The sequence below is a fragment of the Amblyomma mixtum genome, chromosome 1 (assembly GCF_055824585.1).
Source record: "Amblyomma mixtum isolate Tamu chromosome 1, ASM5582458v1, whole genome shotgun sequence".
Classification (NCBI taxonomy): domain Eukaryota; kingdom Metazoa; phylum Arthropoda; class Arachnida; order Ixodida; family Ixodidae; genus Amblyomma; species Amblyomma mixtum.
The window spans coordinates 314,730,001-314,784,253 of record NC_143012.1 but is presented as its reverse complement, the minus strand read 5'-3'; the positions used below and the strand labels follow the sequence as shown (position 1 = coordinate 314,784,253).

The window sequence follows — 54,253 nt, the reverse complement described above, 5'->3', positions numbered from 1 at the left end:
GCATCTGCTCGCGGTATCCGAGCCTCTGCAGGAGCGCTCTTCCAGTCGTTGTTTGCAACAGCCTGAGTTTTTGCGACTCAAGCTGCGCCTCTCGTAGCTCCTCAAAGGTGTTGTGTAATCCCAGGGCCATGAGTTTTTCTGTAGACGTGTAGCGTGGTAGTCGGAGGGCTGTCTTATACGCTTTGCGTAGCAGGGCATCCGCTTGTTGTATTTCGTTTTTGTTGAGGCACTGGTAGGGTAGGCTGTACGTGATTCGACTAACTACTAGGCTTCTTACTAGTTTTAGTGTGTCCTCTTCACGCATGCCATGTCGCCTGTTGGTGATGCGGGTGATCATGCGTGCGACTTGTAGCGTTGCTGCTTTCAGTAATGTAAAAGTGTGAGTACTGCGCTGGTTGGATTGAACCCACATGCCCAAAATTCTTATTGTTGTCTTTTCGGGTATGGGTGTCCCTTCTAGGCAGACGTTGAGTTTTAGGTCTTCGTTGGTTGGGACGGTCCGGTTTTGCTTGCCTCTCCAGACTCTCAGCAGTTCCGATTTCTCGGTCGAGCATGCGAGTCCTCTTTCTGCGAGGTATTGCTCTACACAAGAGGCCGCTTGCTGTAGCCTTTCTTCCTTCTCTCCGAGACAGCCCGTGTTTGTCCAGACTGTTATATCGTCAGCATACATTGCATGCCTGATGCCTTCGATGTTCTCTAGTTTTCGAGCTAGGCCTATCATAGCTATGTTGAAGAGTAAGGGTGAGATAACTGACCCTTGGGGTGTTCCCTTGTTTGGTGTGCGAATTTTGTCCGATCGTCCTTCCCGGGCAGCCGTGATCGTATAGTGGTTAGTACCTTGCGTTGTGGCCACCCAGGCAGGTGGCAGTTAATTGGTTATCGCGAGAGTTTGCTCGCCCAGTGAACGCTGCGGCCTATTCCTGCAGTGCTGCGTGCCTGCCACAACGTTGTCAGCGCTAACGCAAGCAGGACACATATCTCTCTCTCTCTCACCACCCCACGTACCTCAAAGCGCAATTCAGGCATCCGCTGACCCAGGGAGCCAGTTATGCGCACTTCCTTTGCTTAAAATCATCGGAGTCTAAAAAGATGCCAACGCCAACGCCAATGAACTCAATGAACACCGACGGCCTGTGGCTTCTGCACCGCGTTGTTGTCAATGTGAACGCATGCAGCGCACATCTGTCACTACCGCCACATAGCTTAAAGCATGACTATATACGTGCCCACTGTCCCAGGGGGCCAGTTAAGAGCCTTTCCTTTGCTTTCGAAACTGCTGCTCTTCATCAGTTTCGTCACTTAAAGCGCGACTGAGGTGTCCATTCCAAATCTGCAATTTTAAATTATGCGAAGGGCTAGATATCCAGCACCGCTGCTCGTTTACTACGTTTCTGGCAGCCCCGGCGCCTCATCACCCTCATCTGGACGCCAGCACATGCTGGCCTCCCTGGCAACGAGGAGGCTCATTCCCTAGCCCGAGGTCTCACATTACGGGCAGGAGTCGAGCCCCCTCTACGAGCCTCGGAGCGCCTGCTCTCCTTCCGTGATATTCTCTCGTACTACCGAGACAAACGAAGGGAATACGCACCCCCAGCTCCATCCCTCACCATACCACAGGCTGCACATTGGCGACAACTACAAACCCGAACTGCTTTATACCCAATACTGCTGCATGCCCGATACCCAGACCAATTCCCGTCATCATGCAAACTTTGCGGCAAACCAGGAGACTTCTTACACACCCTCCTCACATGCCCCACCTTCCCTCATCCCCCATTACCAACCGCGGCGGAGTCTTACTGGGAGTCTCTTCTGACCAGCTCGTCCGCTCAAGACCAGCGCCGGATCATCTCCAGCGCTCACAGTAGGATTGCGCTCCAGGGGTTATCCTTCGCGTTGTAAGGGTGCCTCCTCCTCACATTGAGGAGGCACCCAAGTGCCATGTAGGGGGCTTCGCCCTCACGATTTACATCATTGGCAATAAAAGTTTCCACCACCACCACCACCACTGTCCCAGGGGGCCAGTTATGCGCCTTTCCTTTGCTTTCAAAGCTGCCACCCTTCATCGCTATCGTAGCTTAAAGCGCGACTTAGGTGTCCACTGTCCCACTGGGCCAGTTAGGCACTTTCCTTTCCTTTGCTTTATCTGAAAGTCAAATGAAGGTGAAAACCGCCAGCACCGCGAAGAAAGCCCGAGGCCCTTTAGTGAAGCCTTCGGTTCAAAAATTATAAACTATCAATGTGATTGGTGTGGTATAGTGTCCCCGCTGGACGGCGCAGCCGCTGACGTTGACGGGTTCATACCCTGAGAGTGGGTGACGTGATCCAATCCGTCAGTCACGCTGTTCACGCCGCAACCCCTCTCCACTTTCCGACACCCGTCACCTCCCTTCCTCTCTTAATTTTCCCTCATCCTCTCCATTCTACTCCAAAAGTGGAAAGGATGATTTCCCTCTATTCAGATTACCACCTCCCAACTGAGGCTTCAGGAGGAGGGATGGAAGCACGGAGAGATTTTTCCTTTATGGGGGTTCTAATCCTATCGCATTAAAAACAGCACGCACCTTGTATGACGCCAAGGAAGAGGTTCAGGAAGAGAATAGATGGCGCGAAGAAGCAAGCTGCGACAGCCAGTGAACCTCCGAGGCATCCGAATAAGTTCAGCTTCCAGATGGCGATGTGCCTGGCGAGGACTCCCGCCAATGTGCCTGCGGCAGTGCATAATGTCCCTCTGATGCGGTCAGATATCTTTCTCCACAGCTCAGGCAAGGCTATCTCAGCCAAGCATTACACCGAAAATGGCAGAGCTTTTGGGGGACAAGGCCGCAAAATTAACGAAGTTCTGGACAGGACTTTTTGGTGGAAACCGTTTCAATGAGCAACGGCAGCGACGGATTGCGCAAACCTCGTCGCACATAAACGTATGCATAAGTTCACTGGGAGACGTGGTTAAAATTCACGCTCATTCTTCATTTTTTAGTGAACAACTATATTTAAGACATTTCCTTAGGACATTAGTTAACAGTCCACCTCAGATTTCCTGGACGCTCCTGGAATTCTTGGAAAAAAAACGAAATTATAAAGCTGCGGTGTCTTGTGAGGCATCTTGACTAGCTCATTCAGACGAAGACAAGAGGAGAAAGACATGACAGGCGCTAGACTCAAACGATCAACCAACTAGCCGATTAAGAGATATGTTGTCCGTTAATACCGTCACCATACACAGGCCGCAAAACAGGTGCCTCATAACATTTGAGCTATTTAGTTTTCAGAATTATCTGATATTGCGATGTAAGAAAAGTAAACTTATTGAAAACTTTTTTTCTCTCTTGAGAAAGTGTCATTTAGGTGTTCTTCCGTGCGCATAGCCCTGAGAAATAATCATTCTGTCTTACTGCGGAAATTTTTAAGATGTTGCTCAGTGAACAGATTTCTGGGAGTACAAACTGCTTGCATGCGCAAACTTATTCGCTATTTGATATCCAGGTAGTTATTGACCTTGAACAAACTGGCAATGTAATAGTGCATACTATCGCAAAACTCGGCCCTTGATGGCCATGGAAAAGCACGTAGTTCAAAGATATAAAACTTCCCACATAATTAAACATCAAAAAGTTGCAGAAGCTGGTCCTTCCGTGATTTTGGGAGTGGCCGCCTTCTGAGATAAACAAGCTAGAGCGCACTCCACAAAATCAGCATGGCTTCATCCACTCACGAAACAACTGCGAATGCGCGCGTCTGCGTTCGTACAGTCCCCACTCAATCCCGAATAGTGTACTTGTCGAGTGTCGCGGAAGCACCTGAGAAGAAGGCACAGGCAACGGTCAGGTTAACGGGCCACGACGCCTGCTCTCTGGTCACCGGGAAGGTCCGAAGCAAAGATGCAAATACCACAGCGGCCGAGCGGACCACAGCGAACGTAAAGAAGTTGATCCAGGCACAGGCCGCTGCTACCGCCCAACTTCGAGCCGAATCCATGCCTCCGTTGTCCGCTGCGACAGCAAAACGCAGTCTGAAGGAGGTACGTGAAGGGCAAGGTGCGATGCCGCTTATCGAGGGCCATTGAAGTGGATGTTTTGTTGCTTCACCCTTTTGCGGAGGGGCGCGAATGAGCGCGCTGCTCTTAGAGCTAGTTCCGAGGGACAGAACTGGGACAACCGTTCCGAGCACTGCTTTGGACCCCATTGCCGAGATCTGCGCTGTAAACAAGGGCGCATTTAAACGAAATAAGAGTGGAGACCGTTTTGAAAGCGAGAAAGTTTCCACTGGAAAGCTGCACTGGCTCCCAGTTTTGGGTCGAAGTTCAAAAAATGCATTGCGAAAGTAAAATCGCTCCCCTTTGCGCTCAACTTACCAACGACCCAATTCAGCAAAAGCCCCCCCCCCCCCCCCCCCCCTCCCCCCTCTTCGCTGGAAATGAAGAAAGAAAAGGACTTGAAAGAGCATCCCTGTACGTTGCTTCGATTGAATTTTGCTCTATGTTTGCGTCTCAGTTCACTATCATTACCAAGATCATCACGCTCTTCATAAATGAACTCCACAGATGCAGACTAGTTGAAGATGACAGCAGCTTCTTGAATTATTCTACAAAACGTGCGATCAAAAACTCAAAAGAAGGCAACATCCAAAAAATTAAGCCCGCGAGCATGTATCCGCCGGCTATAGCTTAATTTATAAAACACCATGTCGCTATCGCAATGACACATAATCGTGTCAACGGCGCAGGCTGAGGTATAGCAATGTACTACACGCCATTCCTTCAAATGTAAATGTAAGAGGGGTTAGAGGCGACCCCTGGTATTCGGCCGTACCGTTTCAACGTCAGCAAGAAGACGTAAGGCCTGGCCATCCAGGGTGATTAAACGTTCACCGATTTTTATTTTAAAAACTGTGAGACGTCGGTGCGACCTGTGCATGTGGATTGTACAGCATGGCGGGAATTACTTGATATGAGTCAGTAATTAGGCAATTAGTTAACAAAAAATAAGCAATCAACATTTTTATTTTTGAATTTTGGAGACAACGCAATATTGCGAAATTGAAGACATTCAACATCGAATGTGTGTCCTGCTTTTACATTTTCGAATCGGCAATGTGGTTAGAAATATTGAACGTCAAAGATAGCTATTTGAAAGCTTGTTGAGTTGGCTTGACTGCACTGCATCTTTGTAAAATCGCGTTTATCGTATTTCTTAAGCATGAAATACAGATACCGTGTGCGTATTTGATGCTGCGGAAGTTAACTTGATTTCTCTGATGATACAAAGCGCGGCATGACAGTTTTATAAATTTGCAATTCGAGAAAGCCGACATAACAGTATGGTTTATTGTTTATTGGAGTTTAACGTCCCGAAGCGACTCAGGCTATGAGGGACGCCGTAGTGAAGGGCTCCGGAAATTTCGACCACCTGGGGATCTTTAACGTGCACTGACATCGCACAGTGCACGGGCCTCTAGAATTTCGTCTTCATCGAAATTCAGCCGCCGCGGCCGGGATCGAACCCGCGTCTTTCGGGTCAGCAGCCGAGCGCCGTAACCACTGAGCCACCGCGGCGGGGCCAACATAACGATCTTTCAAGTGCGTATATTCGACGGTCAATATTTCCAACCAAACCTCCGATCGAGAAAAAAAAAATAGATTCCACATTGGATGCCGACGGCTTTGAATTTCGCAATATAACCTTGTCGCATAAAATGAAAAATAGAAGAAATTAGTTCATTTAGCCAATTATTCGTCTAATTATTGATCCATGCCAGGAGCATAATGTTCGCCTTGCTGTACAGCTCACCTGCGCAGACCACACCGACGCATATGCCACAGTTTAAAAAATAAAAACCTGTAAATGGTAAAATGAAGATTACGCTGGAACCGTGAGGAATTCGTGCTGAAATCAAAATTATCAAGTTGCTCTTCTACCTGGCAGTATCAGTAATCAAGACTTTCACAAGTGTACTTCCATGACCCGTGTGAGACCTTTTAAAATCTGGCGCCCTGGTTAAGTCGAAAGGCGCTTGTGAAACTAAGAACGCACAGAAACTTGCTTCCAATATATCAATCGGAACTTTGCCCCTCTCCCTCCCAAGCGCAACTACAACTCCTTTGCTAACCATCGCCGACGCTTCATACTATCCCAGTGCTCCGCTGAAAACAATATGGCGCGTACCAAAATAAAGGATGACATGAGTCGCTTGACGTTTCGACTCCTGCACGGGAGCCTTCTTCCCTATGTCCCTGCTTCCTCTAAGTTTGCTGTGTACGGGTACTGTCGAGTATTTCTCGATTCTTGATATTGAATATGATTAGTCACTTTGTGGTTGATCAACTACCGAGAAAAGTTTTAAGCTTGTCATGCAGTGATCAGCGGATTTGTCGCATTTTGCGAAGTGCATGGTGAAGTCTTCTTCGTCACAGTGCAATTGGTAGTGGTATACTGGTTGTTGTAATTGCCATAGCTATAGCTGTACAAGTAGTAATAGTATAGTAATTAAACTAGTAGAAGTTCTAGAAGTCGCAGTATGTTTTCTTTGACTCCTGAGTCACATGACCGCCTGCGGGCAATTTAAAATGAATTCTTTACAACGTTCACCTGCTAGACGATGATGAGAATGTATCGTCTTCGGTCATGTGATCCAGGATTCTAGGCTGTCGGCCTGAGTATGGTTTCTTGGCTTTTGCTTTCTTTTTCCCTTCGGGTAAAGGTAAGAAATAAAGGACTGCTGTATAGAGCCCCTATTGACGCAATTCACCCTGCGGTATAGGGCGCAGGCCGGTAGTTTGTGATTCTGGCGCAGCACTGTTTAGCTGTGAAGGCACGCAATGAAGAGAAAGGGATACTACAAAGACTAAACAGTCGTTTGGTTAACACTTGAAGCAAAGAATAAACAAACACGAGGAGATTTTGCAACAAACACGGTGCCCATTTATTTGTGCGTTGAGATTTTACGTACGACGTCGGTATTGCTGCATCGGGCAACAAATATGCTAAAGTGGCTGGAGGAAAGGAAAATCAATTGCCGCATGGAATTCAACAGAAAGGCCACCGTAAAATGCTCTAAAACTGCCAGGGATTACCACATTTTGGCTCACCTTGTCGTCGTTTCCCTTTCGTAAATATTTGTGATTTTTAAGACAGACGATAGCAAAAATATTTGCGTCAAAAAGTGACCTTTTTTTTTCACAATATCCACAACAGCAGAAACATGAACCACTCTCTCGTCGGCGAGTTGCCAGAAGTAGACGACTGAGCAGGAAATCTCATCTGCGCAAGCAATGACTTTACTCTGGAAACGGTCAGTCACATGCTCGTTAGCCTTGGGCGGTTTCTTGATATAATTCCTTTTTTCGCGATAAGCAGCGTTGCCTCACGTAACAGAAGAACCACAGTAGAGAGATGCACATCGTCACTCCACCCACAAGACGGAACAAGCCCTCGTAGTCACCGTGAGTATCCCTGTAGAATCCTACAAGAAAAAAAGAAATGGCACAAGCTATGAAAATACCTAAAAAACGAGTTCTTACAACACTCGCACATAAAATAAACGTAATTCAAACATAACAGTGAGCTTGATGAAGAGATGACAGCGTTTCTCCGAAGGAATCACTTGGAAGCTGTATCCAATGCTAATTCCGCAAATACAACTCTTTGAATTCGGCTTGGGATAGAAAAATATAGAAAGAAAATTAAAATGGCTTAAAAAAATGAGGGGGTAATGTGTGACTGGTTTTACATGTCGCCTCTTCAGTGCTGTTATGAAAGCTTCGAAGGGGCCACGTTACAGAATTTTTGTTTTAGAAAAATGGCAGGTGATGTTGCCAACATAATAGACGAACCCTTTATACTTTATTCATAAATCCCCCCCCCCCCCCCCCCCCCCCCCCCCCCCCGTCTATTGCCGCATGGTGTGTTAGAAGGGACGGTTGCTGCTTCGATGAAAACAAATCTTTTTTTTTTTGTGGTACAGCACAATTGGTTACCAATTCCCCACTTTGTCGTGTTTCACCAAAAAATGAATTAGCATAGAGGTTGGTCCTTCTCTAGCAGTCCCTAATTTCGAGCTCATGATCAGTTTATTACACACCTATTCCGAGGCCAGTATTCATAGACAGCTGGGTCTACGAGTGGCCGCAACAAAGCAGTCATCTCCGGCACGCCAGCATGCCTCTAACAAAAATCATATGGATTGTCTCGGCTTACCTATTAGTAGCGGCCTTGCTAGACCCACCAGCCCCGCGAACGACGTACCGATTCCGAAGCAGACACTGAGCTTCTCGATCCCCACCAGTTTCATGAAAAGCACAGGCATGAGTATTAAAGTTGCGCCGTTGCACAATCCCGACACGATCGACAGGGCCACTTGGTACGAGTATGAGCTGTACATTGGCATCAGGTAGAGCGAGGCGCCCCACAGCGCGAAGTGGAGCCACATAACAGTGCTCTCCTGCAGGTAGTTCCGATCCGTGATCCAGCCAGAGCCTGCACGAGCCAGCATGTCAGCAACGGAGTATATTGATATTAAGTACACCGCATTCCATGCAGGAATGCCCAGGTCCACTCCAAAATCAACGGCGACAGTCATGTACGTCACCATGTTAAAGTAAACAGTGGAGAAAGAAAATAGGAGGAGGTAAAACTTGGGTAAGAAAAGGAAAGACAGGAAGAACCCTTGGCAGGGCTTTGTAATAACTTTGTTCAAGAAGATCCTTTGGACAAGGCTCCGCTGCAGAGGTGCCGTACTGCTCCCTGGCTTTTCTTGAAAACAATTGTTTCCTCTTGAGCGGCACGGATTGCCACCGTCAACACCTGCGATCTCTCCCTTCGCGTTGCTAATATGTCTGCCATCTGCTTGATTTTCTTCCTCTATTGCGGGTTCAACTTTCATGAAACACTGTTCTAAATTGCCGTCACAGCAATGGATCCTTGGATCATCATTACAATGCGAATAGTTCGAACATTGGGTCTCTTCAAAATCCTGGCTTTGTATGATAACGGCACTTTTGCACTCTGAATCGTTGACCGAAACGCCTGTCTTCGCAGCTTCATCCATTTGAGTTTGCGGAGGAGGTGTGCGTTGGAAGAAGGCGCCAGCCGCGGAGTTGAGGATGGCTGCTCCAGAGATTAGAAGGGCGCCACGAATGCCGTACTCGTCTTCCAGCGCTTGTATGACAGGAGGGAAGACGAGCGACCCGAGTGAGAAACCGGCGTTGGCGATGCCGGAGGCCATCGCGCGGTACTTGCAGAAGTGCTGGTTAATCAAGACGTTGAACAGGACGACCACAGCGATGCAGGTACCTGCATTCGGGAGGTAGAAAAGAAAGAAATATGACTAATGAAGCTTTAGTGTAGCGCTGAACACAAACTGAAGTTATCGACAGATTACACCAACCAAATCACAAAGACGCTACTGCCACAGAAAACGGAGCTCTAATAAGCTAGAAAATGACGAAATATAAAATACAAGTGTCGCCATCACCGGCCGATGTCGCATTTTGCAGAGATATGCGTTGGAAGATGCCAGCCATGGAGTTGAGCATGGCTGCACTTCGATTAAAAAAGCGCCACGAATAGCGTACTCGTCTTCCAGCGCTTGCATGAGGAGGGAAGTCGAGCGCCCCGAATGAGAGACGATATACGCGTAAATAATTTCCGCTACTCTTCCTCAAGAACACACTAACATCACTCGCTTCCTCAGAACGGCACATTTCAAATGCTAACAGAAACACAAGAAATGCAGATAAAGGGGTGATCCGGCGTTTTGAACTTTCTACAAATATCATTCCCTGACCTATAACTTCCTGTGTCGCTCAATAAATATTTCACTGGTGCCTTGTCTCCTAGGCAGTGTATGTATGTATGTATGTATGTATGTATGTATGTATGTATGTATGTATGTATGTATGTATGTATGTATGTATGTATGTATGTATGTATGTATGTATGTATGTATGTATGTATGTATGTATGTATGTATGTATGTATGTATGTATGTATGTATGTATGTATGTATGTATGTATGTATGTATGTATGTATGTATGTATGTATGTATGTATGTATGTATGTATGTATGTATGTATGTATGTATGTAGATCACGAAGCCTTATTCGGTGCAGACGTAACGAATTTGAAAGTTTCGAAACAGGTTTTCTCAGCAATAAACGCGTCTTTTCGCAGCCGCACAAACGTCGGCATACCCAGAAGAAAACGCAGAATTAATTTTTACTAAGAATAAATATCGGATGAATTTTTCCTCATTGCAGCTTTAATTGCCAATATCGTTCTCATTATTTCTCTTTTTACACCTCGAGTTTTGTTTTTTGGTATCCTCGTGATTTTCTATGCTGGTAAAAATCGCTTTCTTAGCGCACAGAGAAAGCTGACGTCAAGAGCTGTTCTTAAAGTTTACTCTCTTATAGAAAAGTTCCTCATCTTTCTACCATGGCGGGAGGGAATAAGGAACAAGTAATAATGGCTCGATACCATTTATATGTATAAAAAAAAAAAGAAAACGAGCCGCACTCACCATGGATAAAACCTAGGAAGACGTTCAGGAAAAGGATGGACTGTGCAAAGAAACACGCGGAGACAGCCAGCGAACTACCCAGGCATCCGACCAAAGTCAGCTTCCAGATGGCGATGTACCTTGCCAGGACTCCCACAATGGCGCCTGCGGGCAGATACCAGTGACTTGCGCATATATACGCGTAGTTATGCCGGCAGGTCTTTCGATACACACAGCTCTTCGCTATCTCCTTTCATCAAGAAATTGGTCTGTTCACTGTGGTGTTGGATCTGAGGTTTGAGCTACGCGTAGGGGTGGGCACGGCACTAGCGTGTGCAAAAGCCACTGGATCGACATTCAAAAGAGCAATGTTTGGGATGCACCAAGCTGGACCCAGCGGTCGTCATCATCAGCCTGACTACGCCCATTGCAGGGCAAAGGCCTCTCCCATGTCTCTCCAAGTAACACTGTCTTTTGCCAGCTTTTTAATCTCCTCCGCCAACCTAACTTTCTGCCGCCCCCTGCTGCGCTTGCCGTCTCTTGGAATCAACTCCGTTACCCCTAAGGACCAACGGTTATCTTGCCTTCGCATTGCATGCCCTGCCCAAGCCCATTTCTTCGTCTTGATTTCGACTAGGATGTCATTAACCAATGTTTGTTCCCTCACCCACTCCACCCGCTTCCGATCTCTTAACATTACACCTATCATTTTTTTTTTCCATAGCTCGCTGCGTTGTCCTCCAGGCAGTTTGTTAAGGTGCATTGGCATCGCGCAGTGCACGCGCTTCTAGCATTTTGCCTCCACCAAAATGTGGCTGCACGGCCGGGATTGAACCTGCGTCTATAGAGTCAGCAGTCGAGCACCATTACTGCTGTGTTGAATGGAAACGAAATGATAGGTGCAACATTGGGAGTTCGAAAGAGATCGGTGCGGAATGGTGAGGAAACGGCAATTAAGGTTGTTCAAGCTTAAAATAGAGGCGACGAACAGAGGCAGGGCAGGTAGCACGCGGATTTGACCAGCCGAAGTTGATTATAGTGTCCTAATGGATATCCAGAGATGTGAAGTCGGATAGAGCGACAAAATCTGTAAATTTGCTTGAATAGTCTTTCAGCCGTAGTATAGTTTCATACTGCGATAGAACGTTGTTATTCATTCCTTCTTTGAGGTCGTCCCGTTCCGATACGAAGGGGGGTATGGGTGGTCGCCTTTACTTGCCGATCAAGCGCCATAATGAAGGAATTGCCTCTGTAGGGATTTCGCTGCGTGAGTGAATGTCTTGGATAGTTCGCCAACCATGTTGAGGCCATCGAGTAACGACGTCATTTGCGCTCATCCGCGTTCTTGTCATCTGCACACTTAATGACCAAGGACAATATCGGGCATTGAAACCAATGTTAATGTCTCATCGAATGTTGTTCAGCTAAATCCAGTGCGACCTTTCTTGACGTCCTAGAACCCAAACATTAGTACAAATTGGTTGCTTGCAGAAAGCTTGCGATAAGCCTGACGTGCTCTCAAATCCCTGATTACAAAACAGCCCTTAAACCGCAGCGGTGGCCTTAGTGATTCAGCATCCGCATCGCATGAGGCAGGTGCGAAGTTCGATCCTCAGTGCCGCCATGTACCCACCGGTAATACAACGGGTACACGCTCTCCCCTGGCATGGTGGTCGGCTTCACTGGAGTGAAAAGGTTGGAAAATGTGTCCCATACCCACAGCTTGTGTATACGAAAAGCACCCTGGGGACCATGGCTCTCTTCCGCCAAAGCTAGCCTTAAACCATTAAAATTCGTCGTCGTCGTCATCATCGTCATCACAATTATCAAAACAGCCATTAATGCCGCACTTATCAGAATTATTAAATCCTTGCGGGCCAAGGAAGTGTATGCAGCGTAACAAGGCCAAGATTTTGTAAGTAACTTGCAGACCTATAACAAACCTATGTGATCGGTATTTCTTTTAACGGGCGCTGCAAGAGAGCCCACAGGGTCTCATAAAGCCAAACAATCTCAGGAAGCCATTAAGAAGCGTGTCCGAGTACACGCCCTCAATACGGCCACGACTGGCACTCGCCGTGTGGGCTGTTGGCGCACCTGCGAGGAAGAAGCAGGCGATGGTCAAGTTGACGGGCCACGACGCCTGCTCCCTGGTGATCAGCGGGAAGGTACTCAACAGCGACGCGTAGATCACGGCCCCCGATCGGACGACAGCGAACGTGAATACGTTGATCCAGGCACAAGCAAAAGCGACCGTCCAGCTCCGGCCTGAGTCCATGTCTCAGCGGCGGCTCTCGCGAAAGCGAAGAGCGCAGTTCATGGGAGGCAGGGTACGAGTGTTCTTATCGCGTGCTATTGAAGCTGTTTCGCTGCTCGACACACCTGTAGGCTGGTGCCAGAAAGGGGGAATGAGCGGCGCGCTGGGCAGGATCAGGCCAACTCTTCTGGGGGCTGTTTTCGATGCTTCTGCGGGGACTCGGAAACGTGCACTAAGCGGAATGGGCTGAAAATAGAATGAATACGGAAGAAATAAACTCGCTACTGTGCAGGATTAAAACTAAAACACGAGCACTATTTCTTGAGTCAGTAGCGATACATTTTGACGATGGGTGTTCAGCATTAGATTTCCAGGGCTTGTTAGGATCCATGGGGTTTAACGTCCCAAAGCGACTCAGGCTATGAGGGAGGCCGTAGTGGAGGGCTCTGTATAATTTATACCTCCTGGGGTTCTCTAACGTGCGCTGACATCGCACAGTAAATGGGCTTTTCACCTCCATCGAAATGCGACCGCCGCCCGGGGTCGTGTTAAAAATAAGCGACGAACGATAAAAAGAATGAAAAATTGAAAATTGGTTTTTGAGGAAAGGAAATGGCGCAATATTTGTCTCACATACAGGAACCGCGCCGTAAGGGAAAGGAGGAAAATGGGAATGAAAGAAGGAAGTGAGAAAGAGGTGCCGTATTGAATGGCGTTTTGTAGCGAGAGCTACATTACCCGCTGTCTCGCCGTTTCGCTGTGGGCGTTCGACGCCACTTGTGCGCATGCGCGAGGAGCGGGGTAACGACACAACCACGGTGTGGACACAACCGTGCAGCTGATGCGCCGCGCGCCGTGCCGCTCGCCTCCGACCGAGAGGAGTCGCTTAGTGACGTCACAGCTACCGGCGACACGCGCCGACGCTGCTCGCCTCCGACCGTGAAAGAGACTGCGCATGCGCGACACGCAGCTGGCGCGCCGTGGTCTACTGCACAGGCGCGGAAAGGGGAGGAGGAGGGTCGCAGAGTATAAATGGTGGTGCCACACCATGGGTATCTGTTCTCGCTTCGGCGAGCGCGGCTTCGGCCGCTTCTTTTTGAGCAGCGTCCGCTCCGGCGGACGCAGTTGTTGCTGCGACGCGCGTCTTTTCTTTCCTTTTTCTCTTTCCTCTGATCTTTTAACTCTCCTCTATTTGCACGTGGCAGCGGTGGTGGCTTGGCTCGAGCCAGTAGCAGGCCCGTGCAATTTCCTCTTCATCCTTCTCTCAGTCACAACAACAACAACAACAATGCATTGAGAAGGAGTATCTGTTCTCGCTTCGGCGAGCGCGGCTTCGGCCGCTTCTTTTTGAGCAGCGTCCGCTCCGGCGGACGCAGTTGTTGCTGCGACGCGCGTCTTTTCTTTCCTTTTTCTCTTTCCTCTGATCTTTTAACTCTCCTCTATCTGCACGTGGCAGCGGTGCTGGCTTGGCTCGAGCCAGTAGCAGGCCCGTACAAGTTCCACTTCATCCTTCTCTCAGTCACAACAACAACAAATGCATTGATATATAGCATTGGGTGGAGGCGATGTAGATGTTGGAGACTGGGGACAGCAAAAGTCTGATTAAGTGAAGCGTGTAGACATCCGGCGAAGAAAGGTGTTTGTAAGGCGGGAGGTAGATGCGTCGATTGAGTCGTCAGGTCTCAAGGCACATAGAGTAGTGTGTCGAAAGAAGATAACGGTTGTTAAGGAGGAGGAAGAAAGACTTTTAATGACCAAAAAAAAAAAGGGTGTTGACTGAGCTGGCAGTTGGAGTCTCCAGTCCAGGACCACAGTGACCCCTGCCGACGAGCGCATGAGTTCGACGAGCACTCGTTGGCTCTCCAAGGTGATGAACCCGGTCAGTTGTACCTCACACAGCTCGGCTGACGTGTCCGATGCCCGTAAATTTTGCAGTTTAGCCTGGCACCCGCATGATATATGAAAGAGTGTTGGACTAGCGCTGCACCAAAGAGCTGGTGTTTTGGTATTGGATGGTACAGATTTTGTGGTATCTAGAAAGGTTTCTTTGAATTTGACGCCAGGCGTACGCTTCCACTGAGGTGAGGGGCCTGTGTTGTGCTGGATAAATACGGCGGTCGAGCCGCCGGATCTCAAGGTGTTAAGGTGTGAATATATGTGTGAACAAGGGGGGGAGAAGGTAGGCCGTTCCGCTCAGCTGGTAAGATCGCGAGCTAAAGCGTTAATCCTCTCGTTCCCCTCTATAGCTCTCGTGGCCTAGCTGGGGCGCACCTAATGCGATGATGTTCGGTGAGACGGGAGGCCAAGATGATCGCCGCTTGAGTGGTTGGTGGTGGTGGTGGTGAAAAACTTTAATCAAAGAGAGCTTGAGGGTAAAAAAAAAACCATGCTGCATGGTAGGTATCCTTAGTCCGGGACACCGCACGACGAGGCCCCGTCTCGCGCCCGCTTGACCAGAGCCCTTTGGGACTCCAGTGTGGAGCAGTTGAGGAGGGCAGTCTCCCATGCCTCTCGGGTGGGGGTGAGGGAGGGGGGAAGGTGAGGATTCTGAGTACATGCCCACAGCATGTGAAAGATATCGCAGATCTCTCCACAGTGCGGGCAGTGCCCATCTGTGTTCGGATCAAAGTGTTTTGCTATTGCAGGACAGAGAAGGGTTCCTGTCTGCAGGCGCCGCAGAGTTCGCTCCTCCGCCTTACTCAGCCCCTTGGCAGGTGCCGGGTAGAGACGGTGGCTGTCGCAATAATAAATTAGGATTTCGCGGAACCGCAGAAGCGGTTTATGAGCTTCTGAGCCATGAGAGCTAGGATGAGGAGCCCGGTGTGTGAGCGCTCGGGCGGCCGCATCAGCGGCCTCATTGCCTCGTAGACCCTGGTGGCCAGGAGCCCAGATCGTCGGCCTGTCGTGTAATTGCGGCATGCTTTTTTAGAGTCGGTGACGATGTGGGAAGGGGCGTCTATGTTTTCAAAACGTTTGATAGCCAGTGCCACTGCAGTAGCCTCTGCTGTGGCTGGACTCTCGGTTCGTGCCGATGCCGTTAAAACCGGGTTCAAACTGCGGTAAAGAGCCGCTACCACCGCGATCGCCGCGGCCGGGATCGAACCCGCGTCTTTCGAGTCAGCAGCCGAGCGCCGTAACCACTGAGCAACCGGGCCGGCCGAATGTAAAGTATAGGATTACCAATTCAGCATACATGGGCATTAACGCTACCGCGTCGTACCCTTAGGCGGCGCTAAAGTCTGATTTCGGCGATCTTTGCCTGGAGCCTCCTTGACCTGGAAAGCGAGCTTCGAACCGAAACCGAAGTGCTAGGGCATCTAATTCACATTTGGCCTAACCACACTAAATCGGCCGCCACTTTTTGGGCTGTTTAACTCCTAATTTATCTCTTGGACTGCGATATTTATGAATTTTTAATGCATCTGTTTCGATGATTTTATTGCCAGCCGACTCTGCAATTATCAAGAATCTCGGAGCTTGCGACTTGAACGCAGTTTACATTCTTGGCCACAAGCGGTGTGGCCATCCAAAAACACCCGAAATTTGGTCACCTCGGGCCGCCGTTTTTTTGCGCATGGACCCTGTGGAAAGTTTCCCAGCTGGTGATTGCTGTAATGGGTGAGGGGACTCAACGCAGTGGTTCACGCGAAGTTCGTCTGCTTCCGCTACTTCCAGCTCTTATTTTCTACCCCTGCTCATGTGCTTCATCGCGGTGGCTGTATTGATATCGTTTGTTTCACTGATTTATTTGTGATGCGTCATTCATAACTGCACTGCATCATCACAAGACCAGTGCAATGTCGACTCTACACTCCTCCATGGCATCTATCACACAAATTGCGAGCTGCATCGCAATCAAAGGATAAAAAATTCAGGGGGCACTTTGACTGTCTAAAGTGGGTAGAGGCGGAAGCGTTTTCCGCACCACCTTCGCTGTTTCTGTGGCACCGGTGGCGTCACATATAATTGAGTACTAATTACTAAGTGATGACAAATCACTAATTAATGGTTAATTACTGATTAATGCCTGAATACTAATTAACTGCTAATTAATTAGGCTTAAGCTTCGCATCTAGGAGTGGAACGCGACAGCGCGTTGTAGCGCTGCCAGGGAGTCCACGGAACACCACCCGTTCAGCGCGATGCCTTGCCCTTTGAACGCAACGCTTTTTGAGGAAAGGAAATGGCGCAGTAATTCTCTGTCATCTCGGTGGACACCTGAACCGCACCGTAGAGGAAGGGAGGAAGTGAAAGTGAAAGAAGATAGATAAAGAGGAGCCGTAATGAAGAAAATGAAAATTGTATTTGAGGAAAGGAAATTACGCAGTAACTGTCTCACAAAATTCAGGGGGGCACTTTTTTGACCTAAAGTGTGGTCACTGATGCCCCTAAGAGTGGAACGCGACAGCGTCTTGCAACGCTGCCAAGGAGTCCATAGAACGCCATCGCCCATTCGGTTCTACGCCTCGCTCGTCAGTAAATTGGTTTTTGAGGAAAGGAAATGTATCTGTCTCTCATTTGTCGGTGGACACCTAAACCTCGCGGGAAGCGAATGAAGGAGGATGAGAGTGAGTGAAGACACCGTATTCACTAGACGCGCCTTTGTTCATTCCAAACCATCGAGCAGGCATGGCGGAGTGGGTAGCATGCTCGTCTCTCACGCCGAAGACAGGGGTTCGATTCCTGAGCTCGACCAATTTCTTAATCGCTTTTATTTATTTATATGGCCTGACTAGTAAAGCTAATTAGGCTAATTGGGTAATTAAGCAATTAACTAAGCTCAGTCCCACTTACTTGGAGCATCACTATACGATCCCTTCAATTGGTTGCATGGTTACTAGCCGAAGTACAATTGGCCCGGTTTGAAATTCGCGCACTGCGACGTCACGACCGTTTCCACCAATTGAAAAGCGTGACATTTTCTGTCGACAACTGCTGCTTACAACGATGAGACACTACAGGCTTCCGCCTTAAAAATTCAGGGGGCACTTTGACTGTCTAAAGTGGGTAGAGGCGGAAGTGTTTTCCGCACCACCTTCGCTGTTTCTGTGGCACTGCTGGCGTCACATATAATTGAGTACTAATTACTAAGTGATGGCAAATCACTAATTAGTTGTTAATTACTTATTAATGCCTGAATACTAATTAACTGCTAATTACTGACGCTTAAGCTCCGCCTTAAGGAGTGGAACGCGACAGCGCGTTGTAGCGCTGCCAGGGAGTCCACCTAACGCCACCACCCGTTCGGCGCGATGCCTTGCCCTTTGAACGAAACGCTTTTTGAGGAAAGGAAATGGCGCAGTAATTCTCTGTCATTTCGGTGGACACCTGAACCGCACCGTAGAGAAAGGGAGGAAGTGGGAGTGAAAGAAGATAGATAAAGAGGAGCCGTAATGAAGAAAATGAAAATTGTATTTGAGGAAAGGAAATTACGCAGTAACTGTCTCACATATCCAGGTGGACACCCGTCAAAATTCAGGGGGGCACTTTTTTGACCTAAAGTGTGATCACTGATATGTGGTTAATATGTTAAGCTTCACCCCTAAGAGTGGAACGCGACAGCGTCTTGCAACGCTGCCAAGGAGTCCATAGAACGCCATCGCCCATTCGGTTCTACGCCTCGCTCGTCGGTAAATTGGTTTTTGAGGAAAGGAAATGTATCTGTCTCTCATTTGTCGGTGGACACCTAAACCTCGCCGGAAGGAAATGGAGGAGGATGAGAGTGAGTGAAGACACCGTATTCTCTAGACGCGCCTTTGTTCATTCCAAACCATCGAGCTGGCATGGCTGAGTGGATAGCATGCTCGTCTCTCACGCCGAAGACCGGGGTTCGATTCCTGAGCTCGACCAATTTCTAAATCGGTTTTATTTATTTATATGGCCTGACTAGTAAACCTAATTAGGCTAATTGGGTAATTAAGCAATTAACTAAGCTCAGTCCCACTTACTTGGAGCATCACTATACGATCCCTTCAATTGGTTGCATGGTTACTAGCCAAAGTGCAATTGGCCCCGTTTGAAATTCGCGCACTGTGACGTCACGACCGTTTCCACCAATTGAAAAGCGTGACATTTTCTGTCGACAATTGCTGCTTACAACGATGAGACATTAAAGGCTTCCGCCTTAAAATTGGAAGAGGTTTTGTAAGAATGCGCCATGCGAACTGTTGAGAGGTGTGGCGTGCCCAGTGGCTTATACGTCTCGTCTGCTAGCCCACAGCCAGCCTTTACATGCTCTCGGGAAAATACGTATATCGTTTACCCAACTGTTCAGGTTCCAGTAACTGGCAGCGGTCCAAAAAAAACTGAATGGCACCCGCTTGGGCGACACGACGGAAATGAGTGTGCGGTCTCCGTTACCAACTACGGTCATTGACCGCACACCAATTCCATTTTCATTTCTTTTATCTTTCGTTCTTGGCGCCTTAGTTTGTTCACCTTCTTTTAACTCCGCAACATCGGCCATTCTCGACTTTGCGTTCATAGGTCGGTGGGAGTACTCACGCCACTCCTGGCGCAGTGCTTCAGCGGTAAGCGGTGCACCCCTGCTCTTCAATGGCAGATGCTACCACCGGTGGGGATTGTGAGACTCAGGTTGCTCATCCCGGGCAACCTCTCACGACTAATCAATTTAACTGCCCACCTACCGCGGTGGGCGCCTTGCTCATAATCCGGTAGGTAGGTCCTCAAATCTTCACTTTCTCTGCGACATGTCCCCTCTAATGCTTACGCACGAAAACGAATATATGACTGACACGTTAAACTTTTTGAAACGCATCTGAAACTGGCTACTGCGCAGATGCATAACAGCCGTATTAACCATGAAACCTCACATTCCCTTCCGGGATTGTCGATTTCAGCGCTCACGGCATGCACATACGCAGCACAAATAAATTAGTGAATAAACGATGCTATCATGTACGACGACTGCTGTGAAACAGGCACGCATGGAAAGAAAATGGGACTGACAAGTTGCTTGCGGACGACTTTCGTAATTTTTCGCACTGACGACGGAAACGCACCTCCCCCATTTTCGGAACACAGACGAATACCAAAGTTGTTTACATTGCCTCTTAGGCAGCATTTTTGTTCCGATTTAAACAAGATATATGAACGCAGGAAGAAAGGGCGTATGTCCAAGTCAATGCGGCACTTCCGCCGGAGAACGAAATCCGGCCTCCAACTGCAAAATTGTTCCAACAGTTTGCGAGTGGATGGGAACAGAGTACTCAGGCTGTTAGGAGGAGCCGCCACGCTTCGGCGCCGTGCATGGTTGCATGAAACGTGAAGGGCATGGATGGATGGAAACAACTTTATTACACAAACAAAAATCTTCCAGGGTGGTCCCCTACTGGTCCAGGAGTCCACGGGATAGTGCTTCACGTAAAGCCCGATCCACTAGCCATTTCTGGCCGGCGGGCTGAGCGGTCCGTAAAGCAGCCTCCCAGGAAGAATGAGTGGGATTGGGGATGGGGGATACTGCCTTTGGGGAAGGACATTCCCAAAGGTAATGGAAAAGTGTGGATTTGGGCACGCCACAGGTGTTACAATCAGGAGGAAAGGTGGGATGAAAGCATGAGAGGCGGTGGAATGAAATAAAGCAGCCTGTCTGTAATTGCCGCCATGTGGCGCTGGATAAGGGCGACAAGGTACTGTGGGGTGGTGGCAGTGTCATGCGGCTGAATTTGTAAAATGTGGTAATTTGGTGATATGTAGAGAGGACCGAAGGGGCTTCTTGCGCAGGGTTGGGTGCCTGATCCTCCGGGGTCCGGGAGGAGAGTTCTCGGGCCAGCGCATGAACGCGCTCATTACCGGGGATCGAGGCATGCCCAGGGACCCACGACAGAGTAACCGTTCGGTCGAGAGAGGTGGCCGTGGTAAGAATACGGTGTGTTGCCGGAGTCGCCACGCCCTGTAGGTAGTGGCGGTACGCGGCCTGTGAATCTGTGCAAATTTCTGTTATGTTTTTGTCAATGATGGAGTGGGCCAGAGCAAGTGCGATGGCGGCTCTTTCCGCCTCTGCAGGCGAATTAGTTCGAATAGTGGCAGCGGCCCCCACTGTGCCGTCTTCATAGGCTGCGACTGCCGTGAAATATCCTGGTTTAGAATTTTGTGCCGCGTCGACATAAAGGATATCGGAGCGGTTGCTGTATGTTTTCGTGTAATAGCTCGCTCGTGCCTGCCGCCTACCGTGATGGAGACTAGCACTCATATTGCGCGGTAGGGGCTTCTGATATATGTGATCCTGCGTGCGCAGAGAAATTATGTAAGGTGTAGGACTTGTTGGGGTGGGAATTGGTAGATTGAGACGTAGCTGTCGCAGTAGGCATTGTCCTGTTTCCGTACGACTCAGGCGGACTAATTGGTTGGTGCGCTGAGCCTCTATTAATTCCATCACTGTATTGTGGGTACCAGTGGCCAGGAGACGTTTCGTGCTAACCGTCCGTGGAAGACGTAAGGCAGAGGTGACAGCCGCGCGTATTAGGATGTCTGCCTGTTGTCTTTGCCGCTGAGTGAGTATGTGGTATGGAAGGTGATATGTAATGCGGCTAATGATTAGTGCATTTGTCATATTGAGGGTCTCGCGTTCAGACAGCCCATGATTGCGTGCTGCCACCCGCCTGATAAGTGCAGCGACCTGTTTGGTCTGTCTCTGCAAGAGCTGAAGGGTGGCGGTTGCATCGAGTGTGTTATTAATTAGAAGGCCGAGAATCTTCACCTGAGGCACAATGGGCACTGGATTCCCGTACATGTGCAGTTCAATCGGGGGGTCACTGGGGAGGGGTTTCAGCTGCAGGAGTTCCGATTTATTTGGAGAGCAACGGAGGCCTGTGTTTGCTAAATGAGTGGTGGTGATGTCTATGGCAGATTGTAGGATATCCTGGGCTGTTCCAAGGGATCCTGCCGTTGTCCAGAGGGTTATATCATCTGCGTATATGGCTGTGTGGAGCCCTGGGACAGCAGCAAGGGCCTTTGCCAGTGGCGCTAGGACAATGTTAAAGAGTAAAGGTGATAGAACCGCCCCTTGTGGGGTTCCCCGGTTAGGCAGGGGGAAAGGCTGGGAGGCAATATCCCCAAGGTGGAGGTCTGCCGTGCGCCCCTGAAGGAAGGCCCGAATATATTGCCATATGCGGGTGCCGCACCCCGTGGTGGCTAATGTCGTGAGGATATGGTCATGGCTTATTGTGTCGAAAGCCTTATGGATATCCAGGGCCAGTATGGCTCGCGTAGAGGCTGTACGACGCTTAGTGCAAAAGAGGGACTCTTTAAGCGCGAGAAGTACGTCTTGCGCCGAGATGTTTGGGCGGAAGCCGAATTGAACGTTTGAGAGAAAGCCTGTTGTTTCTAGGAATGGTTGCAGGCGATTGAGAATGACGTGCTCGAAGAGCTTGCCGACACAGCTCGTTAAGGAGATGGGGCGCAAATTTTGAAGAGTGAGGGCTTTGCCCGGTTTGGTGAAGGGCATGCTGCACGGTGCTATTAACAGGCGTCCACACAGTCACTATCACTGCCACGTGCGCATAAAAGAGAGTTCAAAGAAAAGGGCCGAAATAAAAGGCAGAAAGATATCTCAACACCTTTCCCGCTCAAACCTTACGTGCAACCGCTCATATACACACACTCAACAGTTCGTGCGCCTCGTTGCGTGTTTTGTAAGCCCAGTGCACTGCATACCGTACTGTGTGACGCTAGGCGGTTCTTTTGAAAAGGGGCTGCTGCCCCTGGTCGTTGTTGTGAAGAGGTTTGCGATAACGCTGTATCACTGTAGGGCCAGAAGGGCTACTGAACCGCCACGCAGCTTGTTTTTGTGAGGCTTCCTCGCTCCTGTATATATGCACCGCCACTGTGTTTGAAAAAGCTGCACGGGCACGCTCAGTGCAGAACGCGCCACCGGTGTGGTATGTGAGACGCGCCTCCGATACTATCTGGGCTATCAGGCCCGCTTCAAACGCTGCCATTCTAACAAAAACATCCAGCTTAGTTGCTGATGTCGCAGCGCGATTTCGCGTCGGTGTTTTCATGTGCAACGCATACCCAGCAAATTCGGTTGTTGTTGTTATTGCGATTGAAATAAGGCTGAAAATGAAATAAATTGAACTGGCCTGCCTACTGGCTCGAGCTGAGCCACAACTGCTGCTACGTGCAGATAGAGGAGAGTTGAAAGATATGAGAAGAAAGAGTGAAAGAACAGACGAGCGTCGCAAAACCCGCGTCCACCGAACCAACGACGCCGGCTGTAACAGATACCCCAAATCCCTTTAGCCCTCGCAAATTTGGTCGGTGCGACACGCAGGGTTGCTTGACGTTTGCACAGGCAACCAATGATCAAACGCGAAGAGTCGCGCTCTACGGAATGTGTTGATATTGTGACGTAGTGGTAACGGCAGTTAGGTTGTAAAGAATGCACCGAAAGGCTTCCAAAAACTTTTTATTGCACCTACAAAGAACTGAACAACCAGCGGTGGCGCTGTACGCGGAGACACCTTTCTGTGGCTATGCAGTGGAAGCTACGAGGGCCACGCTTCTACAGGGCATTTAAGCTGGCGGCGCGCGCTCGCTGCTTCCACTGCGCAGTTGAGCTCCACTGCGAGTCGCGGAGATGCGACTCGACTCCGAGTCACGTAGCGGGTCGAAGAGGTCTCCGAATGACATCTTCGGTCGGCCACCTGGCGTCCGGCCTAGAAGAGGAGTCCACCCCGAGAAGGGGGAACACCACCCAAACCCGCACTCGGAACAATGCAACGCATTTACCCTTCAACGGCAGAACCGGTTGTATAAATAGGTCACCATTCACAGCGGTGTCATATACACCGGTAGCATCGATAGTGCGAACGTGAGGCAGGTATGTGCTTGTGGTGTAGCAATAAAGACAAAAAAAAAAAGTGCTTGTGGTGTAGTGGTTATCACATCCGCCTAACACGCGGAAGGTCCCAGGTTCGATCCCTGGCAGGCACATTTTTTTCTTTTTCCGCTCCTTTATGCGCACGCATAAGCAGTTCCGCTGCGTGTGTATAGAATCTGCAGCTCTTGCTCTTTTAGCTCACTCTATTTGGTAACACCCCAGCGCGTTGAGGATACCTCACAGGTTGGATTTACTCCTGCTGCCAGAATATAGTTGTCGTGATTTCTTACTGCTTGCTGCCGTGTCATGTACAACGAAGCGGCTGGCTAGATTCCTCCAGAACGCATTGTGAGCAGCGACGGCGTTGGAATTTTTCAAACAAGCAAATGCAATATTTTAAATTTTTGAGGGTACCTGGCCCCCGCAGTGGATCAGTGGTTAGAGCGCTCGGCAACTGTGCTGGAGTACAGTGCACGTTAAAAGGTTGACCCAGGTGGTCGAAATTATTCCGGAGCCCTCCACTATGGCACTCCTTTCTCTCTTTACTATTTCGCACCCAACTCCCCCCCCCCCCCCCCCCCCCCCCCCCCCGTGTTTGCTTTGCTTTGAGGCTTTGCTTTCGCTTTGTTTTTTAGGTATCCGTGAATAAATAGTTTCATTCGCAGATAATATAGCCGCAAAATCAGGTGGTCGAAATTTCCGGAGCCCTTCACTACGGCGTCTTTCATAGCCTTAGTCGCTTTGGGACGTTAAACCCCATAAACCAAACCAACCAAAATAAGTCCGCAGAAATAAAAATACTCCCGGACTGTTTGCTACTACCGATTACTACGTATTATTCCGCCGATGCCTGAGCGGCAAGCCTCCACGGAGCTGGCTGAAAGGCACTTCACGCGTTGGTCGACTCCGCCCACCGTACGCGGAGAATTCAAAAAAAAAAAAAAAGGTGGGAGCCGGACGTTAACCGGATCGAATTACAGAAATCGGCCACACGGGGCAATAAATCTGTTTCTAAGAATGCTCGGAACGTGTAGATTGAGTTTCCGCGGCAAAAAGACGAGTTCAGATTCCTCTTCACTGCACCTTTAATGCCTGGAAGAGACTCCGTCGACTTGGAACCTCGATTTTCCAATGTCCAATGGTATACATACCACGAAGTCAAACATTTATTGCTCACGGCAGTTTGCCACCAGAAAAGCGTTTACTGCAACGTGACTAATTTGCGACGAAGCAGAAGTATAGAAGGGAAATCGGATCGAGATTGATTGTGTTCATTGAAGCACTCGGAAGCTGTCAACTGAAGCAGCCCAGTGTCGGGCCTGAGTCCTCAGTCCATGCAGCCGGTGGGTGCCGACCGCTTCATAGAATCTATGGAGATTTGAACACATGCGTAGAAAAACGGCAGAATTTGTAATCACGACGTACAGAAATGGCGTATTGTTCAGTGGTCCATGTTTCTAGCCAAGACTGCCGCGACAAGCGAACGAACGGCGGTAATTTGTCAATATATACTTAATCCAGAAACGTCTGTAATAGTTAATACAGAAGATAATTGTACCAACTCTTCTAAAAGCGTCAAAAACGCTGCTCCTCAAGCCTTCATTGTTTTCTTTTTTTTTTCACAGCCAATTTTTTTTGCTTTTGTTCGAAGTCGCGTAGCGCAACCTCATGTCCGCATCGAAGCGCGAAGCCGGCGATGATGGCAGGCGTTAACCTGGCCCGCCCACGGCACCCTCAGAGTGCTCGGTGCCTTCGTCGTGCTCCTCGTAGATGTGCTTGAGGCCCGAGGCGTAGTAGAGGAGCACCAGGTTGAGGGACTTGACGCGCAGCTCGCAAGCCTCGAAGGCCCGGTGCAACTCGTGGCGCGAGGTCTCGTCCGGCGCGGACTGGAGCTGCTCGTGCAGCTGGTCCTTGCGCGCACGTTCCGCCTCGAAGAGGGTCTTCACCTTCTGGTACTGCAGCGATGAGGAACGAGATTCGGCGGGGAGCTCGCTCATATCAAGACTACAGAAGCGGCTCGAATCGAGTGTCGCGTGGTTTTGGTCAACCCGACTCGACCACTGCGCGTTTACACGAAATCGACTTGAGAGTAGCAAGTCGGCAAAGACCGCAGTGGCGCTTATAGCGCTGAAGCGGGGAGTGCGAGCGTGCCCACGTGGAGTCAAGACCACGGCACGAAGCCTTGGTCTCAGAAGCTCGACGGTGCCAGTGCGCAACCGGTTTTACTGCTCCCCACTCACGCTTGCGTTCATTGCGATTCGTTATAACTTGGTCTAAAGGGTGGGATGAGTAAACCGACCCCGTGCTGGCGAGCCAACCCGATGTTCGCCGAAACTGAGACACTGAAGTTAACAAGAGCCTGAAGACCAATTCAGCATGACAAAACCTACTCAGCTAGGTTTTGTCAGGTTCATGTGAACGCCCTGATGAGAAAGTACTGCGTACTTGGCGAGTTGGTGAGTCTGCGTAATGGAAGGAGCAAAAACTATGGGAACACTTAATTGCATTACATGGGGGGAATGTGATAGCGTTAGAATCAGCGAATTTTATGACAGACCACAGCGTGGGTTTTTTTTCCGTGGCGAGGTTTATCTTTGCGTTGACGCTCGTGGAGAGAAAGGGCGTTGGGGAGGTGGCAGGTTCTAGGTGTGGCAGTTGGCCCGTCACGTGGCCTGATGACTCATAACTGCCATGACCAATGAGCAAATTGTATGACAGACCACAACGCCAGGTTTGAGAGGCGTGAGGGCGGAAGGGGGGAGGTGGCAGGTGGCCCGTGACATGACCTGTCGACGTCATAACTGTCGCGATAAGTCAGAGTTTAATGACAGACCACAACGCCGTTTTTTTTTTTTCGCGATGAATCTTCTAAAGCTATCGTAATAAAACTGCGATAGCTGGAATGAGATGCGGTAAGGCGAACGACACGCTGGATAATAATGCAATCAATAGCCCTCTACATGTCAGGGCCGAGAGAGTGACTATAGGGCCGGCTTCAATCAATGTCTCTAAGTTAATTTCGCCAGCTTGGGGTTCTGTAATGTACGCTGCGCATTTCGACCAACTTCAGGATGGCTTACAAAAGCCGCATCTTCTGGCCCTGTCGACACACTTCTTTCAAGACTATCCTTCATTTCAGTGGTTGGCCATACATCAAAGAAAGCGCGCGAAACCAAAATGCTCTTTCGTGGCTGATTTTGGTTTCGCTCTTTCTGACAGCAACAAATGGTGGAGATCTGAAGGCTATGTAGATTTCTGGCGACCTTTTTTATCATAGTGTTGGAGCTGCGGCAGTATAATTCTCATCATGGTCTGAAACCTCCTCTGTCGGAGATAAAACGCTTTCACCGCGGACCAATGGGCAGAAACGAACAAGGGGACAAACAAAAAAGCAAAGAATTTCGCATTAATTCTCAGCGAGCATTTTTCAGGAGTTCGCGTGCTGAATAAGGTTTGTATTAATGCACATCTACTCGTATATCCGTTTATGCGCAAGGCAACAACTCCGTGCGAGCGACGTTTATGCAGCGAAGAGGGTTGCGCCGAGAGCAACTTGATCCAATTATTGTTTTTAGTAGAACTTGATTCCGTGGCTTTTTCTCGGTATGTAAACATACGCAGCAAAAATAGAAAGAAAGAAATGCGGCTGAAAAACACAATTTAAAAATTTTCCCGAGACTCGACTCAAAATCGTTACTTCCACACCGAGAAGGACTGGTTGGCGCCATTTTGAAGTGATGACGGTGTAGGATAGCCTCCGGGATCCGTGTTAAAAATTCGGTTCGCGCACTCAGTTAATTGTGAAATAGGCTGGCGATGGTGACACACGCATTTCGTTTTTTGGACTTTTCCAGCTTATAAAAGTTCCGTTCTCGATGAGGGTGACATATTTTTCGTTCGTCTAAATGCCGTATTCTACCGATACAGATCAACTTAAATTTGTAGTGAGTGTCCCTTCAAGTTATCGAAAAATAATAAAATTGAGAGCTGTCTTACAGAGGCATAACAAAGTACCATAAATCCGAGAGAGCAAATAGAAACTGGGAGCGGCCAACTAAACTCTCGTAGTTACGCCATAATCACCACTCTCGGAAATTGCAAACGAGCACCTGCAGTCAAAAGTTCGCGCAGCTTAACTTTAGCGATAAATATTTGTTTCACTGTCGTCCTTGTGCGTAGCTTGCAGTTGAAATCGTGCTTCTTGGCTTTACTGCGTAGATTATACAGTACAGCGTTTATTGTCAGGTAACGCACCGCGAATGGAGAGGTGTCATGTCTAGACACTAATGCAACGCTCCGAAAACTCTTCCCCGCGGGTGTACATCGGCGTTCTTGCATTAGAGACTTGCGCATCCAGGTGCGCGTCACTTACGACGTTTCGCACGCGCTCCATGCGCGCCTGGGGCTCCATGTTGGCGTGTATGTTCTTGGCGGCGTTCACGGCCCTGGAGAAGGTCTGCACGCCGAATCCTCGGCCGGCCAGGTCTCGCAGCACATCCTCCAGCTGGCTGGCATTGTCGGTCATCTCGAGCCGCCTGAAGATCTCCTCGTCGACCTGGGCCAATGAGGAGACTTGTTGTATTGTCCTATAGGCCTTGCATCTTGCTCAAGCAGCGGGAGGGAGTGACGGAGTGGTGCCGTGGAACACTCCAACCACAAACAACTCGTTTTTCATCAATATTTTTCACCTCCTACTCACTGGAAGAATTTAATCTGATTAGAATAAACACCGTTGATTATATTACTCCTGTTTCACGAGCAAGTACGCGTTATAACCATGGGAAAATGCTGCAAGAATTTCGTGCATACTCTAACACAGTTAAACACTCATTTTTTTTTTTTTCAAATCAATTGCAGAGTGGAATGAATTGCCGAAGTGTGTAGGGAACAGCCCAAATGTAGAAACGTTTGTTGATAATTTGAGAGCCTTTTGTATGTGAAACCCTTGTCTTTTTGGTTTCCTTTTTCGCATCATCGTTTGCTCTTGCATGAAGTTCGTGCATATCTTTTTTTTTTATTATTCGTATCTGTGCTCATGCCCGTGTTCATGCCTGCTTGGAGTCGAGCGACTGTGCAGTATTAAATAAATAAATAAAATAAATAAAAATACAGCAACAGAGGAGGAACAAAACTTGTTATCTGCGAGCGAGACTTTTAACCCTCAAGCAAGGGCTTCTCGCTTCTCGCAGATGGTTGACGTCACCAAGCTGCATCAGAAACGCGAGATATTTTACGCGTGATATAAAGCCGCTTGACTAATTGGGGCATCCGAGCCGTACAATAGGCGACAGCTACCGTATGCAGTTAGCTGGAAGTGAACTTCATTTTATGTGATTGTAGTACAACGCGTGCGACCCAATTAAAGCCAGGAGCGCACGTGAACAAATGAGCACAAAGTGAGGCAGACTGCCAATATTGCCTATTTAAGCAGTATAACAGCTCTTGTGCGAAAGCGGAATTGAGGAGGTGCATAAACTTATGAGAATCTCTTGTTTTCCTACTCAATAGATGGGAAAAAATAGTGCTCCTTTTAACTAGTGCACCATGTGGATTAAGTTTGGTGCATACCAAGGGGCAGATGGGAGGCAGTTAAAACCGGATGAACAACCATAAATGGAAACAAAATTTTCATTTAAACTTTCAATATATTAAAGTTATTGTACAATTATAAAATTTGGTGATTTCGAAATTGAAGATTTGCGAAATTCCATCTGTGAAATTAAAATTTGTATTATAAATTTGAATACATTTCTGATTAAGCTTTTGAAGTCTTAAAAATTACACGCTGCGTGAAGCAGCTGCATGGGTTGCAAGTGTTTTGCGCAAGTCATTTTCAAGATAAGTGGCACACACGAACTTAATTATATCTTTTGCCTGCTTGAATCCGCCCAAATAGGGCTTTGGTCGTGCTATTTAAATATATTGTAGACACTTGTATTAGCGGTACCGGGCCTTTAGGAATATCCCTCTGTTATGTGCCTCAAGAAAAGGCATATTTTTATTTTCCTTATACTTTTACCGGCCTGGCTTCATTTGCGCGCGCAGCGTCATATAATGGCTGTGACTCAAGCTACCTAGAGCAGTTTTGCTGGCCTCGTTTGCTTTACAGGACGCAACCATCCAAGCGCTTCCATCCTCCTCATTGCAATTTCGCGTTTGTCGTACAGGCGAACTGTAGCGGTACTCACCGGTGGCGACAGCGCAGACTGAGCCCTTGGCTTTGACTTAGTAACCGGCGACTGACTGGGCACCGCCGCTTTGACCTGGGTTGCCAGCATTCGCATTTCCTGCTCTTCCTGCGCGACAGCGGAGAAGAGGCATAGAAGAACTTAAAAGACAATGACGTTGCCCGTTATCAAAGCACAAATATTGGCACGCATAACACAACCATGGTTTCAGCTGGCAGAGGAACGGGTTAAATGGAGAGACACGGCAGAGTTCTTTGCCCTGAAATGGTAGTCAGGCTGACGGTGACGATGATGATGAAAGTGTCCGCAAAGGCGTTGTTGTCATGATTTCATTATTGGGTTTCACGTGGTAAAGCACCATTGTGGACGATGAGTTGCGCAGTCCTGAAGGGTGCCGGATTAACTCCGGCCGTCTTGAATTAAACACTCACTGCGAGTCTTATGATAGTTGGGTGCACCTTATTTCGCTTTTTGCGCGCATTTTTTTGTCTCTTTATTCGGTTACCCATGAGAGCACCGCCAGCACTGACGTTCCACATTTCAAAAATAAAAAGCAGTAGTTAGTGCTTTCGCGCCATAACAAGTACGCGCGATTCGGCGCTTCGAACTATAAAAAGAAAAAAAAAAGCAAGAAATTACGATCAACTGTGCTTACCTTTGTGCTGGCTTCTGTTTTTTCTGCAAACAAAAAAGAAAGTGTAAGCAGATCAAGTAAATTTCTGTTGTGCAGCTTCATCAGTTTTGAACGGTAAGAGCTGCTCAAAACAGACAGTTACCAAGATGAGTTGGAACTTGCGCAAATGCGACAGTCTCGCACCGTCTCGTGAGCGCCTCATTTCTAATATCTCGCCGAAGAAGGCATTTCGCTGAGCTGCTCAAAGGTTACAAGCTTTTACTAACCTCCTATGGGCTCTGCTTCTTCCTCCGGCCACATTTTTCTGGAACGCAACAAGAGTAATAAGTGGGTGATCTTTAACATCTTCTAAGTTGGCGGAATCAAATACCATCTTTATCAGCATGCATTACCAGTGATCGAAGCTTGATTAATCACTGAAATGGTAATTGCGTAATACGAGTGCGTGCTATGGCCTTAGTGAGGTAAGTATCAAGTCCTTGCGGATATAGAACGATGCAAAAAAAAAAAAAGTGGCTTCTTATCTGCTGCTTGAAGAAGACCTGTTGTCTCTATTTCTGTGTGCACGGATGAGAAACAAGAGAGGACCTTTCGTTTGTGCCACGGCAATATTCAACACTCTGAGCGCATTTGGGCGCCAAAACAACGCTCGGCACATGAACGCGGCACGTGGTCAAGACATAAGCAGGGAGAGAATTTGCTGCGAAAACGACAAAGTAAAGCCACTTAAGGTGTCAATGAGACAAAGAAATGACGAGAGAGCCATGGTTTATACCCGGAGCATATTACTGTCGAGCATGCATCGCAATTCCTGCACTTTTCACCTGTGAGTTTTTTGTCATGCTGGGAAATGTGTATCACGAAGAGGTTATGAGCTACAATTCAATCATATTGAGGTGAGAAAAATTTCCGTCAAAATTTTGACTCGCTTGTGTGCAAGTCACGAAATATAGGTAATCCGTGAGCACAAAAAAAATGTAATGCAAAGGGTAGTATTCCAGGCTACGTAAGAGAATCCAACGTAGCCTTTGTTGTTCCGTGAAAATGTGTGTTCAGCGGAAGCCACCTTTTGCAGTGGCATTTGTGACTTACTGCTTGCACAGGCTCATCAGCATGGACTTGCCGTGACACCGGCTGTGTATGACCATCCTGCAGACTTTGCAGCGCATGCCCTTGTTGAGCCAGATCTAAGAAAGGAGCGAATGCAATGAAAACAAGAGACCGCGAGAAGATTCAGTCGTTGGCGTGCTTATTTTGGAAGCAAACAAAATTGTAACCCAAGGTGACTACTAAGCTTCGCGACAACCAAGGAAGATTCCCAAGATAAGTTATCGCAGAATATAGAAATTCGCCTGACCATGGTTTGCTCAAGGACTCGTTTGACGGTAAGCCGGCGATGAAGACAGGGCTAAGCACAAAACATTTTTTTTTAATTTTTCACTTTTGTACAGCTCAATGAAAGCTGTTTCTAATGGAACCAGTTAGACAGAATTCCTCCGCGATAAAATTTAGTCCATTAATAATGTTTTTTTCTGACCTGAGCAAGAGGCATTCACAAGACCAAATTCTAAACTCCAGAATTTTGATGCTTCTGGCTGGTTTGGTATGGTCAAACATTAAAAAGCTGATTTCATTTACTATTGTGGTTGAACAGTGGAGTTATACACGACCAGGCGAGCCGTGGTCACTGTTGCCAACTGCTGCTTTTGTTGTATCCTACTGTGGTCCATCACAAACTCATGTGTGCATACCTATAGTCTAACATTGCTAACGCAAGGCTCTTCCATACTACATTAATTCACCCTGTCCTTGTGTTTCTACGAAACGTCTGGATGCAATCTGCAGTTTTGAGCTAACAAAGCGGAGCCAACTTAAAGTGAAAAAGCAAATTTGGAAATCGTATGCTCTATTGCTAGACGTATTACTGCAGCTGGACATCCAAAGCTGTAACATTCATTGCCGGCGAATGCCGGTGAGATGACTTTTGCAACTGCGACAGAGACCACACGCAAGGCACAACCAACACATCACGAACAGATATTAACCCTTTGAAGGTTTTTGCCGTATATGTACGGCGGTGGTTTTCTGTCCCGCAAGGTCTTTGCCGTACGGGTACGGTTTCGATCTTCCGTTTGAAATTTTGCGCCAAAAGAACAATGCGTGCTCACTGGGGGGTGCTGCCACCTCTTAGGACTTACAAGAAGTGTTTGAATTTTGTGCTGCCTTCTTACGGAGATAAGCAGAACTTATGTCTAGCTTTAGCACGGCGGCACAGACTGCGCCAACACCCCTTTTGTAGTTTTGGTTTCGCCGCGTGATCGCAACGGAGTCGCGCGAAATTTGAGTTTTCTTTTTGTCAGCACTATGTTGCAGGGGCTGCCGAAGTTGATTTCTATCTTTATTAGCGCTGCTCTTAGCTTGCTTATCTCCGTTGCTCGCGAGGTATTCTCGCCCTCTGTGGCAACGCGCCTACGCGGTTTCGATTCCGCCGCGGGATCGCAACGGAGTCGCGCGAAACGTGTTTTCTCTTTGTGGGCACTGTTTTGCAGAGGCGGCGAAAGTTGATTTCTATCTTTATTGATGCTGCTCTTAGCTTGCTTATCACCGTTGCTATTCTATTCTATTGAACATTTTCCAGTTGTGAGTGATGCTGTCACCAAAGTACTGTTCCTAATTTTTTGTTACTATTCATTCTCGATTATATACATTTTGTAGATTCAAGATCCGCAACATAGTAATTTGACCACCTGGGAAAGTTTTCTTCAATATAATCCGACCCTCAAAGGGTTAAAAAGAAAAAAAACAGCCCTATGCACTACACGAGAGATCTTTGTAGTCCTTAAAGGTGCTAGAGAAGCAAGTTCTGGAGAATTTACCACAAAACAAGATTCATAATGAAATAGCACCATATAGAAGATCTAAATTTCCCATGTCCAGCTATGCACTAACTAAGACTTTCTCTGCTCATAATTCATTGCTGTGCACACGGATTCGCTGAACATTTTGCATATATAGGATTAATTCATGAATCAGGGGTAAAATTGGACAAACTATTGATACGACCAATAGTCGTCATAGGTCTGTACCTGTGAGCTTGGCAATCGCGTTTACAGTAACGAGTCCTTCTTGAGAGGTAGGCTAAATGCGTTGAGGAATACGCTGGTGTCTTACTGATGCACAGCCATGGCTTCTTTGGCGCTGCGGCACTTTGGTGAGGCAAAGATTACTAAGTAATCAGTATCTTTTAACAGCCAAAAATATTTCAACGCTTTATTAAGCTCTTCATGTTGTCCTTACAGCCCATCTCAGTGACAGGTAATTTGAAAAATTATCACGGATACGTACCCTGGTGTTGCAGAATTTGCAACTAGTGGGTTTCTTGAACAGAACGTCTTCGAAATTGTGCGCAAGGGACCTTGGAGACAAAGGACCCGTCGACCTGCGCGCACGCGCAGCAAATCCGCCATCATAATTTTTAACAATGTTTCGAATAATTTCTCGAAGAGCAGAAAACTAATAGAGGATTTTTGCCTAAGTTCTATGAATTACGAAAAGAGAATTGCATGAACGATAACGACGACGATGAAGACAGAATTCTTCGTCTGTACAGTCGCGCCGCAGAAGCAAGTTGATGGAGACGACGATGTGCAGTGCACAGCGCGAGTGTGTGTTGCAGCTTAACACGGCCATTAAGCCTGAGGAGATTATCATCATCAGCTTAACACGAGGAGTGAACCAACGTTTTTAGATCCCTTTCAGTTTGCAAGCTCCCCCGCGCCGCGCCCGAGAAAGCGGCCCCCGTCCGCTTCCACTCACCACGCGGCGCTGCTGTCGCTGTCGGCCCGGAGGCGCCGGAGCGCTCGCGCTTGGCAGTTGCTGTGGCAGCCTGTTCTCATCCGCGATAACATCGGGAGCGAACACGTCGAACTCAAATTTGCTGTACTTTTGGAGCTGTCACGTTGAAACTTCAGCCTCATGGTTAAAGAAATGTTTCACCTGGCTAGTAAGGGTGAGATAAAGAGCAGGCTGATGCCAGTTCGCAAAAAACCAATCGTTTGCATTGCGCTTTATCGCATCACGTTTGCGACGTTTAGCGCTTATGATATGCGTATGTTGGAGTAGAGCTATCAATATTTTTTCGGGAGAATGCACGAAACATTAATGAAAGGATAAAACTAGCGATGTTCCGCTTCTAGATCAGTCACGAAATTCCGCGCTATATTATCAACGAAGCACCGCACATGCGAGCAGCATTTTGCACGTTCTTTAGAATTCCAATTTCAGAGAACACAAGTATAAATGCAGACACACTTAGCTGGATGCAGGGAGGGAATAACTATAGAAGAGCTTTTTATTTGCAATGATAGCACAGACAGGAGCAGCGTACTGCACTTTCATTTTTAGAATGTTAATTTCATTGAACACAGACAAGCATTAAATGCAGACACACTAAGTCGGAAGCACGGAGGGAATGGCTACTTGAAGGCGAGCTTTTTTATTTGCAATGACAATATTTCTCTGTTCTCTAGCCGACGCTTCACGTCTCTCGCCTAGAAGTGGATGCGTGTCACTATGACAAAATGCAGCACTTGGCATGTAAAAGTGGCCATATGCTCTGCACATCCAAGCCGAACAAGGTTTTGCAATTCAAGCTCGTCTAGCAGCTCCCAAAAAACGTCCCTTTCAAAAACGGGACCTTCCTTCAAAGAAATCGGGATTGCTTTGTTTACAATGTTGGTAAACTCTAGCATCTTTTTGGTGGGATGCTTTAAGCACCCTTGCTTGAAGCTTTTTTATACTGTAAGATAAGAGTCACTGCCAACAACTGGCACAGGACAGCTGATATCTTCCATGCTTATATGTGCTGGCTGCTCCAAATCAGGCGGCGGTGACCATGGCGTAGACGCGAAGGGCCACGCTGGTCGGGCAAACAGCGTGGCGAGCGCCACCGCACGGAAGGAAACGGAAAGGCGACAATCCGCGCACCGCAGCTTTCAAACTGAAAGGGATCTAAAAACGTTGGAGTGAACGGCAGCGGCGATAGAGCTCTCGTGCACTGGCCAGCGGAGCTGATCCGATCGCACCGCCGTGAGTTCGAATCCCAGTCGCGGCAACATGCGTCCCATTTTTTTTCTACTGACTTATTTTGCTTGGCGCCGAACCGCAAACATCGTAAGAACTTGCTCGGAGTTTACCCTTCGCCAAAGTGCTTTCGCATTAATATCTGATAGTTCAAGCTGGTCGAAATTTTACAAAACGCAGTGACACGGATAAAAATCTGTAAGTAGCTAAAGCAAACCTCAGGAATAAGAATTTCAGTCATATCTAAGAGGTTTCAAGTGAGGGAGCAAGGTGGCTACAATGAGGAGATAGGCGGAGTAACTTCCTCACTCACGGAGTACTCTTTTACCGTACAGAGGATAGAGGGATGATAATAGATAGAAAGAGTTGCATTGATGAAATGCACTCGATTACTGACCACCTGAGGTTTCTTTTTTTTAACATGCAGTGACAAATAACAGCTGAGGGACGTTTTAGAATGCGCCGTCGATAATAAAGTTCGCCCACTGGTTGGAGGTAAGTGACGTCACGAGACCGGAGCATTCCCACTGGCTGGAGGGTATGTGACGTTACCATACCGGTAATGACGACACTTCCGGTAAAGATATCAACAGCTGCTAATGCTATCGCATTGCCAACACATAATGGAAGTACCTGTGCCCATGTGATTTTTTTTTTCCATTTCCGCTTCATCGATACGCCAGCCCCCCGTCCCCCCCTTTCCCTCAACCGGAAACCCGGGTACAGCATGAATCCGTACAGTAATGCTCAAAATTAACTGATTAGAGATTTCACAGCCAGGGTAGGGGCGGCATCTTACTGTGCGACGTCGGCGGTGGTCACGGCGGGTCCTTCGTCGAACTCCCTGACCTCGCGTGGATGCTCGAAGCTGAGCTGGGCGCCTTTCACCTTGTACTCTCCTTTGAACAGGAAGCGCAGCGTGATGTCACCGTAGCAGTGGCGCGGGTCGAAGCCGCCCAGGGTGGCGTACTTGTGGAACTCCCTGCGATCATGGCGCCCGGTCAAGTCATTTGCTTTAAAAGGAGCTCCATGTGGACACAGCGCCAGCACCACTTATTTTGTTGGCGTTAGATTCCGCCGACAGTGAATGACCCAGGTGCCAGTGCACAGAACTCGAGTCGAAATGAAATTAAAACAAATCTTTTAGGGAAACCTGCGTAGAGGAGGGGGGGGGGGGGGGGGGCACGTGACCTTGGGGCGTCATCACAGGCAGCCCACCGCATCGTGAACAAACTGACCACCGTGGCAGGTGGAAGTTAAATTAATGACTAGTCGCGAGAGCGGGTCACCAAGCCCCGCCGGTGGCAACACCTGCCATTACAGGACAGTGGCGGCTCACTTAACCGCTGCGCCACTGCGCCAGGAGTGGTACGAGGACTCCCAGGGATATGTGACTGTAACGTCGAGAATGACCAATTCCGCATATATGGGCACTAATCCATTAACCCTATTTCGTCATGCCCTTAAGACGGAGCTTAATTGTCCCCTTAAATTTTACTTGCGAGATGGATTGTCACAAAATATTACCCTTGTCAAAGGAACTCAAACAGGAATAAGTCAGACTGCGCAGTCGCTTCAGCAAATGAGCTAACCAGAAATTTTTGCGGCCGACAAAGTGATGCCAAATTCGTCAAAGGACAAAGTAAATCTTAGTTCCACATGTCCTAACAAAACTTACCAAGTGAGACCGTATCAATGGTTGGTTAATAAATTTATAGTTAGCTCACATAACGGTTAGTGGCTCTGCCTCAGTTAACTTGCAAACATCGAACATCGGTGATGCGCAAAGCCACAACAATAAAAAATTAGGTTTTTGGTCGGGTCGTCTTAAGACATCAGCCACCTATGCAACAGTTTTACGTCAAATGTTATTTCTGATGCCAAGTTTGTTCGCTTTAACCGCTTTTGCTGGGCGCTACATTCATGCACGGGCTACATTCATTCATGCAGACCGCTGACTCCTTTTCAGGAGTCGACCGCTGACTCCTTTTCAGGAGTCAGCGGTCGGGCAGGCAACTTGCAAACTCGCACAGAACACCATTCCACGAGCAACTCGCGCCTATCGCCTCTACGGTCGTGACCGCGCAGCGTATGCGATTCGAGATGCCTGCCAATCATAAACCTTCGTGACATAACAGATGCCGCATTTTAGGGAGCCTGGTTCCATTGGAGTACAGAAAAACTTCGGATATAGCTCCTTCTGGATCCGCTCATTGAACACTATAAGCAACACTTTTGCTTTTGCATCCTTGTAGGCCTACGTAGTAGTTACATACTGCAGAGAAAAAATTAGCTGTCATTATGCCTTAGAATTTAGGTTAAAGATATTAAGGAAACCAACTCTCAGCGAAACCAAGAAAAGAATAGGAGAATGATTGTTTTTTTTTATTTTGTGGTGCTGATCAATGCGAAATTAGTAGTGTAATCAAAGGTTAGTTCAGTAATGTGTCAATGCTTACTTGGGAACACGCGTGAAATGGGGACATAAGAGCTTGACGACTTCGCCGTGGTAGCCTTCGGTGGTCTTCAGGCACTCCTCCAGAACGTGGGATATTGGGATAGCGGTCTGCGTGAGATGGGAGATAATGTCACTGTTCTCATACACTTCTGTGCAAGGCTTCTTGAATGTCGAATCCTTGGACGGTTAAGCAACCTTCGGGACTGCTGGAGGGAAATTTCGCTTCAAAGACTTCAGCTCAAAGTCAAGGAGGATGCACATTCTAAAGGCTATGCGTTACACTAGAATAAAAGCGCAACGGAAAACTGAATGGAAAATATCAGAGCAGCATTACCTCAAAGTATCTTTGGTGTTTTGTAATACACCAGGGAGCCAAGTTAAACAAGATTACGAGCGCCAAAGCCATGCTTGAAGTAATGGACACTGACCAAGTGTCTTTCACTTTCGTCATGCACCAACCGGACCAGGTGGGATTTGGTCAGACGCTTGACTTTTTCAGTGCCACTGTACACTGAAGATATTCTTAAAGGTTGCGCTCATGCTATTTTTCTGCGAGTGACCATTTGCAAAATTTGTGTTGTGCTAATCTGACTCTAGTCCTAAGATGTGAGATTCCAGGAATTTTCAAGGAGTATAAATTATAGTTATATTGTTATTTCTTCCAGCTGCACTACAGTAGTCGATGCGATCTCCTCAGGTTGCTACGTAAGTGGAAATCTCTGCATTCAAGTCCCGGCCCAGTCACTCACATATCCCAGCATGGTGTCTACACGGGGCTTCTTGATCCCCTGCAGGCTCACGATCTGGCCTTTGCTCCAGACACCGACGTTGATGAAGCGGTAGTGATTTTTGACCTCGAAGCTGAACGACTCCAAGAACACGGGTTCCTAAAAGAGGTACATTAACAAATGAAATTTTTAAGTGCAAACTATTTCAACCGTAGTTCCCAAAATTAAGCAGCAAAAGAAAAGTTCGTGTTTTGTTACTTTGCTACCACTTCAAATGTTAACTGTCGATTCCGACGCCACGAAAAGATTGCTACCAGTAAATTTTAAATCTTTTGGCATTATCTCTTGCAATCATACCGTTGGCCATTCACAACAGCTTATGATGCGTTAGTCAAGGCGGCGGTGAAGTTTAAGCATACGTAAGGTAGTTCAAAACAGTGCGCTCAAAAACCATCATTTGTCCAGAAAATTTTTTCCCTATTTTACTTCGAAGACAGTAGGGCCCAGTTGAACTATTTTCCAGGCCAGAATGGTCTAGCACTAAGTGCGTGGTTTAAGAAAGACACCAGTCAATTATTAGAGAGTTATAGCATAGCGCGACCCGCGATCCCCTACCGTGGTCCGCTTCCGCGGAGCACCACGACATACGCGCTGATTCGTCCTGACGCGGCAAGCGCGCACGCAGCTGACGGGAATTTGGCGCCATCTGGCGACCCCATGGCGTTCTGCGTAAGCAAGGTGGCGCACCGAGGAAGCGGTTCAAGCGGTTCACGGTAGCGGCGGTAGCGGATCGCGCTATGGTATAACTCTCTAATAACGAAACACGCTTATGTAAATACCTTATGTACTGAGGCAAGAGAAGTGCCAGCCTTTCAATGCATCACTATGGAGGCTTGGTGCAAAGGTGATACACGCAGTATGGAGCGTCGTAGGATTATCAGACGGGGATAGGCAGGAGCTGCTGCGTATTTCTTAACCGCTGCATCACCGCGCTAGGAGTGGTATGAGGACTCCCGGGGATCTACGAGTGCAAAGGAGAGACTGACCAATTGCGCATATATGGGCTAAAAAATTAACCTTTTATGCTTTTAGAAACACCATCCGCGAACACTGAATCTGAACACCGGAACCGAGGTGAAAATTGAAATACTAGCGAAATTAATTTGCAATTGGCCTGACTGCGCAAATTGACCATCAATTTTTTTCTTGTATGACTGATGTGGGACGAGCACACCAGCAACACTGTTACGAAGTGCCCAATACCAAGTATACCAAGTATACCCAATACCAATAGCAAGCCAGAGGATGGTACTATATAGTTTGCACACGAATGGAGCACGAAAAAGCAAAACGAGTTGCAGAGAGCACGTACCCGGTTGGAGAGGACGTAGGTGGTACGCTTTATGGGGTAGCCTTTCCGCTTCGCTCTCATAAGGATGGCCGCGCTGTCTCCTCTCTTCGAAGGCCTCTCTGCGTTTGCTGTGATGTTGTTAGAGTTGATGGGCATAACGGATTGTGCGGTGCGGCACTGCGAAAGTTGTCTGTGCTTGTGTATACATAATTGATTAGTAAACTTTGAATTTCAATTTGTACATATGCATGCGCCCTGACGACACCGAACTACCCACGACCGGTATATCCGAAGCAGAACGATGTCCTGACAGCAGGAAAAGTAGCGCTGTGTCAAATAAAAGTGAAAAACGTATGCTCTATAGCTGCACTCCCCATTAACAAACTTTTAATATCAGCCTTAGCTACCAGGTCTGGAGTCCAGCCCCCTGTATTACTATGTAGTTGGCTTCATTGATGTTTTTATACTTATGCAGAAAATAAAACACATTAAATTTAACTGAATGGTGATGTATAGCCTTCGTTTTGTTGGAACTGACGACGGTCAGGGCAAGGAGTGGTGGGAGGTGAATTGTTTTAGAGCTTTCCGAGCGAGCAATTGATTACTGAGAAGAAGCTGTCGGTGATATTTTACTTATGGTAGCCAACCCCAGCTGGTCTAAATTCGCTGTGTTCATGTATATAATGACCTCCGAGATTTAAAAAAGAAACAAGGTCATGCGGCAAGCTGCAATTTCAGAGACTGCGCAAGCATACCTTGTAGCAATCTCCAAGTAGACCACCGATGGTTTTACTATTGTGATGCTATGTGAAAATTTTGTGTAGACATCGTTCTTTCTTCCGCATATGATCACCGGTCTTGAACGACCATTTATTTGTGATGTTTATGAGGTTAAAAATTTAATGGAATACGTTCTGTGGTATTCTAAGTTCATCTGCTTGACAAGAGCCACATAGAGTACAGATCATGTAGGGACTTTTGCTCGAAGGCACTGAAAAACTCCTCATGACCTTCGTACTGAGCGGAAAGGGGTTTGGCACTGGCATTATTTGCCATGCAGTACCCATATAAGCCATTTCTGTGGCTTCCTGGGATGAAGATCAGACTAAGCTGTTTACCCTTTCCAGCCGTCGCTTACCGTAAATACCGGATCTTAGCCCACCCCTGAATCTAACGCGCACCCGTTCGTAGTGTGGTTTCGGTTTTGTATCCCATTGTAAGTGCATGCCATTTCAAGGTTCGATTTTCGCGCAAAAAAGTGCGCTTAGGATTGGGTAAATAGGGTACTTTCAGCCAGCAAATCCAGAAACCCAGCGCACAGGCCTGCCATCTCGATTGAAGTGGCTAAAACACAGAGCGTGTGCGGGTTTCTTCCAGCAACGGACAGGTGGCGCCATGTTACTGCGTCTTCCTTGGTACCTCGTTGCATCAAGTCACCTTAACTCTAGCCTGTTCGAATAATTCGTCGCCCTTTCTTTTCGAAAATCGCCCATAATGTTGAACTCGGACCCTGTCAAGTGCGACTCTGATAACTTAGTTTCGCTGCAGCAAACCAGTAACTTTTTCTCTGCATTTCTCCATACGATCGATTTGATGAAGATCACCACAGCTATTTTTTTCTTTGCTTACGGATGGGAGAAACGTGGACGCATTGCGAAATGCGCGTGTTTCTGGCTCAACTGCTGCGAGCTAGTGCACATGTTTACCACGTGACACGTACGCACTTCCATAAGGCTTTTGAAATTAAGTTCAAGTGATATTCGTTCAAAATCTTTTCGAAATGCCGCAGAAGCGACAAAATCAGAAGAAAAGTTCAGCTTCGTTGTGGCCTGGACGAGAGGCTTTAGTTCTAAATGCACTCTTCTCTGCTCGCTCGCATACACGTGCAGGAATTTACTTCCAGGATGCACTCCAAGGCCGCTAACGCACGGTTATCTTTCTATTGCTCCTCCTATAACCGTCAAGTTCCTACAGCCGATTTTGTAATGTATTATTCGTGCCAGGAAAGTACGGCTCAACTTCATTTTTTTTTCTTTTTAATTAAAGTCACTTAAGTTTCAACTTGAAACGAGTCCAGGTCGATAAATAACATTTCATGCACAAATACAGATTTCGAAAAAAGCAGGGCTTCATTCGAGCTAAAGCTCGAGTTAATGAGGGATATTGGCTGCTTGGGACATATTGTTCTGAATCATTTATGAACACCGAATGCGAAGGGCAACAAGCAGGAAGACAACACACAAGGGGACCTCCAATGGCGTTGTCGCATGCGGTTGGCTAAATCTTGGTGAGCGAATTTGTGCGTTAGCTTGACGTCACTAACTGTAGGGCACGTGGTGCGAAATACGAATTCGTTAATTCGTCTGCAGCACGAATAAAGGAACTTCCTGCGCTGAATGTACATGGAAATAACAGCAACAGGAACAAACAAACCGGTTGCAATGGATAATGAAATGTTAAATGAGAGAAAGTGCGAAGGTTCCTGAATCATTTCAGCTCTAGAATCGATGTGATGAGATGTGAAGAACAACCGAATTTTCATTGATTGGCAGGAAGGTTCTCGAAGCCCGCTGACATTTTAAAATATCTTTGCAGAGCATGCTTTTTTAGATGTCACTACGGAATCGAGACGCGACCGGAGAGAAGCTCTCATTCACCGAAAATGAGTGCTTACCGTGGTCGCTCGGTTTCTTTGGGTCGGACAGTGATTTGTCATCGATCTTCGAAGCGTCCTCCTGCGTAATTTATGTCAACATAACACGTATCAGCATGAGGCACGGGCTTCATTGAGTGTTGTACACAGCCGCAACAAAAAGGGAAACGAATGTTCTTGCTCGAAGAAAATGTAACTAGCACGCCACGGTTGACGTGGCACCAGTATTAAATGCAATTTCACAACATCCCTTCCACTGCATGATTGGGAGTCTAACCACACTTTGTGGGCACACATGTAGCCAGTTGAGTACAAATGGCTAAGTATTGTGAAGAATGATAGTGAACTTAATAGGTAAAGTTGGCTCGAAAATACGAAAAGGAAAAATTAAAGAGCACCGCTGAAAAAAGAAACTGCATGGTTTGGGAATGAGGGATAGGCATGCCCCTGCGTTGCTGTGGCTGAGCAGCAGGGATGGTGGTGATTACGCTAAACACAACTGAACTGTGCTATGCTAGTATCGGCACAACTCAGCTGAAAGGGTAGAAAACTGGACAGATGGCCTTGTAGGCGACTATAAACCGAAACTTCATTTTTAGCAACATATCCGGCCATGATGACCCCGCACGCCGTAACACCAGTTACTATGACTGCAACAACGCGGCTTGCCTGAATTCCTCTTAGAATAAAAGTATTCAGTGCTTTAGGCTTAGCCCTCGTGACGAGGTGCAATGGAGCGTTTTTTGCGTAATTAAGATAACTGTAAACAAGCATACCTTTAATGGCTTGGGACGAGCGAAAACCTCAAACCGTGCCTTTTTTTTTTTCACATTCACGGCACCGTTTTTCCCCATGCTTTATGCAAGTTCATTGAAGGATGCAATAAAAATTAGCGGAAAAGACGAATTTAAATGGTTTCGAAATATGCACATTCTATTTTCCAAACCTCAGACACAATCTCGCCAACTCTTGACAGTAAAAGTTATAAAAGTCTCTGATAATCGCCTGAAACAGAGCTTTGCAGAAGTAAGGTCACAGTCGTCCATGCTTAAAACTTTTCGTGAGTAACTTGGAGCAGTTGCATCCATCAATATATGCCGCTCTGCACTGCACCTCCTCGCAGTACGCTACGCCAAGCCACGTTATGTTACATCTCATATCAGAACACATAGACCTTCGAACTATATATACACTACAGAAAACAGTGCTCGCTTCGAAGCGATGTATTCAGCAATGAAGTTTTCCAGTCCACGACGCGGTTTCCAACATACCGTTTCGGGTGGTGGCGAACTGCTGAGAGCTTGGGTTTTGTCCCACTTGAAGTCGTCCTTCCTCTCGACGTTTATGACGACCCTGGAACATACGTTCGATTCGCTTCCTTGATTCATGTGAAGAGAACCAAACCAGGATCCTTTATATATGTACCGCCCATGGCTTAATGGCGCGCCCGCTTGGAGATCAAAGCCGTATACAAGAGCCTGTAGTCGGATACAATTCAAGAATGCAGCGACGAATAGCCCCCAAAGGAGGCCCTTCAGCGAGTGGAGTCGGCCCATTGTAATGAAGTTGTGGTTGATCACATACGGAGGCACCTGCCATTCCTGTGGGAAGTCAGGTTTGGGGATTAGCCGTGACGTCATGAGAACCGGTTGGCACCATTGGCTGGAACCTGAGTCACGCATGTTTTGTACTCAATCAGGCACGCCGACACTTTCCTCTGAAAACACTAATAATTATATACTTCGTAATTTTTTTACTGTATTGCATTCTGCATCGAAGCAAGGGGCTATACCCATCCTTCATATCAAGAACCGCTCATCATTTCGAAGAAACGTACTCTGCACATTTTAACCTTTTCAACCTCCAGAGAAGACATTGTACCACTTTTTCACGAACTGGAGATTACATCATTCGCAGTCGCACGTGCATACAAAACAGTATACGATGTGCATAAACTCTGTCAAGTAACAAGCCGCCTCCCTCCACGATCTTCATACCCCCCCAAAAAAAAAAGGCACACATCAAGAAGATAACTACAATTCTAACAGTCCGGCCCCAATTTTCCCCAATCTTCTCCAATTTTTCTCGCTTATTATGGACATCATTAACAAAAATAACTTCCAGCTTAGCCTAAATGTAGTGCTATGCTAAAAATATGCTTTTTGGATGCGGTAAGAACCCTTACAGAGGCCAGCTGTACAGTGCCAAATTCGGATAAGGCGTCGTATTACCATACGTCCATTAAAAGCTCTGAAATCGCTAACAATAACTGATTTCTGTTCGCCGTGGTGGCTCAGTGGCTTCGGCATTGTGCTGCCGATCACAAGGTCGCCAAATCGAATCTCGGCTGCGGCGGCTGCATTTTTAGGGAGGCGAAATACAAAAACGTCCTTGTGCTATGCGATGTCAGTGCAGTTTAAAGCCCCCGAACTGGCTTAAATTAATCCGTAGCCCTCCCCTAAGGCGTTCCTCATAACCCACGTGTTGCTTTGGGACGCTAAACCGTACATACCAGTACTATACAGAAATTAGTTGCGTGTTTACACGGATTTGCAACATTACCCTATGGTTATTATGGGCTACCTCGATGCTCGAGGAGGTATGGCAATGGCTCAATAGTAAGCAATGGATGCTTACTGCTCCCCAGCCTTGGATACAAGCTTGGCTGCTTGCTTGAAGTCCGCTACCCGAACACCGTCGATGTTGGCAATCAAGTCGCCCTAAGAACAAAAGGAAAAAAGCTGTCTTTCATCTTACCTGCAGATACAACATTACCAAAATACGTTTATATTGGCGCAGATTCTTGTTCAGGTTCTGCTTTCTTCTGTAAAGCCCGTAATTCCAGAGTTATTTTTAATGACAAAAACAAGAAAACAAGTCGGATACACTTTCATTCATACAGTACGCCATCGACTACTAAAATATATGCGCATTTACTTATTCTGACTTGGATAAAGTGAAACTTATAGGTCACTTGTTGCGATAATTTGCAGAAAAAAGATTTCAGTACTATTAACTCGCACAAAAACACGACAAGACAAGACCTATGTCAGGACATATTTTAGGAGAAGACCCACGCTACAGAAGGCTTGTCGCCTCTTCGCTCGTTATTTGTGCCTCAATAGTCAGTTCAACTAGTCATTACCAAGCGCTCCAGAGAGATCGTAGTTTTATGCTTCCCTTTCTTTGAAGTGTTGAATGTACATGTACTCCTTACTACCGCGCTTCCTGGCCATCTTCGTTACTTCTTTGTTGCTACATGTTGCGATTGGTTAACGCTGGCAAATACAGGCTGGTGGTCGATCCGCATGACCATCCACATGAAGCGAAAATTGCCTTCTGAGTTCTGTCAGCGGAGCACCACAGGACGCATATGAGTGCCGCGGGTTTCGTCCTTGCAAGGCGCTAGTTTTTAATCATGAATGCTTTTAGTCCCTGTTGTCGGCGCTCCGTACCCATAACAGAAGCAGAACACGGAGAGAAACCTAACCGAACTTTGCCCAAACTTACCCCTTGTGATTACGCGCTGCGCTACTTCCGGAGCAGCGCATGCGTCAACGACGTCTATAGAATGTGCTACGCCGCTTACTGAGCATGCGCGGTCTGCGCACCTCGTAGCAGCGCCGGACGAAAGCATAGGCGCGCCACAGCAACTACGTTAGTCCAAGTGATTGCTACTGCAAAAGATAGTCTCCTTCCTACATCGCTGTCGTATGGCAGGCAGGTCATAGAAGCTTATGCAAAGGGGAACTTGCTCATGTACTTATAGTTCCCTTGCAATAAGTGCGACAGTAACAGCAGCTTTGTTCAAAGCTCGTCATTCACAGCTCCAAAAAAGTGACAGTGAAGGCCCATGATTGAAACGGGGGGCACAGATATTCTTGTTACCGCAGTCGTCGCTATATCTTACCACTTGCAGTCCACCGGCGGCCAGCGGAGAGTTTCGAGAGAGGCTATCGACGTAGACGACCTCGCGACGTCTCCCTTCTACCGTTTTCTGGTGTGGGAGGAAGAGCAAAGAAAAACGTAAAGGTGAGACTGATGTCACGTTTAGTCTGTGCAAAATACATACTAATCAAACAGAGTTGGTATTGTGATTTCAGCTCTTTTATGGAGTCAGTGATGCATTTTAATATCGGTGTTCTCTGCTGTGCCCATTATAACTTTACAGCGCAAATCTTTCCGTCACATTGGCACCTTTCTTCTGACTGATCTAAGCAAATGCTCAGTGATCAATAAGTTATTTGAGGTCGCATCTTTCCTCTGACTGAACTAAGCAAATGCTCAGTGATCAATAAGTTACTTGGGGTTTCAATAAAAAAAATGGAAACGTTGTAATCATTATGTCTCCGTGACAAAAGAGTGAAGAAACAAACTAGCCTCTCAATGTCAGAAGCTGGACTTCGGACTTCCAGAGAATTAAACAGCGTTCGCTGCATACTTAAATTCCTCATAGGATGCCAGCATTCAGTGCTGTATTTTATTAACACAGTATAATTGAACGGAAACAATGGACACAAATGCAAATTCGTACGCGTCTCGTCAGTAGCGGGCGGCGCCTATTCACAGGTTTTATGGTCCTTACGTTCTTGAACTCCACGCCGAGAGCTACGCCAGCCGGCTTGAACAGTTCAAGAGTGAAACTCTGCCACGGTGTACCCAGCACTTCGTCCATGTCGATCCACTCCAGCTCGTCTGCGGTGTGCGGGAGCAAGATATCACAGGTTGAGGCATTATGACCACTACAAGTATTTGTAACTTCACTAAGCCGCTATCTTCACTAAAACCCAATCCGCCGGCACCGACACCGAATAGTTTTAGCTGTGATTGCTCTTCTAATGCTCTTGAATGAGAAAAAAAAAGAACACAAAGAAATGTGCAAGACCAGCAGGGTCCTTAAATGTGTCCAAGAGAAAAAATATCAAGCCTGAAAAAAATTTACTGAGCTCCGTAACTGTTGCAATCAGTGAAGAAGTTCCTTTGCGATCCAGTAAAATAAAGTCCTCAAATAAAGAGTGCACTTAATACTTTTCTTTGTGCACCACTTTGTAATTACCCCGGGTGTAGCTCATTAGCTTTCTTTCCAATGTTTCTATTTACAGAAGGAGTTGTTGGTTGCGCAACGTGAGAGAAAAAGCCCTTCTTCTGGTATTTTCGCTCCCGAGAATACAGAGCATCAGGCCAGCGGAAAACCTGCACGCATGTAATACATGCAGGGTAGGTGCTCAAACTACAGATGAGGAACAAGTTAGTCCTGTGCATAACATTTAATTTGTGTTTGTATAATGGTTTCCATATGCGTTCGTTACGTGACTGAATTTTGGGAAATTACAAATCTTAATTTCATACGCTTATTCGCATTTACATATGTGCAGCGATGACAGGAGTACGTAAAGAGAGGGGACGCTTAAGCTCCGCCTTAAAGGTGCACTGAAGAGGAATCTGAACTTGTCTTTTTGCCGCGGGAACTCGATGTACACAGTCGACTTATTGCCCTGTGTGGCCGATTTCCCTAATTAAATCGAATTAACATCCAGCTCCCGCCTTTATTTTTTGAATTCTCCCCGTACGGCGGGCGGACTCGACCAACACGTGGAGTGCCTTTCGCTCCGTGGACGCTTTGCTTTCGCTTTTTTTTATGTTTTTTAGGTCTCCATGATTAAATAGTTTCGTTCGCAGATAATATAGCCGTAAAATAAGCCTGCAGAAATAAAAATACGCGCAGACTATTTGCTACTACGGATTACTACGCATTACTCCGCCGATGGCAGAGCGGCAAGCCGCCACGGGACTGGGTGAAAGGCACTCCACGCGTTGGTCGACTCCGCCCACCGTACGGGGAGAATTAAAAAAAAAAAAGGTGGGAGCTGGACGTTAATTCGATTTAATTAGGGAAATCGGCCACACAGGACAATAAATCGAAGTTTCTAAGAATGCTCGGCAAAAAGACGAGTTCAGATTTCTCTTCTTTAAGAATATGACGCAATAGCGTAATGGGTTAAAATTCCCGTAGATGCAGAACTGGTCGCTCTACATTGATAGACACCCGGGGGTCCTCATACCACTCCTGGCACAGTGTTGCAGCGGTTAAATGATGGGCCACTGCCATGCGATGACAGGAGCTGCCGTAAGGTGGGGCTTGTGCGACCCAGGTTGCTCGTCCCTAGCGACCAGTTATTAATATAGCGGCCACCTGCCACGGTGGGCAGCTGTCCCACACACGGCGATACCCGGCTTTACCTGTTTTACATAGCAGACACAAGGTAACGCTTCAAAAGCCTCCAGCAATCGCTTCTCCTCGCTCGGCGACGGACTGCCTTCAATCCCTTTGTGCATTCACGCGACAATACCGGGAGGGAGAAACGCCTGGTTTTCTCGGCGCGCACGACCGCGGGTTAACACTACTCCCGCTCCCTTGGTCTCTCCTGCGCTTGTGTTGTTGTTCATCCTTCTTCAAGAACAAACTATCCCTACAAACAAAGCAGATTCGGCTTGAGTGGGTCTGTACTTACGAAAAAGGTATTGTATTCAATATTACATAATACAAGAATACAGTTATGCGTGCAGTAAAAAAAGGGACTATACCACTTTTTGAGATTTCCGCGATATTCGAGGTCTCAGTTCTATAGAGGCTGGAGGTAAAGCATGTCAAGTGTCTTTTGTCAAGTCAAGTGTGCATGTGCGTGCGTTTAAGCTATTAAAATAGTGACGTATTGGACGATTAAATTTCGGGCTTCTTCTCATGGCACTAGAGTAGTGCGGAGAAGCTCAATATGATGTCATGGACGGTAAGATTTGGAATTTGCGCCGCCGGCAGCCACACCCTGCCGTGCGTCATTGGATGCTGTTAAACTAGGCTCGGTGGGCTTTTTCTTCGGTGGCATTGGTTTTATTCCTTCAAAGTGAGCGTTTCTGCGTTGGGAATGCGCTGGTACTGTAGGTGACGTCATCAAGCGCCCCCGATCTGGCTCTGTGCGCTGCTGAGAAGTTTGAAGGCATACGTGATTTATTGGTGATTACGTCACCGTTTCAAATGCTAGCTTAAAAGGACATCGCAAGTTTTGCGTGCAAGTTTGACACATTCTACAAATTTAAGCTCGTTGAAGTCTGAAACCTCTGAGGTTGCTGTTTAAATACAAGCAATGCAGTGATAGAATGATATCCACAGGACAAAATAACACCGGTTAAGTATTAGTACCTTTCATTTCCACAAGAATTAGGTTGGTTGCAACAAGTACTGCACGAAAAACAGGCTAACCATTCTATGACATGAAGATACGAATAATGTAAGATAGGAATACATAATATATACAAGACCTATGGATACAAGACTTATGGATAATAAGGCCACTTAAAGAAAAATGTGTACATTGGGGTTATAAGCAATTTAGTAAAGATGGTAGGGTGTGATGCAACATTCGATGTCCGTAGTTATTAAGAACATTAGGAATATACCATTCTTTGTGTGATGCGCGTTAATTGCTCCAATTATCTGTCAAGTCAGATGACCGCTGAATGAAACTATTCTTCTGGTTTTTCGTGGTGAAACATTGGAGCAAAATGGTACGGACTGTGATTAATTAATGCACACTCCACAGGCGTGTTCTTTGCGTGCAGTTTGTAACGACAGCTGCATAAGCGTCTTTATTCCGGTAAGTAGTGTTGCCTTCATCTTAGTATCCCGTACCCTCTTCAGCGTTCCGCTACTGGCCAAGAGGTGGCATTGTAATCAGGGACATCCGGATAGGGTGGGCGCATATGGGTGCAATACAGGTATTACTTTGACATCTTCACCCAGTACTGGGGTGAGAAGTCTGGGAGTTATTTGATGTGTTTTTCATGACTGATGTAATCTTGCCATTCCGGGGAAGCTGCGAGTTCGCGAAGTTCTCGGGCCTGCGATCTTTTTCTGCACGCCTATAACGTCAAGTTGCAAAATGGCGTTATTTAAGCTACACTTATCTCAAGTTACGTGGTTTAACTCAGCAGGCTATTATAATAATGGTATACTGCAGCTGCTACTAGAACTTCGTATGGAACAGCCAGATATTGAAGCAAAGTTGGAATTTATTCCGCTTATTCACTGTTATCTCCCTGTCATTATCGTCACGTTCCTGACTGAGAAGTGAGGACGCATTTGCCTGGCCAATCATTATGCAGCGTGAGATACATCCGGCGCATACAGGCGGTGATAAGTTCATGGATCGTACAAGTTAACGCTGGTGCTGCTTAGAGTAAGCAGCAAGATAAATTAACTTGGTAATGTTGTTTTGCTTTCCAAAATTTTTCATTTGTGACGCCTTTGAGTTTTTTTTTTCTGAGATTTTTCTTTTGTCAGGATCACTGACAGGGGAATTGTAATTTTGACCTGTAAAACGCCGCTTGTAAAGTGCAGCACAAATAAATAAAAGAACAAACTAATAAGCAGAATTACAATGCGAAGTGTGACTGGTCTAGCAATGTGCTCTTTCGAGCTATATGGAAGTATTATCCTTCTTACTCAGCAATAGTTTTCTGATGTATCACAATAAAGTTTCCTAGTCGTTGCTCAAATAAATGCAAGTCGTCTTAAGGTACGAAAGCAAACGAACTAAGAAAGCTCCTGGGTTGAAATTGTATGCACATGTCAGCGTTGTAAATAATGAAAACGCAGGATGAATCATTTATTCCGGATTGATAACTCTAATGTTGCATTATCCTCCTACAAGCCGAAAAATTGAAGTCAGGACAAATTAATTACAAGTTACGAAAACTCACTTATTCTAGCGACAAATCAAGAAACACGGCTCAGGACAAAACGAGACACAGAAAGAAAAGGCTGGATAGAAACAGGCTTATTATGTTCGTGAAGTGTCTTCGTTCTCTGTGCCCAGTCTTGTCCTGCTCCGTGTTTGGTGACGACATACACGTTCCGCGCTACGTAAATTCCAATGACTCGCCTGATTAAGTGGGGAGAGATTAGATAACTACGCTTACCCAGCGAGATCATGCAGTAAAGCTGGAAGGAGCCTTCGCACAGGACGAGTCTGGAGCACTCCACCACTGTCACCTCGAGGGTGCCAGTCTGGCTCAGCTTCTCGTGGTGCGTCGACTGGACGCGCAGTTCGGGGAGCAGGAAAAACGGCTTGACCATGATCATGTACGTAGGAAGGTTGAACTTGGAGCGCAGTTTGCGTCGTACCTGTCACGGGAGGGGTGCGTCACAGCGAGTACGCAATGGGCATGGCTCCTAAAGCTTATTTCGCAAGTATGATTGAATCGTGATTTGTTGGTGCCTTGATTAAACGGAGGACAGCCAGGGTACGGACTGCACTTAAGTTTGCCCTGCTTAAGAAAGGCTCCAGGGCTGCAGAACAGAAAATTTCGTTTATTACGAAACAGCCATCCGGTGCTTGTAATAAAATAAAATCTAGCGCTGCAGCCGTCCAGCAGTTAGAGAATTATGAAGAGCAGTGGTCTTGGTAAGAGCTGGCTCCGAACTGTATGCAGATTATTTTATTCTGAATGAGTTCATTATCATCTCGCAACCAGCCGTTCGTGCTCGTATACTTTTCCTGGGGCTCTAGACGACCGTTTTAAACACAACTCGCCTTTGCAAACAACTTCACTGCTTTTCAAAATTGGCAAGGATCTATTGCACTGAATCTATGTACAAGGCCGGCCACAGATCTCCAGGCCACAGGACCTGCTTTCGGGCCCGGTTGTGGGGAACTTACGAAACCCCCGAGCTCGAAATCTCTGAAGGCTGAGGAGCAGTCTTATCTCCGCTCATCCGAGGATCTTGGTGGCTTCATAAGAGCCATAAATGCCCGAGTGTGCTGCTAGAAAGCTCAGGCCCTGTGGCGTGAAAACTTCTGAACAATCCTGTACGTCGCTGTATTAAGGGAATAATTTAAATGCACTGATAACCACGGATGCTGTTTCTTTGTCATTCACGCAGAAAGTCCTCTTTCAAGTTTTGTAAGCAAAGAGCAAAATAAATGAATATTTTAAAGCGTAGAAAGGTAACGCTGAGAAGATGTCCTTCAGAAACTTGGTAAAAATGATCGACTGGAATGTTTTAAGCTCGCCTATTAAAATGCACGTACATTCCAGAATTCCAGAATTGAATGATTGCCATAATGGCGGCTCCAAAAAAGCGCAGCTACAGATTTCTCTCTAGTATTCTCAATATGAATCTCAAAGATTGTTTCCATTCAGTGAATATCTAAATAAGTATTAAGGAGGCTCAATAGTGCACCTGTCTCATACAGTTGTAAACACAAATTCCATGGGCATGGGTGACACTTCGAGAGGTAATCAAGTTCTCCCTTTGTTTTTGCACTGTGAGGGTTAGGGCACTTTTTTTTTTATCAACTATTTCTAACATATGTTCTTGCACTTTGTATAACGGCGTTCATAAATCTTGAAGCACGAGTTAAAGAAAGCAGTCAACTGTTTAGCTTTGTTATCGTGAGAGAAACCAGGCCTGTTGCCTTGTCCCCACGGGAGAAAGGCGTTTAGTTCGACGAAAAACAGGACGCTCGATATATTCGCCTACAAATGCGACTCAAAGTAGTCCGAAAACTTGAGAGTTTTACGTCACAGGAGTTCTGGCCCCTGATTTGGATTTTGTGCGGACGCGTATCAACGCCGCCCATATGCAAGTACTCACCATCCCAGTAACAGCCCTAGCCAGCTGTGGAAAATTTTGTCCTTGCAGCGACGACTCTACTGTTATGGCCACTTTTGGCTCCTGGAAACGACAAAAGGCAGACGTCAGTTGAACTGCGAACGGCTGCGTGTTCTTAAGCGAGCAGCGCTGCAGAACTCTTCCCCCCCTGTCAACTCAGCTCCTGCCTTGCCGACCCCTCCATTATGGCAGAGGCCTTGCAAGACGGTGCAGTAACCTTGTCCCAACAGGTAACAATCCACGCCGGAGAAGCAGTCTCAAAGAAGGGAAGAACCGGTAACTGCAAAGTTCTCTCGCGTACGTTGCTCACTCACGTGAGCGCATTCTCGCGCTGAACATTTGAGATATATGTGTCCAAGAGCAATCAAGATTCCTCCAGTGCTCGGGCATGGCACTGACCTCGTAGAAGGCAAAGGACCAGTTGGTGTAGGGCTTCCGGGAGAACTGCAGGCGACCCTTGAAAGCGATGCGGTTGATCTTGATGACCACCGACGCGACTGCGCCCATGCTGAGTTCGGCGTCTATGCCAATGGAGAAGCCGCCTGGGTATTCCACGCTGCAGAATACGTCGAGCTCCTGCGGGCCGCGGAAACGGCGGTAACAGTATAGATCGCGAGCGGTGGAAGTAGCTTATGGCAAAGTGGCGGCTGACGGAGGGCGGCCTCTGTAGCTCTGTTCTGTAGCTCTTTCTTTCTATAGGGACTGTATTCTAGAGGTAGCAAGGTTGTTGTTGCACCCTCTGTGCACTACACACCGCGAACATCGACGATTACGGCCCGTAAAAAAAACGAGAACTGTCGAGCAGCATTTGCCAAGCTTAACTTCACGCCTGACTTAAACGCGAAACATTTTCGCCCGCGGGAGTTCGCCCGCGGGAGTTCGCCCGCGG

The 54,253-nt window shown here is 47.3% G+C and overlaps 2 protein-coding genes and 1 non-coding gene across 3 annotated transcripts in view; 1 reads left to right on the top strand and 2 right to left on the bottom strand.

Annotated features, from left to right (window-relative positions):
• The window catches only part of LOC149372524 (uncharacterized), a 20,052-nt gene extending 7,276 nt beyond the window's left edge, over window positions 1-12,776 (bottom strand). The window contains exons 1-6 of the mRNA XM_089582189.1: window positions 12,596-12,776; window positions 10,520-10,663; window positions 8,196-9,290; window positions 7,312-7,461; window positions 3,801-4,199; window positions 2,565-2,708 (exon numbers count right to left, since the gene is read on the bottom strand). Coding sequence (XP_089438315.1) covers window positions 2,565-2,708; window positions 3,801-4,199; window positions 7,312-7,461; window positions 8,196-9,290; window positions 10,520-10,663; window positions 12,596-12,776 — 2,113 coding nt within the window. The remainder of the gene's footprint in view (window positions 1-2,564; window positions 2,709-3,800; window positions 4,200-7,311; window positions 7,462-8,195; window positions 9,291-10,519; window positions 10,664-12,595) is intronic.
• Window positions 12,777-23,638: 10,862 nt separating this feature from the next.
• TRNAV-AAC (transfer RNA valine (anticodon AAC)) lies at window positions 23,639-23,711 on the top strand. Its single transcript has one exon. It is a non-coding gene; the product is annotated as a tRNA-Val (tRNA).
• A 1,596-nt stretch (window positions 23,712-25,307) lies between these two features.
• Window positions 25,308-47,367, bottom strand: LOC149372522 (uncharacterized). The gene is made up of 16 exons (XM_089582175.1): window positions 47,278-47,367; window positions 46,603-46,689; window positions 45,330-45,412; window positions 43,964-44,045; window positions 42,714-42,774; window positions 40,061-40,167; window positions 38,710-38,847; window positions 37,962-38,068; window positions 36,302-36,484; window positions 33,766-33,859; window positions 31,513-31,607; window positions 30,687-30,724; window positions 30,442-30,464; window positions 29,824-29,894; window positions 27,971-28,199; window positions 25,308-25,553 (listed from the first exon to the last, which is right to left on the bottom strand). The coding sequence occupies exons 1-16, from the start codon at window positions 47,365-47,367 to the stop codon at window positions 25,308-25,310; spliced, it is 1,734 nt and encodes a 577-aa protein (XP_089438301.1).
• Window positions 47,368-54,253: the final 6,886 nt, after the last annotated feature.

Coding starts and splice junctions, on each gene's coding strand:
- LOC149372522 (XM_089582175.1), bottom strand. CDS start 47,367: ATGGACGAAGTGCTGGGTACACCGTGGCAGAGTTTCACTCTTGAACTG. Junction 42,775..43,963: donor GTTCGCCACCACCCGAAACG/GTATGTTGGAAA, acceptor TAAATTACGCAG/GAGGACGCTTCGAAGATCGA. Junction 31,608..33,765: donor GCAAATTCTGCAACACCAGG/GTACGTATCCGT, acceptor CTCCTTTCTTAG/ATCTGGCTCAACAAGGGCAT.